Here is a 70,932-nt window from a genome sequence, read left to right on the forward strand (position 1 = left end):
TTTTGGGAGACTCAATATCTTTGCTTTTTGAAATTTCAAACATGGATCTACTCTTATGATTTGCACATTCTTGGTGCACTCAAGAAGGTTGGGCCAAGAGAGGATAGTGCTCGTAAGCACTCAAAAGGGTAGTGGTTAAGATGTGGTTGTCCAAATGAAGGTTTCAGGCTCAAAATGGGAAAACTAGGGATTAATGTAATTGGGTAGGTTTTGAAAGGCACAATCGGGTCAAAAAAGGCCTACAATCCTTTCTCAAACCAAACATTACTCATGATTTCGCCACGAAAAACATTCAGGTCAAGTTCTAGATCAACAGTGTAACACAATTGAACTTTGATCAAAATCTCACCACACAATGCACATGAAACATAAGGTTAGTTTTATTCTTATCTTGATTGCATGCAAGAGAATTTTCAAGCATCACAAAAGTACGTATAAGAGGTACCACGAGAATCTGTAGTTTACCGCAAAGTCAGTCTTTTCAATCATATCGAATATATTTACATGCTCTTAACCACATAGGTCCCAACCGAGCTGAAGACATGACTCTCACAGTATGTAATTTTATTTATTTTTTTATTTTTAGAATGATTACCGAACCCGAGAAAGGCTGCCTACGTATCTCATTAACATGAGAATCAGGTGTGCGTAGTTCACACAGATATAACTTTGAAAATATGCACAAACTATATATATAAAATCTTTTTTTTTTGGAGAAGATAATACCGAACCCAAGAAGGGTTGCCTAAGTATCTCACCGAAATGAGAATCAGGTACGCGTAGTTCGGCCAGATATGACTGGGAAAGTACGCACAAACAATTTTTATAAAATCTTTTTTTTTTTGAGAAGATTATACCGAACCCAAGAAGGGTTGCCTACGTATCTCACCGAAATGAGAATCAGGTACGCGTAGTTCGGCCAGATAAAGCATATAATAATTTAAAGATTTGGACAACTCAACGAAATCCCTAGGTCTAGCGCCACTAAAATTTGTAGTCATGATTTTTATTTTTTTTGCGCACCAATATGTTTTATAATCTCTTAATCGTCAATATTTACTATCTGTTGAATGTACCCTACGAATTTCTACAGTAATGATTTGTTGTACTCTTTTTGGATGTTTTCTTGGACCTTTGTCTCATTCCAATTTTCACGAGATCCAGACACTGTTATGACCATCCCCGACTGATGTCGGGGACGGTATCCCTACAAAAATATGAGAAATATGTGAGAGCAGGACCGTCATGCAAAATAATAATAAAAATAAATGGGTGCCACCTCATAGTCAAATACTCCCTTGATTTATCGTTTTGACTTGATATAATTGAGAAATGCAAGGACTCAAAAATTTCGTTAATCCTCTTGTCTCTTGCAACTTTGGACAAATAATGATTTCTGAATTCGAACATAAATCAATTTTTCGCTGTGAAGAAGAACGACTCAAAATGTAAGAGTGTTAGTTCCTGTACATAATAGATAATACAAAATATCACACAAATAATGAATAAAACACATGAATACTGTTTTAATTAAAGACAAACTGAAATATATCACATAGCATACAAACAATTATAGCGCGTCCTATACAAATATGTGATCCTTTTATGCCTAGGGTAGGCCTATCGATTTGAAGGATGTATACGTCATTTGAAATATTTCATTGCCCAAAAACTCAAATTTATACAAATTTTATGGATAAAACTTAATGGGAATACATAATAGGGGAAATGTATACAAAATAATCAGTCCCACACAGGGGTACAACCCTAAACTATGCCTCCACGAAAGATCCTTCTTCTTTCTTGGCTTTTTGTAATCTTCAGATGTCAACAACTTCGAATAGGCTAGTAGCTTGTGAAGCTCTTTCTTTAACTTATTTAAACTATAATCTAATCCTACCCTATGAGACAATGATTTTCTCAAACAACGTATACATCCTTCAAATTACACACAATTATGGTCGTCCTTTTAGGCTAGAAGCCATTATGGACTCAAGGTGGTCTTTCTAATGGACTCAACACGCCTTGGGTGTTGAGTCATCTTAGGCTGATGCTTAAATTCGGATTTGGTTTTGCTCTATCCTAGGGTGACTAGAATTGGTATAGAAGTGACGGTTACCCGAGTCGGACAGACAACGGGGTGAAGCTAATAAACGACGTTGTATGACCGCAAGCCAACTATTCGTTTATTACTTCCAAAGATTAGACTTATGTGTTTTTCTGAAAGAAGCCGTGGTAAGCCACGTAACTTCCTTTGTCCTAATGCAAACTAATTGTCATTTGACGGAAATTATGTCATGATATGCAATAAAAAAATATACACAATAAAATAAATAATGAATAAATACAATAAACAAATAATAAGCAAAATATAAAAATACAAGGTATAACATAACAATAGAACAAAAATTTCCTCAATTTGAAAAAAAAAATTAATTTCATATTGGTTAAAACATCTAAACTCCCCAGCAGAGTCGCCATTCTGTTTACATCTCTACTCTGTTGAAATAGGGCGAAACGTCGCGGCAACTCGAAAATGAATAATTGATTCAATTTTAACTAAGTTTTAAAAATAAACGAGTTTTAAAAAAGAGTCGCCACCTAATTTTAGGAAAACTAGGAAACCAATTGTTAATTACGAAACCAAATTGATTCTAGGTAAGGGGTTCAAGTTATTCCGAAGGGAAGGGGTTAGGCACCCTTCGGAATCCACAATTGTGGTTCCCGACTGAATTCATTTTTTTTTCAAATTGAGGAAGAATATAAAATAATGTACAAATATAATAAACATGCAATATACACAATAAAATAAAATAATAATCGGCCTAAGGTTTGCCTAACGTCAATATTTACAAAATAACGAAATGAAATATAATTTGAGCTTTTCGAATGGCTTCAAGGAGAAGCACCTCCGGGTACCTGTAAACACTTAGTAAAAGAGTTAGTACCAAATTAATATAAATAAACATGAATAACTTAAAAATAAAAATACGATTTATTAACATGGGAGGCCTTGGAAATCGTTTCTTCATCGGCCATTTTCAACAATTTTAACAAAACAATTTATATGAACTTAAACTAAATATTTCCGTCTTTTAATATTGGGGAGGCCTCTAAATCCGACGGATAGATTTTTCATTGGCCATTTCAACAACTAAAATATGTAAACTTAAATTAGAATTCCGTCTTTTTAAAATGGGGAGGCCTCCAAAACCAACGGAGAGTTTTCTCATTGGCCCTTTTCAACATATAAAATATATAAACTAAACATCAACAAAACATAACAAACTTATCACAAGAGAATATGGAAAACAACAACCAAACTAAAATAACATAATTAGAAATGGAAACAACAATAACGAAATATATAAAAATTAAAAATAACATTAAAATAGAATAATAACAAAACCCTGAAAAGTTAAGATAGCAAATAGTTGACTAACAATTTTAAAATAATAGTAATAATAAATAAATAAACATCGAATCGTAAAATAATGCTAATATTTAAACTACAATAAACACAAATATTAATTGACTTTTAAAACTACATTAAACTAAAAAACAAAACAAGCTACATATAATAAACAGAAAACATAAAAGAGCTGGAAATTAAATAAAACAAGGCTAAGAAAAAAAATTTACCTGGTTCTGGACAGCGAACCGGAACTCCGAGTTTGAAAGAGACGACTCCACCTCCTCAACTCGAAAAACCACAAAAACATTTTAAAATTTTTGAACTATGGGAACCAAGAATTCTCAAAATTTTATGAGCATTCTTTTGTTTTCCCCTCCAAATCCTCTTTTAAGATATTGAATGAAGTGGGTTTATATAGAAACCCAAAAATCCTCAAAAAGGATAAAATACCGATGTGGGACTATTGCAAAATTGAAAATTGTTTGAGTGACAATGTGGGAAAGGCAATTTATTTTTTTTTGTATTTGACTCTAAATGTATGAATTTTAAAATCATCGGACCAAAATTTGCTATTAAATAAATAAAGCTCAAAAATCACGAATTTTTAAAATGTTAGGCCAAAATTGGGTGTCAACAAATGTTATAAACATTTTATATATTAATATTAGATTTGGATAATTTAGATCAAAGTCTTCAAATATTTCAGTTAGGAAATAGGTTTTGAGAAAAAGAAAAAAAATGGAAGGGCTACGTAGGGCTGGGCAGTCGTTTTTCTACTAGAAACTTGAAAGTACAATTGTTAAACCTCATAATATGACCTGTTTGGTAGGAAATTAAAATAGTCTATGGATTAAATTTTAATTTAAAAATATTGTTTGATTACTCTATTTAATATAATTCATAAATTAGTTATATCTCATACACGATTTTATCTAATCTCTAGAAAAGGAAGGATAACTAATTCAAGGTTTAACAGTCCTTGGATAAGATCCTTAGATTACTAAATTATTCTCAAATTCTTTTTCTTAAATTTCTTATGTAATTTAATGTTTTTTTAATATTAAAATTTTATAAATATTTTTTTAAATTCTCCAAATTCGTTCCATATAATTTAACGATTTAAAAACTATTTTTTTCCCTTTTCATGTTTGAATTGCTATATTGCGTTCATTTTTTAAAATATTTTTTAATGTTGTCGATTGACCACATGAAGTATTTCTTTTTTTTAAAAAAAATAAGTTTTATCTATTTGAATAATTTAAATAGTCTTAAAACTATATTAAATTTAATGTATATTTGACCAATAAAAGATTAGAAATGTATTGTATTATTAAGGATAGTGGCTTATCACCCCCTCAAAAATTAATAATAATTTCTTTTTATATTTTAGCATTTAAATAATCGACTAGTTAAATAAAATGAAAAACCCAAGAGTATAATAGGAAAGAAATTTTTCTAAAGTCTTAAATCAATCATAAAATTAGATGGAAACAATGAACCAAACACTTGATAAAATCAATCTCTGCATTACTAAACCCTACATTACTAATTTTTATATTATACATTCATACGTTAATAATCCCTGTGTTATGCATTTTACACCAAACGACCCGTTCGAGTTTAAATTTATACTCCCTCTTTTTTTCCGCAATCTTTAATATTGTGCAAAAGATAAAATAAAATAATAAAATTCACTACAATCTTAACCGGCAAGTCCCACTGTTTTACTAGACAAAACTTAAATTATTGTGCCTATGTTTTCATCTTCCGAAGGCATTAGAATTAAATAATTTAAAGAACAAAAGACACAAATTTTAATAAACTAGACCTAAATTATTAGGTCTGTGTTTTTATCAATGTAATTCTTTTATATAGGAGTCATGATTATCGAATTTTCATCGTACATGAGATAAAATTATCTCAATCACTAAAATAAAAATAATAAAATAAATAATTTAATAAATACCTAATTACCCCAACTAAATATAAAATAAACTAATACACATGATAAATTTCATAGCAAATGACCACAGGAATAAATCAATTAATACCAAGGTAGCACTTCCAATAGCACAAATTCAAACAATTACAAACCCTACCAAAAAAAATAATACAAAAGAGAAATGTTTACAATTCAACACCCAAATTAGCTACAAATCACAAAATATAGTAACCAACTCTATCCCAATACCCAAACCCAAATTCCAAAACCCCTCAAAAATCACAAAATTATAAGGAAAAAAAAAAAACAAAGAACAAATCTTTTTCATCTAAATTTTCAAAAAAAAAATAAATATAAAAATCAACTCCTCATGTGTCTGACCTTGTGCCAACCCTTCTTGCAAGATTCTCCAACAATTTTCACTCCCTTTTTGAAAAATGTCTTCAACTCTTTTGCTCTTTCCTTAACTTGTTTCTCAAATCCACCCATTTTTTCACTATCAAAGTCTTTTTGAAAGAGAGGATGAAAAAAAAAATCAAAATTTTCAAGAATATATGTTAACTTGTAGTGGTCTCAAAGAAAAATGTGAAAGCTAAGGTTTATATAAAATAAAAGATAAAAAAAAAAAAATTAGACTTAGTGGAATCCAACGCATCAAATAGATATACACGTTGCGCTGTTCCAGAGGGACCTGGATTCTTCTTATTATTCGGAACGTCCATATTTATTTGTCTACCATATTAAAATTATTATTCAATAATATTTATACAATTTAAAAAATTAAAAGATAATTCATCAATTTAGGTTTATAAATATATTTTTTTAACTATTAAATTTAATAAGTAACATAATAATTATTTTTTAAAATATGTGTCAAATCAATAGCGAACTATTAAACAAAAGGGGTAGTTAATGAATAACAGCTCTAATTATTAAATTGCACGTTTAAACACTTTGAGTTATCTCCATAAACACTATTTTTATAATATATTTGTATAAATATCCGATGCAAATAAATATTTAACGACGACAACTTGTCAATGTTGTTACTTGGCATATTTGAATAGGTTTAGCGGAAATTGTGGTCATTGAGCGCTGTGTGGACCACCTACGAATAAAATTTGAACAAAAAGTCTTTAGACAGAGAAAAGCTTTTTCATGACAGCATAAAACCAACGACTAGCAAGACATGTTGTTTACATTTGAACCAGCTAAACATGAATGTCTGTCAATTTCTGTACAACTTGCACATATTTATGAGAAAATGAGATTTCTTTTTCTTTTTACATAATAATAATCGTTAAATTCTAATAAGTGATATTAGAAATAAAATTATGAATTTAATTTCAAAGAGCAATATGTCTCGTATGAGCTAAGTTTTGGAGGAGGGATTGTTGGGTAATGTCAACATCAGCCTATGGTAAGGCTCATGAGGGGGTAGGATGGTCTCTATTATCGAATTACATGACACTTGCATAATAAACTCTAAGGTGGTTCATGATTATGATTAAAAAAATTAAACTGAATCGTAATACGAACTAGACGGTTTTAAATAAATTGTATTTGGTTGGGTTTGGTTTGATTTTTTATTATACTAAAAACAATCAAATTGAATCGATAAATTAGATGTATAAATTTTATAACTATTTATATATTATCTATAAATAAAATATAACTATTTTGTTAAATTTTAATTAACTTAAGTTTTTAACTTTACAAATTTTTCAAGCCCAACTATAACAATCTTAAGTCAAGTCCATCCAAATCATTTTAGTCTTTACCTACCGTACTTTACATAAAATAATCAGATTTTTTCTTAATTGAAACATTTTATTCGTGTAATGATAATTTTAGTATTGCTTAATTGTTTAATAGGACCGATAATACTGTTTTTGGATTCTTCATGTACTTTGTGTTATTCGACGTAAGTCCTCAAAAAATAGCTATTACTTTCAAACCGAATAAAAGAGAAAAATTGAATCAAACCGACGGTTATTTTTTTCGTTTAGTTTGATTTGATTTTAGAAATTTAAAAACCCGACTAGATTAATTTGGTTTAATTTTAATCAATAATCGATCCAAACCGAATCAAGTACACCCCTAATGAACTCAGTTAAGAAATGAAATTTAAGTCTTTTTTATCAATTATATTTTTAAATTTAATGATAAACGTTTGATCCTAATGCGTATTTTTGGACTTTCTTTTTTCTTTAAAAGTAATGTTAGCAACGGGTGGGAAGTGGGCCTTCTGCTTCTACTCCATTGACAGCTTCAACGCATTAAAAGTGAAGACAAAAAGATTTTGAACTTTTAAAGAGTAATGATTCCTTTTGAATCAAATCTCACCTGGCAAATGCTCAATAACAACTATACTTCCCTTTAACATAATCATATTTCCATGTTCTCCCAAGTCTATACAGAATTTTGAGATAATGAATGCACTATTATACGAAAAAATAATACTTCAAGAAGAGAAATTCATTATCAACAACTCATGATGTATATGTTATTAGTAAGGTTAAAGCATTGTATAATGAATGAATTACAATACAAGACTTTAAGTTTCCACTCCAGCAATAAGAGCATCCAAGGATTAAACCTATGATGAATAATTGTATGAAATTTTCAGCAGAAAAGTGAGCTGCACTAAAAACTACTGAGCTAACAATCACTGCTTCTTGCCATTTCATTGTGGAGGAAAGCGCGGTTAAGAAGACACCTCTGTAGACGATTTCTTCTAGAAAAGGGGTGATGATACAGTAGACTAGAATGCATGATGTTGTCGATATTGGACCACTCGAGAGAATTTCCTTCAAGATTGGATTGTTAACTTCCTGCAATGTTCATGAAATAATATTCACTTTCTCACACCATACAGCGAGACTACGATGAAGATAGACGAGAAAATGCATCTGTAAATGCACATTTACTTTATCTCCCACGATATTTCTAGATTGAACAAGTTTAAAATGCAAATAACTCGATCAATAACATACACACTCAAAATCTACCAACTTGTCTGGTGCTTTAGTTTTGCATACTTCTAAGCTAAAACATATGTTTCAGCTACAAAAACATTTCAACAATCAAATTGATATTGCAGCTGAAAAAGGAAATGGAAACAGCTTACCTTAGTACCAACCAACGTGTCAGCGATAATTGATGTTATGAAAACTAAAACAACCAAGAACACAAAGCCAAGAGCTGACGCAAGTAACCAGTTCCTTTCTCTGGTTGATTGCTTCTCTTGAAAGAAATCACGAAGCTTGTATTGGGGATTACCCGTACATCTTAAAAGAAGCAGAACCACAATAAGCTCTAACATCTGAAGTACAACTAAGCATGATGCCTGTGGTGAAAAACAAGCAACAGTACCATCAAATTGATTAAAATCACAAGTTAACGGACTATTTTCTAGTTGAGAATTTAGACGTTTCAAATGCTACTACCATAGTGCGATATGTTTCCCTTCTGAGTTCCACAGATTTGGTTCGATGGAATTAATTTATAATAGTCAGAACTTCTGTGCCCAACAAGGAAATGAAAGACGCGTGATTTTTTTACTTTGAGCCAGTCACAAGAAGCAACACAGAACATGAGAAATTATGTGTATATCTCTTTAACTATATCACAATTCATAAAAACTAGCTCACAGCAGTAGAATAATAACAGTTTATAACGTTATATAGAAATCTTACTCACCTCGGTTTGTGGATCAAGAACTGAACGATGCAGTATGCTGGTAACAGCAGACAAGCCACCAAAACTTAAAGGAACATGCACACTGAATAGGTAGAAAGCCATGCTGCTCCACAAACTTCCCCTATCACAAGGAGTATCTGATTTAAGGACCGAGAATCCCTATTAAGTTGAAAAATGTACACTTATATTTCTGAATGAAAATATTGCACAAATTTTGGAATAGAAAACTGAGTACAAGCTCTGCTTTATCACCAACATTTCATGACTATCCATTTCCATGTTGATTAATCAGTGGAACTAGTTTGATCTTATAAATACAAGTAACTATTTTCAAGAAAGTTCGACTGGGTTTTGAACCACTCTACCCCACACGTTGGTGCTTCATTTTTCAACTTGATTCAATTTATTAGTTACACAACAGAATCTATTAGTACACTGAATGACTGAAAAGCTCACAACATCCTATGTCCACATCATGGAGTACTGAGGATCGATCAATCTGCTTAACATATTTCCTGCAGGTTAAGTCTCTCGAACAATTGATATGGATGGTTACTGGATTATTTTGCTCATGCCTCGATTAACCACCTGGCAGACTATCCAGCCAACAAGCATAGGGCTTCCAGGGTGATCCCGTCCACCAAAGAGAGAAAATGGATTGATATCAAGTGTTGTAACTAGGATTAACATCTGAGACCTCTTTTCTCCCGTGCCTCAATCACTAGCCCATTCCTTTTGGCTTAAGACTTTAGCTACCTCATCTTCTCATATCATTGCTGCTCATTCCCTTTAGGACGAAGTGTTTGGTACAAATTCTTCATAGTAAGTTAGAACCCCACAAGTAGCCCGCTTTCATGTAGGCATAGAGTCTGGTCCAGCCCTTTACTCAACAATGACTAACAATAACTATTGAAGATAATAGATAGTGTTATAAGTAGTTAGTTAACTAATTAAGCGTAATTAGTTCTTATTTTCTGTTATTAATATTGTTAGGTTCAGTTAAGAGTTAGTTAGAAAGTTTGTTACTATTTCTTCTTCTTGTATAAGTAGCATCTCTCCCACATCGTGTGAGAACCAATTTTTCATTTCTCAATATCAAAATTTCCCAAAGCTCTCTCAATCTTTACATGGTATCAGAGCTGTGAATCAATAATTTTTTGATTCAATCTAATAGTTCGATTCTGATTTTTTGAAGTCAAGCAGAAACAGAGCTTCAGTAGCTTGTAATGGTGATCGAAAGTGCAACGCCAGTGGTTCAATCGTCTGCATCAGTTCGTGCAGCAGAAACGCTTGAGATGATAGAATCAAAGAGAAATCATCCTCTTCATCTTCATCCTTCGGATACTCCTGGATCTGTATTGACTACAGTTCAACTTACTGGTTCAGAAAACTACTCTTTGTGGAGTAGATCGATGATTATAAACCTCCGAGCTAAGAGTAAGCTTGGTTTTGTACTTGGAACCTGCAGAAAGAGTGATTATACACCTGAGTTGGAAGAACAGTGGGAAAATGCAATGCATTTGTCTTAGCATGGATTATGAATACAGTTTCGAAAGAGTTGTTAAGTGGAATTGTATATGCTTCAGATGCTGCGATGGTGTGGGAGGATCTGAAGGAACGATTTGATAAGGTGGATGGTTCTAGAGTGTACCAACTTCACAGGGACATATGTACAATTCATCAAGGTAACCTAACTGTTTCAGCTTATTTTACCAAGTTAAGGTTGCTTTGGGATGAATTTGATGCACTTGTTCCACCTCCTTCATGTAATTGTGATAGATCTAGAATATATGTGGATCATATGCATTATCTGCGATTGTTTGCATTTCTAATGGGGTTAAGTGAGATCTATGGCCCTGCACGAAGCCAGATATTAATGATGAATCCTTTGCCAACTGTTGGCAAAGCATATGCCATGATAGTTTCAGATGAAAATCAAAGAATCACTTCTGGCTTGCGAAATGGAGGAGATGTAATTGAGGCCACAACATTATATGCAAACAGAAGTGGTTATGGTTATAGAAACACAGATCGTGGTGATGGAGACAAAGGTGAATATAATAGAAGTGGTTATGGTTATAGAAACACAGGTCGTGGTGATGGAGATAAAGGTTACAACAGTAAGAAGAAGGTAAATTGGAACCTATTTTGTGAACACTGCAAGTTGCATGGACACACTAAAAATATTTGTTATAAGTTGGTAGGATATCCTGAAGATTGGAAGTTCAAAAAGAAATCAGATACTGGAATGACTGTAAACAAAGGAAAAGGCATAGCAAATAATGTACAAGTTGATAGAAATGGTGAGGAAGATGTGTTTGGAGTAGTCAATGAAGGAGATAAAAATGAACAAGGATCACATGATCTCAATTCTGTTCGAACAAATTTACAAGCACTGGCAATGAAATCGACATACACTCCTGACCAATATCGAAAGATAATGAAGCTATTGAATGAAGAAAAGCAGGCTGAGGTCAACATGGCAGGTATTTCCAATGATTTTGATTCTTTACTAGAATGTGATAGAAGAAGAAGTTGTGATGATGCTATGAATGCAAGTAATGAACATAATATGTTTAGCAAGAAAGGTCATTGGATAGTGGATTCAGGAGCTACATGTCACATGACATCTAAATCTGAAAATTTAGATAAGATTAGCAGAAACAACAAGAACACAGGAGAAAGGTTTATCTGCCTAATGGTCAAACTACATTAGTTACACAATCAGGAGCATGCATGATATCAACTAATGAAGAACTTGAAAATGTTCTAGTTGTCCCTGAACTTAAACATGATCTATTATCAGTGTCCCAATTAACAAGACAGTTAAAGTGTTCTGTCCAATTCTTTCCTAAATTCTGCATATTTCAGGACCTCTTCAATGGAGAGGTGAAGGGGATTGGTAAAGAAAATGATGGGTTGTATTACTTTCCTAGAAATCTGTCAGAAGAAAAGGCAGTTGCTGCAAATGTTGATGACAGAAGCTCCATGAACAAGGCAAATTCACAGTTTATGATATGGCATTACAGAATGGGACATCCTTCATATAGAGTCTTAAAGCAATTGTATCAAAGTGTTCCTGTAGGAGTATGTGATGATTGTCCTATATGTCCATTAGCCAAACAGACCAGGCTTTCATTTCCTATGAGCAACTCTAGAACTAATGATGTTTTTGATCTCATTCATCTTGATGTATGGGGACCATATAGACATACTACTCATAATGGTTTTAGATTTTTTTTGACTGTTGTGGATGATAATTCAAGGGTGACTTGGTTGTTCTTACTGAGACATAAAAGTGATGTTCTTGCTACCTTGAAGTCCTTTTTTGTGTTAGTTAAAAATCAGTTTAATAAGCAAATCAAAAGAGTAAGATCAGACAATGGTACAGAGTTCTTTAACAATGAATGTAAAACATTGTTTACTTCTTTGGGAATTGTTCATGAAAGTAGTTGTCCACACACTCCACAACAAAATGGAGTGGTGGAAAGGAAGCATAGACACATTCTTGGAGTGGCAAGGGCTCTTAGATTTCAAGGGTCCATTCCTATTAAATTTTGGGGTGAATGTGTGTTAGCTGCTGTATATTTGATCAACAGAATGCCCACAAGTGTATTACAGGGAAGGTCACCATATGAAGTCTTTCACAAGACTAAACCACAATTAGATCATCTAAGAACAATTGGATGCTTATGTTATGCAACTAAATCTGTTAAGGAAGATAAGTTTTCTTCCAGAGTTGATCAATGTGTTATGATGGGGTACTCTCTAACTCAAAAGGGATATATGCTATACAACCTGGCTCTAAGAAAGTTTATTGTGAACAGAGATGTTGTGTTCAAAGAACACATATTTCCATTCAGTCAGCTGAAGGATGAGCATGTGAGAGTGTTCATTGAGCAGCCATTTTGTGATTATGACATTGCTGAAGTTCATACACCATTAGATGTTGAGACTTTAGATGAACATGCTGAACAAACACTTGTTCCTACTGAGCATGTTTCTGAGGACATTACTGAAGAGCATGGTGATAACAATGTGGTTGATGTGCCTGGTCCTGTGCCCAGAGTTTCTTCAAGAATGTCTCATCCACCTGTGTGGATGAAAGATTATGTTACTCATCTGACTAATTCAGTTCATCCTCATTCTTTAGCCAACTATATGTCATATAGTCATTTGTCTGGATCTTATCAGACATATTTGAATACAATGTCTGCAGAAGTTGAGCCCAAAACATATGAAGAAGCTATTCAGGATCAAAGATGGGTAGAAGCCATGAAACAAGAAATTGTTGCATTAGAAGATAATGGTACATGGAAGGTTTTGACTTTGCCTTCAGGGAAACATGCCATAGGCTGTAAATGGGTGTTTAAAATAAAATACAAAGCCACTGGAGAGATTGACAGGTTCAAAGCTAGGCTTGTAGCTAAAGGATACAGTAAAACTGAGGGAGTTGATTATCAGGAGACATTTTCACCAGTTGTGAAAATGGTTACTGTTAGAACTATTATTGCAATTGCAGCTGCTGAAAATTGGCAAATATTTCAAATGGATGTTTTCAATGCATTTTTACAAGGTGATTTGGATGAAGAAGTATATATGGAACTTCCTAAAGGTTTCATAAGTCGGGGGGAGCATAAAGTTTGTAAACTAAAAAAGTCATTATATGGTCTCAAGCAAGCATCTAGGCAATGGAATGTTAAGCTCACTGATGCATTGTTGAATTCTGGATACATACAAAGTCATTTGGATTACTCCTTGTTTACAAAGAGGAAGAAGTCAGCACTAGTAATTGTGTTGGTTTATGTGGATGATTTGTTGATTACTGGAAATGATCATGCACTGATACAGGAGACAAAGCAGGTTCTGCATCTTCATTTTAAAATAAAGGATTTGGGAGAATTGAGGTACTTCTTGGGAATAGAATTCTGCAGATCAGAACAAGGCATAGTGATGAATCAAAGGAAATATGCATTAGAGTTAATTTCAGAAACAGGATTGTCAGGAGCTAGACCATCTTTAACACCTTTGGAGACAAATATGAAGCTTACAAGTGCTGATTATATGCAAGATGTCCATGATGAACTATTTACTGATATAAACAAATATCAAAGGTTGATTGGCAAACTACTGTACCTTACTAACACAAGGCCTGATATTGCTTTCTCAGTTCAGTGTTTAAGCCAATTCATGCAGAAACCAACACTTTCTCACTGGAATGCAGCATTGAAGGTGGTTAAATATGTTAAAACAGCACCAGGTCTGGGGATACTCATGAGTTCTGATAAACAAGCACAGCTCACTGGTTTTTGTGATGCAGACTGGGCTGCCTGTCCAAACACCAGAAGATCAGTGACTGGCTATCTCTTGAAGTATGGGAAATCTTTAATAGCATGGAAGTCTAAGAAACAAAATACAGTTTCTAGAAGTTCTGCAGAAGCAGAATATAGAAGCTTAGCAACATTAACAGCTGAAGTTGTTTGGGTGAATAACTTGTTCAAGGAATTGGGAATGAATGTGCATGAACCAACTATCATACATTGTGACAACAAAGCTGCTATGCAAATAGCAGCAAATCCAGTTTTTCATGAACGTACAAAACATATTGAGATTGATTGTCATTTTATCCGTGAAAGGTTGCAACAAGGATTGATCAAGACAAGCTACATCAATACTAAAGAGCAGCAAGCAGATTTGTTAACAAAGGCCTTGGGAAGATCTCAACATGACTTCTTACTGGCCAAGCTAGGTGTATTAAATGTTTTCAATACATCTAGCTTGAGGGGGACTATTGAAGATAATAGATAGTGTTATAAGTAGTTAGTTAACTAATTAAGTGTAATTAGTTCTTATTTTCTGTTATTAATATTGTTAGGTTCAGTTAAGAGTTAGTTAGAAAGTTTGTTATATTTCTTCTTCTTGTATAAGTAGCATCTCTCCCACATCGTGTGAGAACCAATTTTTCATTTCTCAATATCAAAATTTCCCAAAGCTCTCTCAATCTTTACAATAACATGTCAAACTGTTCAAGTTTTGGGCAGCTACATTAAACTTGCCAATAAAGGTAGAATGGTCTTAAAACAAGTTCCTCTCCAAACTAACTAGTAACCACCTTTTTCATCTCCTCGTTGAGGCAGATTTAGCTGTTTTCGGTGGATTCAACTGAACCTATTGCTTTCGGCTTAGACCATATAAACACGTGCAAAAAGAACGTATATCTTTTTTAAGAAAAAAAAAATAACACCACTCTGAAACCAGACTCTAAATCCTCGATTCGCCTCTACTCCACTAGTTTTCACTACTATTTCATCTAAGATTTCAAATTCAACACCCTACACACCAATTTAGCTTTAAAATTAGTCAAGTTAACTCTCATAATCAAAAAATGCCACATAAATTGGACCGCAGAGTGCAGAGTATTATACTGAAATTCAGAACATACTACCAAAAAAATAAACGTTCTCTGCTTATACCAATCATTCATTTCAATCAATTTTCTTTTGCACCATGCCAAAATACAGGGGAAAGGGGAGTACCTCGGGGACAATTTGTGTGTCCTTATTTTTTATGCAATTGCATTTGGGATAAGGTGTTGATCGGAAGAACTTGGAAGGGTAGAAATGATTGTGAAAATGTTGAGTAAATTTCAGGGATGAAAGACAAATTGCAGGTCCACGGAGAAGTAACCCATTCATATTTCGCTTAATTTGACTTCCGGCAACACTTTGAGCTCAGTGTGAGGGTAGAGATTTGCGGTGTTTGGATTAGGGCCGGAGAATGAGTGTCAAATGCTTGTCGTTGTCGGGTAGCCCACCAAATTCATCTTCATATTTGAACAAAACTATGCAATATCCCAATAATACCACAGAAAACTAGTTTTTAACTCAAAAAATAAAAAATTAAATTGAAATGATGTTAACTCAAAAAAATATTTAAAGTATCCAGAGGTCTACTTTTGGTTTTTGAGTTGTTTTAAGTTATTTTTACTTTATCAAATATTTTTTAATTTATTTAAAATTAATGTACTTAGTCGTGCTTCACGCGGTTATGAAAAAGATTAAAATAAAATTACATATTAATATCAATAATTATTTTAATAAAAAGATTTTTTTGTTAATCACATAATTTTATAGAAGAGAAACTATGAAAATATTTAGATTAAATATAAAATTTATTAAGAAATCAATATACGTGAACTTCGAAAAGTTAAATATTAAAAATAAATTTTATAGAGAAAAAGGGAAGGTAATAAGAATTGGGTAATATTAGAACTACTTAAATGTAAACTTGTGATATTTTTTTCTTTTTTATTTGAGATTTTTATTTATGTAAACTTGAAATCTAATCGTTCTTTTATACTTATTTGTAATTTTATAAATTATATTCTTAGTATAATTTTTTGGCAATGTATAACTCGGATTGCTATTAATAGTTAGTATTCGTGACTATATAGTTAGCCAACACTATTATAAATCATTATCCACAATTACTATTACTTGTCCTGGTCATGACCCAATCATCACATGTTTTAATTATTTTTATTGTACAATATTAGATTAATTTAATATTTGTATTAATAACTTTTTAATAATTAAATTTTAAATAAGAAAAGTTTAAAAATCTTAGTTAGTTAAATTTCATACTTATTATTATTATTATTATTATCATTATACTTAGGTTTAGATATCCAATTATTTTTGGGACAACTTATATTGAGAAAAAATGTAAAATTTAAAAATTACATAAAAGAGAACAAAAGAGAAAATTAACTACGAAAAAAAGATTCAAGAAAATGACACATACACAATTCCTATTTCTTTTAGTTTTGTTTGACTTAAACACAAAATATTAAAAAATATATTTCACATTTTAAATAAATATTACATTTAACATAATAAATTCCTAAGAATAAAAAGTCACAATAATTAAGAGGATTAATTTTATGACTTTGAACTTTTATAACATAATAAGAGTAATATTTGTACATTATTACACTAATAAAGAACATTAATTGTAGAAAATGAAAAACAAACAAATTAGAGTTATTGAGACAAATATTTTATTATAAGCAAATAGAAAGGTAGGAAACCAACTAAATTTTTAAAATTATAAATTAATCGTAATTTTGAAATAACTTTAGAACTCCGGAAAAATAACAAATATGAAAATATAAAGACTTATTAATAAACAACTTGAAATATTCTAAGAAAAACAGCAAAAATGAAAATTTTAAAAATTGTAATTTTACATATTAATAAATAATATTGATAAAACCATGTGTATTTTAAAAACAATAAATTAACTTTACATTCTTATGTTCTATCATTTTTGTTAATAAAAATTGTTTCACCGGATTATGAAAGTATATGTACATATTTCTTTAATTAGCATATCGACTTCTACTTCTATGTTTTAATATATTATAAGCCACAAACACAATAAACTAATATTATCAATAAAAAAGTGAGAGATGGATTTACCTATACAAATAATTATTTTTGAAGAGTGTTATCATTATATATAGTTAAATTATCTAAGAATCATATAGAGGTCTAAGGAAATAAATTAGGTGTTTTTTAAAAAAAAAAACTCAGGATTTCTATCTTCATGAACATAAACAAATAATATTAAATGTATGATTCAACAAAGAAAGAGTTGTAATTATATTAGACATATCAAATTATTTTTCCTTGTAAACTCAAATTATGCAAGAATGTCTAACCATTTTCATTATAGATATATCTTCTATAATCGGTAAATTTTATTAAATAAGTTAAAAAATTATCTACCAAAAGAAGAAAAAGATAAAAAAATAAGGAGAAAATTACATTTAAACACATATAATCATTTTTGACAAAACATAAATCATTCAAAAGGAAATAATATAATAGAAACATTACTTCTTAAGGACCTAAAAAGAATAAAGAATAATCACTATATAGCTCAAAATCCATTAATCTCCTTCTCTGAATATTTTCATTTCATACTATACAAGAGTCAAGAAAAATAATAACAAATAAATTATTAGTCCTAAAATGAATCTCAAAGTTAACAAAATAAAATATTATATCTCATAAAGAATAAGGGAAAATTACATTTAATCATAAATTCTCCTACATAATCATTTTGGACAAATAATCAATATATATAACTCAAAATCCACTAATCTTCATGCCTGATGTTATCATTTCATCCTATATACAAGAGTCAAGAAAAATAATAACAAATAAATTATTAGTCCTAAAATGAATCTCAAAGTTAACAAAATAAAATATTATATCTCATAAAGAATAAGGGAAAATTACATTTAATCATAAATTCTCCTACATAATCATTTTGGACAAATAATCAATATATATAACTCAAAATCCACTAATCTTCATTGCTTGATGTTATCATTTCATCCTATATACAAGAGTCAAGAAAAATAATAACAAATAAATTATTAGTCCTAAAATGAATCTCAAAGTTAACAAAATAAAATATTATATCTCATAAAGAATAAGGGAAAATTACATTTAATCATAAAATCTCCTACATAATCATTTTGGACAAATAATCAATATATATAACTCAAAATCCACTAATCTTCATCGCTTGATGTTATCATTTCATCTTATATACAAGAGTCAAGAAAAATAATAACAAATACATTATTAGTCATAAAATAAATCTGAAAGATAATAAAACAAAATAATTTATCTAGAAGAAATAAAAATATGATGACATATTAGCCTTACTTGCTAATTAAAAGTAATATATGAAATAATATTTGAAAAAATAATGCACCTCAAAGCTTGCAAATATTGTAACATTTCTTCCACTAATTCTCTACCCAAAGATGACTACAAAATAACACACAATTTTAATGTGATTTTATAGTGTTAATGTAACCTTTCACATTAAATAATTAGAAGTTATGAATATGAAAGGTTTAAGAGGTTATGAATATGGAAGGTTTGAGGGTTATGAATATTATTAATACTAATTTAAGAATATAATTTATATAGTTAAAGAGGCATAAGTTTATAAGAAAAAAATAAGAAAAAATGTCAAGTAAAAGAAGAAAAATAAGAAAAAATGAATACAGGTCATAGAGAGCTGCCACATCACCTCCTCTATGATCCTCATTTATATACATATATAGATTTTTTTTTTTTGGATTGTAAGTATTTTTTTATTTTGTTAAACATTCACAAGTCAAAAACTGACCTAAAAATAAATTTCATCAACTTTTAAGTTAATTTAAATATCCTTTTGGAGTGACGAGATACATGCGTTTATATCACAAACGTGTTATTATATTCAATTTTATAAAAATCTATTAATGCACATTTTAAAATGAGAAAGCATAAACATCATATGAAATCAAGTTGAGTCTTTTTAGATACGGAGTCGAAGAAAAAAACAACACTATGAAGGTCCAACAGAAAATTGTTCACTTGTTATTATCGAGTTTAGGCATGATGAGTTGAAATTGCAATAAAACCTTCAATAGAAAAATGTTAACTTGTAATTATCGAGTTAGGCATGATAAGTTGAAATTGCAAAAAACCTTCAATAGAAAAATGTTACTTTTTATCATCAAGTTACGCATGATGAGTTGAAATTGCAATAAAACCTTCAATAAAAAAAAGTATCAACTTGCTATTATCGAGTTAGGCATGACGAGTGAAATTGCAATAATAAAAAAACATAATGTTGCTGCCCAGGATCGAACTGGGGACCTTTAGTGTGTAAGACTAACGTGATAACCACTACACCACAGCAACTTCTTGTTAGATGCAATCATTTTATGAATTCAGAATGTAAGTTCAAGAAAAAAAAAGAGCAGAAAAATGTTCCTTGACGGAATTTTATGAACCAAAGAGAAACTTCATCATTAACAAACTATGACCATTCCATTACGTTGCTTTTCCTGCAAAAAATATTTTGGATTTTTAATTTGCTAGCGAGACTTAATGGTAAGTTTTATGAAGTGATTTTTAGATTAATTATATTGTATAAGACAGAGTGTTGGTAAGTTAAGAACTCACACGTTTAGAAGATGAAAGTAACAGAAATAAGGATGCACAGATGAATGTGTTGATATACCAAGTAAGATAAGACAAGGAACAAAGATATACATATAGAGAGCAGGGTGGAGTGGCTTACCACCTACGCGGACAAGATACGAGAAGTGAGAGTGAAATAATTTGGGCATATATAGAAAAGGCACGAGAGTCCGTTGGAAGTGTTAGGTCTAAGAAGAGGTAGAGAAACAAATTTTGGAAGATGTGATTAGCTAAGACACGATTTATCTTTAACTCGTCAATACACAACTTTAGATATTAAAGAATTAGGGTAGAAGGTGAATTAGTAGGTAACCAAATGGTTTCTCCTTTCTTCACGGGAGAACATGATTTTAGTTTAGAGTAACTTCTATATTCCCTCTTCTCCGTATGAGTATCATTATTAGAAGAGATAAGTATCAAATACACTTTTAAACTTGACGCAAATTATTAGTTTCATCCTTGAACTATTAACAGTATTATTTACTTGACTAACTGAAGCTAAATACACTCCTGATCTTGCAATATCAGTGAAATACAACCCTAAATTCTCGTCAAGTTTAGAAGTGTGTTCTACACTTCTCTCAATTTTTATTAAAAACTTCATGCTCGTACAAAAGTTTAAGACCACTTGTCATGTCATGTGGCATATCGAAAATGCATGGGAGTGTATCTAAGTTTAGTTAGTCAAATAGAGGTGTTTTTAAGGTTATCAACACTTAGAAACTGAAACTGATAGTATATTTCATTTTTATCTTTTAATTTTATTACTATTGTTGTTCTTTTATTTTTTACTATTGTGTTTAGTAGTATTTTGGTTGCCAATAATTTTAGTTTCTTTAGCATTTTAATCATAATTTGTAACTTTTTTTTAACTGTCAAATATGTTTTGAAAAAGACCTTTCTTGAAGTATTTGAAAAAAAATATATGTATTTTAAACGGACAAGGGCCTAAAATACCCTTAAAGTATTGAAAATGGTACAAAATTACCCTTCATCCACCTATTGGCTCCAAAATGCCCTTTTCATCTACCTATTGGCTCCAAAATACCCTTGTCATCCACCTTTGGGTTCAAAATTGACCATTTTTTAATTTTTTTTATAATTAAACTCTTTAAATATTTTTTTAAATACTGGGCGTTCAACTATTAATTATAATTTTAATTTATTAATATAATTTATAAATCAATCCACTACCCACTCATTACTAACTAAACCTCACTCAATTAATAATACAATTATAATATCAAAATCGTCATAAACACTACTAAACGATGAAATTATAGATTTTTGAAAATGACATTCAAAATTATTCGAGTCCGAATCGAAGCCCCAATTAAATTTAGGTTGAACCGCTTATTTAGGAGGACACTTTCTTTCAAAATTGAATTAGAAATTTATGATTAAAGGTAAAGAAATAATACATCCCGAATTAATTCATGCACTTTTTTTAAATATAATTTTATAAATATTTATGATTTATTTTAAAACCTTTAATATATTATTTTGAAAAAAAGTTACCTATGAAGTAACATCACATAATTGAGACGTAAGAATAATTAAGATGAACATAGTCATACTTTTAAGTTTATCGGTGATTTTTATGTAGCCACTTGAATGTATGATAATTTACTTATATATTTTTTAAAAACACTCATTTGGCAGTAGCTTGCATTAATAATGTGACGGGTTCATTAATTTAGAGGGATTTAATTAGTGATAGGTGGGTAGTAGATTGATTTATAAATTACACTAATAAGTTAAATTATAACAAATAGTTGAACGCCACGTATTTTAAAAAATATTTAAATAGTTTAAATATAAAACCGTTAAATAAGTGGTCAATTTTGAACCAAAATGTGGATGACAAGGGTATTTTGGACCCAATAGGTGGGTGGGAAGGGCGTTTTGGAGCCAATAGGTGAATGAAGGGTAATTTTGTACCATTTTCAATACTTTGAGGGTATTTTAGGCCCTTTTCCGTATTTTAAATACATTTTATATTGTACAAATTATCTATTAAAAAAATCTCAAAAAAGGTTATTTAAATACAATACTACAACTAGGATCTCATCACCTTTCCTAATCAATGATCGATACAACTTTGAAATGAAAGGATCCATCTCATACAATTATTCAACCATATTATATATTATTTAAAATATATCAAAAGACTGACCACACCATTAAAAAAACAATTTATAAATTAATTTACTCAATCATACAATTAAGCTAATTGAAATTGAATAAGTATTTTCCATTTTTTCTTCTACAATCGCCAACTGTCACAGCTAATTGCGTCTAATACGGTAACGACGTCAGCTCAATCGGTAATCGGCGACAAATTCAATCACTAAATTCTTTCAAATTTCTCCGACTCCGTCGTCGTCTCCGATTCCAACAACCCTAATCCCCTTAAGAACAAAATAAATTAGGATTAATTAAGGGTTAGGGTTTTCAGGAATTAAATTCAGTTGAATTGTTAATTCCGATCGATTTTTCGTTGAAAAAAGGGGGAAAGCAAAATATGACGAGGATGGCGAGGAGTTGTATGCAGTCATTGTTGAAATTAGTGAATTCGGTTATTGGAATGGTAGGAATTGCGATGATTTTGTATGCTCTTTGGATGTTTAGGGTTTGGCATAAGCAAATGGGTCCTTATCCTCCTCCTTTCTTTGGACCTGATGTCCCTGCACCATGGTAAAATGTTGTTTCACTTTCTTACAGTATGTACCTGAGCTTTAGCATATAAATGGGTCCGAAAATTTTGATGAAAGTTAGTCACTTTACGTGATAGTGGGACAATCTTTGTTGCTTTAACAAAAGCTAGGACTTATTTTTTAAAAAATTGGGTATTGGAGTTCTTTTTGCTTCTTTACTTTGCTCTAACTTTTGATTTGTGTGTATTTTCTGCTTATTGGATGCTGTGGGATACAAAGGGGTGGGGATGTTAATTTGCTTTTGCTTTATTGAAGTTCATTTCCGGGAGTCATGTTCAATTAACTGTACCCCAGCTATCTGAGTCCTCTGTATCCCAGTACTCAATAGGATCCATTACGGTGAGACCTTATAGAGCAGACTTGGGGTCACACACCTCGCACTATGGCACGAACTACACGATTCTAATAAGAGCTTGCATCGTCCCACTAGTATAGGTACCAATAACAGGCCACACCATTGGTTATACTTGCACTATCTTTAGAAGGATCTAGGACCAACTGTGATTTGAATCATTTTATTACCTTAAAACGAATAGATATGAGGATATCGATATCATGCATCATGAATGAAATGCTTGATGGAAGTAGTTATAATAAGAAATTGACTGCGTATGGAAGTAGATGTAGAAACCACCCAGACCTTCTCTTTTTAGTTTTGTTCAGTAAAAAATAGGATGGTGTTTCTTTATTTGATAGTAGAATTTCACACACTCATACAAATGTGTTGAGAATGATAATTGTCAAGATTTTGATATTCTTATGATTCATAAAATGTCAGATGTTTGCTCTATTTTTTTGAAATTTGGATATTCGTATTGTAAATTTAGTGACACAACTTTGGTCCAATGTAGGTTCATTTACGCAACACTTGGTCTTGGAATAACTTTGTCTATAGTCACTTGCTCGGGTCACATTGCTGCAGAAACTGCTAATGGCTGTTGCTTATATATTGTATCCTTTCAATTATTTAACTTTAAATTGATTTATGCTGAATGATATTCGTCTTTTCAGCTGCCTTTAGTTTGTTGTTTTCTTTGTAGAGGGTTGTGGGAGTCAGGGTGGAGATGAGTCCGTTTTGAGAATGTTGCCTACAAGCTTCATCCTACTCTGTAGTAATCAGCTAGTAGTTGAGCAGACCAATGGATGCTTTTTACCGTCTTCACCTTCTAGAGGGAAATTCTGTTGATTCTATATCTAGATTGGACTGCAGAACTTCTGCTCTACTAATGAGAATAAACGATACTCTTGTTTACTGCTTCTGTCAATGCTACTTGCATTTGACTTAAGTTCTGTTTATTGGTATAATTTTCAATATAAGAACAATTATTACTTTCTTTGTGATTACTGTTTCTATTTCGTTTTGTGGTTTGATGTAATCTCTACACCTGTGATTGAGTACAGGACAAAGGAGAGGGACTCTTTTGCAATTGACCATGTGCGAGAAATTAGAATTAAACATCATTTTTCATGCTATGCTCTTTCACCAAGCAAGCTTTCTTCTTCGCTTTCTTGATTTGATGCTTAACTGTCCTTGTTCCCGTGTCATTATTTGATATTAGTCCTTTTGCTCTGCGGAAGCTTGAGAACTTGGACCTGCTTCTAAGACTTTTATATGGGAGACTGGAATGGTTTCTAATTCGAAACTATTAGGATTAAGATGAATGCCCTTATTCAACTTGGCAGTGGTAAATCAGAAGTGGTCTTTTTTCTTTAAGATTCTTCAGTTAAGTTACTTAATATGTACGTCTCTGGGTTTTGTGCGAGGCTATTTAAATTAAAATCCTGCAGCATTAAGTGGCTATTCCATTAACACTGTGATGTCTCTCCTTAAGTGGTATAGTACATGGTTTTTGTCTTCCTACTTCTCATGATCGAAGCAGCTGTGACGGTAGATGTATTCCTTAACAGAAACTGGCAAGAGGTACTGCAAATAAACACACACCACATGTTTTGATCTTAGATAATAAGCTTTTAATAAACTTTTGGATATTGATTTGTATTTGATTTGACCTGATCAGGACTTTCCCGAGGACACGACGGGGAATTTCGATGAGCTCAAACACTTTGTAAAAGATAACTTTGACATCTGTAAATGGATTGGCTTGTCAGTAGTGACTGTGCAGGTCTGTCTCTTTCCTTCTTTTTATTTGGCAATATAAATACTCAAATTAACTTCTTTATATGATTTATCATTAGTACACGGCGCTGTCTGAAATGAGTGAGATAAACCTGTTCCAAGTGATTATTACACTTAACGAGTTGTTCTTTTAACTCATTCTCAATCACTCCAGTCTTCTGCCTTCTATACTGTAACTTATATTTTAAGGCTGTTGATTATAAGGGAGGTTAGTTGATGCTTTTCAGCCATTTCCATGTATTTGTCTGATAATAATATTGTGGGTTCATGTGGCTGGAATTTGTTACTAGACCAGAATGTGTATCTGTTGCATTTTCTTTGTTATAGGTTTTAGTACTACAGTGGTGGTTGTCAAATCACAGGTTGAAGTCCTTTCAGGTTTCCCCCGCTCATATTCTTGCTTGTTTGACCATTTGCCTATATCTTTCCATGTGCAGGGGCTAACCATATTATTCGCAATGATCCTCAAAGCTCTAGGACCACATCAGGAAAGGTGTTATTATGAGAGCGATGATGATTATATTCCCGACAGAGTCCCACTGTTGAAGAGTTATGTTCCTTCATCTTCTTATGTTGTCGGTGACCCTATGTATGGACCTAAGAATGATGCTTGGAATATCAGAATTAACAGCAAGGTAGGCATTCTCTGCAGATCCATAGGAAAGAACTCATTTATGTGCTCTTTTCGATAGACATTTGGGTTGATGATATATGATTTTACTGGTTTGTATTTAATAAATATGCAGGTAGCCAGATGAGCTCCAAGTTCAGTTAATCAATCAGCAAGAACCAAATTTGCGATACAATCGTTCGCATTGTGAAGAATGTGTTTTAAAGTTGAAGGTGGAATTAACCATTGGTAGAATTCGTATAAACATATGCAGTGCTTGTATATTCCCGATTCCATATACTCTTTACACTTGTTGGACAATGTGAAAATTTAGCTGTCAAGTGTCGAAAAATGCCTAGTTTAATCGCTTTATGTTTATATTATTATATGGTAATGTAATAGTAGAATCATGAAGTTTACTAAGTACAAAAAAGAAGAAGAAATCTCATCGTTGAATTCTTTTGCTGTATTTACTTATTTGTTTGCCCCTATTGTTGAGTAACAAAATCAATCAATACTTGTGTTATATTATAAGTAAAAGTGGAGACAATTTAGATCTTCTCAAGTACTTCTTATCGTTGGTGTTTCCTTTTTGTTATGATTACAAGTCTATTAAAGGTACATTTCACTCAAATGTAGTCTGTTTATCACACTTCAACAAGTAACTTCGAAAAAAATTATGTATATGTACGTACTTTGAGGAATGGATATATATTTAGTTGTGCACCCTTACGAACAAAAGTGTAATCACTTTGACCTCATACTCAAACCTATATATTTGTATTTTCGCTACTGCTCGCACCACTTTGATCAGTCGGACAAAATATTATCTCTCAAAGTTAAAAAAAATTTCTCTAAATTAATTTAGTTATCACACTTCTTAAATCTATATGATTTGAGTGACAATTTCCGATATATATTTTTAATTTAAAAGCCACTCATTATATAAGAAACTCCTAATAATTCTACGAAGAACAGTAGTGATGTCTGCTGAATGGAAATCAAATATCTATCACTTAATAATTAATTATGTATTCACAATAATGGTACTTTTCCACTTTAACTAACTCAAAATTATTAGTTTAGCAGACATAATGACAAAAAAATCTTTAAATTACTTTTAATAGCTTTTTCAATTTAGCTGCCTGTTTAATTGTGGTTCGTCCAGTTTTAGTTAAACAATTAATTTTGTAATTAACTTTATTCAAAAGAATCTAAATTCAATCTTTTGAAAAAAGTGGGAACTCTACGTAATTAGCGCAATACAATTAATTAGATAAATTATGTCATCTTTAACTTTAGGACTTAATTAATTAATATGCTAATTTTTTTTTGCTTTATCAGTATGTACCAATGCTCTCTACCAATGTGATTAGAAGAGTGGAACTTATATTGAAAAGTTAAAAAAAAATTGTGACAAATTAGAAATTTCGTTAAAAATATTTGAGTGATAAACCACACAAAAAAACATTACATAATAAAAGCCAAAATGATCGTCCATGGCACATGTGATTTCAAAGATACTGAATTTTTCTGCTAATTTCTATTCTTTTTTTTTTTTTGGATTTGGGGATTGGATACTCTATAACAACATCTAAGTTTGTAATAATAATATATAATCTCATTTGTTGTTTTCATAAAATACACGATTTTTAAAAAAAAGTTCATCTGAAACAGTACTATTATTTGTTTATATTCCTCTTTTTAATAGATAAAACACTATTAGCCTATGTATTTTTACCTAAATAAAAGAAATTAAGTAAATGCTCACTTATTTGGATAGAAAAGGAAACATATCACTAAGTAAATACATGATTTATTCTTCAAATAAATTGATTTTTGTTTTTTGTTTTTACAAATGGGCAAATCTTTAAAAAAAAATTCTTAACCATCAACTTATGCCTAATAGAGAATAAATTCTACAAAAACGCAAAATATAACTTATAACATATAAATTTATACCTCATGAAAAAAATAGGGTAAATCACCTAAATATGCTATATTTAAAAAATATTTACCATTTATGTCAATATAATTTTTATAACTAAAATAACATTTTTTTGAAATAAAAAAAAAAGTATTGTCGCCTCCTTTCTCGGTCCTTTTGCCTCTTAATTTTTTTCTTTTCTTTTTAAAGATCTTCTTCTTATCTTTCTCTCTCTATCATTATTATTTTCGTGTTCTTATTTTCTTTTCTTTTCTTTTTTAAAAAAATTCTTCTTCTTCTTTTGATTTTTATTTAATTAACAAATCAATTTTTCATATTTCATTATGTGCATGTCACTATTTTTATACTAAAAAAAAAAAGATGAAAAGAGGAACAAAAAAATCGTAAAATTGTATAAAATCACATTTCAAAGTAGAAATTTCAAATCATTAAAATTACAGAAGTAAGATTTCACCATTGATAGTCATTATAAAGCTTCAAATTTTGAATTCATTATTTGCATTTTACGAATTTGTGATAAGTTTAAATAGGTAATTCTACAAATAATTGAAAATGTCGTTTGGAGTTCATATCTTAATTTTAAGAGCGTTTAGTCAAGTTTATAATTGATTGTAGGAGAAATGTTAGATTGTAATGAATTAAATATAACATGAAATTGTCTTGCAAATGTATTAAAGTTGAATTAGATGATACAATTTTAATGCAGATTAAATTCATTTTGAAGTTCTTTTGATTTATTTGTTACTATTGGATACTTGTTTAATTCATTACTGATATAACTTATCAGTTTATAGATCATTGTCATGTCTTTTCATTAGTTACATTTTCCATTCATTCTTAATTCTCTTTTCTAATTCAACTTTAAATATTGTGTAATACAATTTTAATGTAAATTTAATTCATTTCACATTTTTTTTATTTATTTGTTATTATTGGATACTTGATTAATTCATTATTGATACAAGTTTAATTCACTCTACAGATCATTGTCTTGTCAGTCATTAGCTACGTTTTTCATTCATTTTTAATTCTCTCTTCTTATTCAAAGTTAACACCGTGTAACACAATTTTAATACAAATTTAATTCATTTTGCATTGTTATTTATTTGTTCCTATTGAATACTTGTTTAATTCATTTTTGGTACATGTTTAATTCACTCTATAAATCATTGTCTAATATTTCATTTGTTACATTTTTTTATTCATTCTTAATTTTCTCTTCTACCTCGACTTTAATATTTGTGTAATACATTTTTAAAATACAAATTTAATGCATTTTGCAATTAATTGATTGATTTGTTACAATTAGTTACTTATTTAATTCATTATTGATACAAGTTTTATTCAAGTTACGTGCAGAACAAAGAATGTTCTTTTGTTTTCCACATTCTGCATTCATATTTAATTCTCTTCTAATAATTCAACTTAAATATATATTTGTGATACATTTTTAATTCAAGTTTAATTCATTTTGCATTTTCTTATGTCTCTTCATTTGTTACGATAATACTAGTTCTTTTTTATAATTCAACTTTAATATGTTTGTAATACTTTTTTAATTTAAATTTAATTCATTTTGCAGTTTTTATGTCTCTTCATTTGTTACGATTATACTAGTTCTCTTCTAATAATTCAACTTTAATATGTTTGTATATTTTTAATTTAAATTTAATTCATTTTGCGTTTTTTTATGCCTCTTAATTTGTTACAATTATATTACTTCTCTAATTAACTATTGATATAAGTTTTATAGAGTCTAGAATAATTAATTATTATACGGAAAAAGGAAAAAAGAACAAAAGTAAAAGGAGACAAAGCAACAACAAAAAAACAAGAAAGAAAGGACAACAGAAAGAAAGTAGGAAGAATGAAAGAAAGAAAGGGAAGGAAAAAAAAATAAAGGGAGTGAGACAGAGAAAAGAGAAAGAAAGAAAAAAAAAGAAGCGAAACATAGAAAAGAAGAAAGAAAAAAAAAAGGAAACGTAACATAGAAAAGAAGATAGAAAGAGTGAGACAGAAAAAAGGAAAAAAATTAAAAAGTTGCTATAAATGGTAATAAATGAAAAGTATCGCTAAAATCAGTAATTATTTATTAAAATGTATTAATTTATGTATTTTTTCCAAAAAAATATTTACCTTAACGGACAAAAGGTACCATTAATCCAATATTATTGCCTCAATGACCCACAAATCACCAATGTGTCCAAATTTTAAGACTTTTTTTAAAAGATATTTAATTTTCTTTCTTAATAATGTTAACTTTTTTTGTTGAAGAAAGAAAAAAATGTCCTATATTTTGACAATAAATTTGCATTTGAACTTCCAACCACCATTCATGCCACAAATTAGGCAGTGAGACATCTTTTTAATTCTATATATATTATATAAATAGACACTACCTTTTCTACTACTAAAAAATTCAAGGTGTGATAAAAAGGGAAATAGAGTCATGTTTCCATTGTTTTTGAATATAAAAATTGTAATCATTATATCTCTTTTTCAAATGACTTTTGAACTTGGTAGGTTGTGGAAGTTATGAGCATTGTAACTACACCTAGTTATTAACTTATATAGACCAATAATTTAATACTCTATAAATTTGATTAGATAAAGTAAATTTTAAAATTAAAATTAGATATTTAAAAATTGTATGGGAAGTACTATTAAGTGCAATTTTTCCATATCAATATGAGTTGCGGAGTGAGATTGACCGAATAGACTTCCATAGCTGGACACAAATAAGTCAGTTAAAGACGAATAGACAAGGCGTTAGCTAGGCTAGTGCCAGAGGGTTAATATTGGATAGTTTTGAGTTGTTTGATGATTGCTCTATCTCTTAAGAAAGAACGTGAGGAGAAACTGCTTTGCAATAAAAAGGATATTTCTTTTTCTGATGTGCGTTATAATTATGTTGTTCGACTCTAAAAATATTGTGACAAATATTTGGAGATATGGGAAATAGTTTTTACACTCATAATAGTTAATTATGTCTTATATTGCTAGTTTAACATGACCCGTCTTGGACATATATCATATAAATTGATCAATTATGAACCATTGCATGATATCTTAATTTATGATTTTCTAAGTCCATGCACATATATATAGGGAGACAAAATGATGTTAACAAAGCTATAATGAAAAGATGAATCTTAAAAGAATATGCAATTTTATTGTCTAGGACTTTATTCAGTCATGTCTTGTAAATAATTTGAAAATTAAGATGAAGAAATAATACTTGGTGAGTAATAAATAATATAATTCGTATTTTTCATTCAATATCCAACAACACTGAAAAGCTTTAAAGGTATAAAAAATCTCTAATTAATTAATTAAGAAAGAAAAAGTTGTCGGCATCTAATATTTTCAGGTAGTAATATTTAGCCAAGGGACAAACAGAAACATAATTTATCGTGTAATTTAACTTTCTTGTAATTAAGGCGCAAGTATTATTGCATTACATTTCGTTGGTTCAAAAACTTCACTCTTGAGTTTTGATGCTCTCATTTTTTAAAGTTTAGCGTAATGATCCACACGAATAGTAAGTCAAGTAGGATTGACAGAGTTTTAGATTGGCAAACTGTTGAAAACGAGGAGCACATGACATTTTAGGTAAATTCTCATAGAAATGAGAGAGGAAAGCAAAAATTTTTACAATACACAACATAATTTTACATGATACACACTTCAAAAGTTGAAACACAAATTTGTGATAGCCTAGTCCAAAGCAATATATGTGGCATTGACTTGGATAGGGACAAACTAAATATGGTATCAGAGCATGTATCCTCTTAGTACAATGGTTTGACAAATTTCAACGGAAACGTTGAGTTTCTCGTGGGGTGGGGGCTGTTACGCAGCTTTGATAGAGAACAAGTTAATGAGTGTGAGTCAAGTAGGACTAATAAGCTTATAAAGATGAGATATACATAAAATCTAAATCTCACATCAAAATGAAAGTAAAAAGTAAAAAATTTGTATGATAACACTCAACTTGACATGATATGCCGCTTGATAGAGAACAAGTTAATGAGTTTGAGTCAAGTAGGACTAATAAGCTTCTAAAGATGAGATATACATGAAATCTAAATCTCACATTGAAATGAAAGTAAAAAATAAAAAAATTTATATGATAACACTCAACTTGACATGATATGTAGCTTGATAGAGAACAAGTTAAGTAGTCTGAGTCAAGTAGAACTAATAAGCTTCTAAAGATGAAATATACATGAAATCTAAATCTCAGATCAAAATGAAAATAAATAGTAAAAAAAATTATATGATAATACTCAACTTGACATGTTATGTCGCTTGATAGAGAACAAGTTAATGAGTGTGAATCAAATTGAACTAATAAGCTTCTAAAGATAAGATATACATAAAACCTAAATCTCACACACTCAACTTGACATGATACACACGTTTTTAAGATTCAAATAAAGCATAGTCCAAAAGATAAATTTATATAAGCTTCAGTATGAAATAAACAATATGTCTTATAGACTTGGATCTTGATCTAATCCTTTCTGCATCAATTTTTTTCTTAGTAATAATAATAAAAAATCCACCACATTTATTTTAATTTAATAAAAATGATTAACTCTATGGTAAAATTCTAGTCAGCAAAAGCTGCCAAACTCATTCACACCAAACTACAAGTCCACATATATAATTGAGAACAAAGACCCAAATTTTCCCAAAACCCAATATAACAAACAATAATAGTAACGGCAGAATCATCTATTCTTTTTTTTTTAATCTTATCGAAATGACGATTATACCCTTTTGCACTGACAGTTGATTTTCTGAAAAGACGAGAAGAAGCTTGCTGAATTAACGCCTTAACCGTCGGTGGGGCCACTCTAAATAAAGTAGTGGCACTATCGTTATTAAAATAACAAACGATGGGTCACATGGACATAAAGGGTGTGCTTGACTGGTTGGTGTGAAATATTTTTAGCAATAAATAATATTAGATCCCTTAAACTTTAGTCCATAAATTTTACTCCATTTAGGTACACAAATTATTCTACTCCCTCGTCCCATTATTTTACGTGACACCATTTTCTGTTTGGTCAATCTCAAAAAAATATTATATTTTCTTATATGGTAAGTATTTAAAGGTACAATGTCTCTTTTATATTTGTTGGTTCCGATCTAATACATTTATGAGGAGAGAGAAAGTTGAGTTTACTTTTTTGAAGGATAATTTGATAAACATTTCAAAGTCTTTCATTATTTCTTAAACTTCGTGATGAATCAAATATTGCCATATAAAATGAGACGGAGGAAGTAATTGATATTGATGAGTAGAATTAAAATCATAAAATCTTAGAAATGTTTCAATTGATGATAAAAAAAATATATTTAATATGATTAATTTGTCAATATAATGAATTATTGTGACTATGGAAGTTTTCCAAAATAAGAAAAAACATATTTAATATGATTAATTTGTCAATATAATGAAGTCTTTGTGAATATGGAAGTTTTCCGAAATAAGAGCAAAAAAATATTTAGAGTAGATATTTTATCATAAATTCAGATATTCAATTAGAAATCATAATTTGAGTGTTTAAATAAAATGTACATATAAAATTAAAGAATTGTTCGTGTATTCAATTTCAATGTTCTTTTCTATTGAAATAAATTAATAAAAGTAGGAAAATTAAGTTTTCCATGTTGATTTTTTTTCTTGCTCTTCCTTAGTAGCGGTAAAAGAATTTATCTCCCTACTTAATTTTGATAAATTTTCCCCAACCTAATCTACGTAAATTCCATGAATTTCTTGGTGGATAAGTTTGACGACTCAATAACAATGCAAAATCTAGTTTTCTTGTCTTATGGATTTAATCTAGTAATAATTAAGGGACAAACATAGTAAAAAATTCGAAGAAAGAAGACATATAAAAGTATATAACCAACCTATCCTTCTGCGTAATATATTTACATTCAGATTCAACTAAATTTAACTATGCATAAAAAAATTTCATATTCAATATAAAAAATATACTTATTAAATAATTTTATATTACGTAAAGCTCGAACGTGAAACGTTTAGCTTCCCACCAAACACACCCAAAAAGTTATATCAACCTTTTAGCATTTTCCCTCTTTATAAAAATCCAACTCCCCCCAAAACAACACTACCCAAAAGTGCTCACACTATACCCACAGCCAAAAACTACACACTGTCGGCAGACACACCTCCCTCTTTCCCTGTTCTTTGCTCTGTTTTTTTTTCTTCTGTTTACACACAACACTCCCTCGGTTTCTCCGCTAGCCGGAAACTGAGGATTTATACTTCTTCTAGTTTTTTATAATTCTACTAGTGACCCACATTTTACTTACATTATGGAAACTCACTCCCCAAATTTCAGTTTCACTAAGCTTTACTCTGTTGTAGCTGTAATTGTGTTTTTTTGGCCGTTCATGGCTTACGCCGGCCCTCTCCGTCGTGTTGTAGACACACATTGGTATCCTGCTTCTGCCACGTGGTATGGTAGCCCAGAAGGCGACGGTAGTACTGGTACGTAAATTCCCAATTTTAGGGTTAAATTGATTGTTTAGATGTTATAAAATGTAGGTTCTGCGATCTATCAACTGAGCTATTTATAATTGTCGGGTGTTTTGTTTTGGGTAAAGTAAAGCTGATTTTGTGTTTTAAATGGTGTAATTTATGTTCAGGTGGGGCATGTGGGTATGGGTCAATGGTGGATGTGAAACCGTTCAGGGCCAGAGTAGGGGCAGTGAGTCCGATTTTGTTCAAAAATGGTGAAGGATGTGGGGCTTGCTATAAAGTGAAGTGTTTAGACCGTTCCGTTTGTTCGAGACGAGCTGCGACGGTGATTATTACCGACGAATGTCCCGGCGGGTACTGCTCCGGCGGAAGAGTTCACTTCGATCTTAGTGGCGCCGCCTTCGGCCATATGGCTGTTTCAGGTTACGGCGGAAGCCTCCGTGACCGGGGTGTAATCTCCATCCTCTACCGCCGGTGAGTCACTGAACTGAAGAAAAAAAGATTTGTCGTTTTTTATTCTTGTTATAACGGTCTTGTTTTCTTTTTTCTATTTTGTCCATTAGTGTTTTATTACTGTATCTCAAAATTTTTATCATATTTTATTTTATTTTTATTAAATTTATTGACTCAAGCTAAATGAGTTTATTTTAAGATAGAGTATTTTTTGTATTTGGCTCTCGAAAAATAAATTGTGATAACTATTTTGAGACAGAAGAATATGTTATAAAGTTTTTGACATGGCAGTGTGCTATTTTTGTTGACAATGACACCCTCTGTTCAGTGACAATGTTGGGGTTATTTCTGTCAACTTTTTTTGTCATTTGATGACTATACATTTTACCATGATTAAAAATTCTTTTAATAATTTGCCCATATTCACAGTTTCACACACAGGAAAAAGTGAATTATTTTCTGTTTTCTGGTGGATTTTTTCTACTTATTTTTATCCTTTTTGGTCAAAAACTTCACTGCTCTTTTCTTGGTTTGCATGAATTTAAGTCTGACTGCTGACCCCACTTTTCCTCTGACCATATTTATTTCTCTATTTTCGTGGTGTCCGACTAGCTTGCTCGTATCACGATTAAAAAAAATAAAAAGTCTATTATTTTTCACCCGTACAGATGGAAAGATTGTTAAATGTTATTTTAAAATTGAATTTATGATTCTCAATTACGTTATTGACTATTAGATCACACTCATAATACAATTTTGTGGTTTAATTTGTAGAACTCTATGTAAGTACCCAGGAAAGAACATAGCCTTCCATGTAAATGAAGGCTCAACACCTTACTGGCTCTCTCTTCTTGTTGAATTTGAAGATGGAGATGGAGATGTTGGATCCATGCATATCAGAGAGGTAAAAATATCTATAATTACTAACCTTTTGTTTATTGATCATTTTTTACACTGTTATGTCAAGATTAATGTGATATCTCGGACATGTTGCGTGAATCCTTCAAAAATGTTGTTCTACCGTTGTCAATATCCTTCAGCAAGGCATAACTTTTGGAGGATCTGACACACACGGACGGAGTAATATCTTTAAAGATTCTAAGCAACACAGTACACAACTAAACTTTTTATTTGAACAGTCAAACTGAAAAATGAAAGCTTGTTAGATTCATAATGATTTTTGTGAATATTTGCACTTTAAGTCAAAAGAAGCTTTCAAGTATTACTATTATAAAGGATAGGAAAACATGTTATGGTCACTCTAGACTTTCACTATTATCAAAAAAATGCTCTTTAAGATTAAAAAGCTCTGTTTTAGAAGAGTCTTTACAATTTACAAGAAATGAAAACTACTTAAGAGTATTATTAAAACAAATCCGAATATCTTGGAGGCTTTAAGAATCACATGGTGCCAACAGACAAAAGCTAAATCTTTGTTTGACATTATGAAAGATTCATTTGGCCTACTTTGACACACTCTCTCTCTGCCACAATCACACACCATTGTTTTACCAAAGAATATATTAAGCATCTTCTTCTTTTTTTGAGTATTAAAAGTTTATCTCCATCTTGGCTTGTTTGTCCAAAGTAATATTATGCACTTTATATCACTTTTTTTTACATGCTTTTCCTTTTTATCACTGTTGTTCAATAGTGCAAAAAGTTGCCTTAAAAAAGTACAATGCTAAAAAAGTGTCCTTTTTTCCTCATTTTTTTTATTGAGGGTGTGTTTGATAAGGAATCTTTTGTATGTTTGGTTGGTCAAAACGTTTTGGACAACATGGAAAAACAAGTTCCTTAAAAATCAAGAATAACTTTTTCGGTGGGAGTAGGAAAATCTAGTTTCATAAATAGCATTTCAAGCTCATTGTCTCCTCCCCCCATCTCAACGCGCTTCATGACCACCCTACCTCACCCCTATAGAGTTTTTCTAGATATCATATATGTTACTGAGACGATATCTTCTTGCTTACTTGCCAAACACCAGAAGTATCTGACAAGCAAAGAATTATTGTAGAGATTATTAACAATTGCTAAATATTTCAGGCAAGGTCAAATCAATGGATAGAGATGTCACATTTATGGGGAGCAAATTGGGCCATAATTGGAGGGCCATTGCAAGGACCATTTTCAGTGAAGTTAACAACACTCTCAACAGGAAGAGCCCTTTCAGCAAGAGATGTTATTCCAGGCAATTGGTCACCTAAAGCTACTTACACCTCGCGGCTTAACTTCTAATCTATCGATTGCCCTTCTAATTAGCATGGGCACAATCTTTTCTACCTTATTTTTCGCCAAGGAAAAGTAGCCGTTTGGATCAATATAAGTAATAGTATCCAAGGCTCTTTCTTGGTTGTTAACTTTTGTTCTTGTGTGGTTAGTTATAGTTAACAAGGTTGTCAATAGTAGCCTTCTCCAAAGGAGAGTGAGCTCTTTTGCCTTGTGTTTTTTTTTTCTCTTCTTTTGTGTGTAGTAAGTTTGATTTTTTTCAACGAGCACCTCGACTAGTTTCACGGAATATCTGTCACCTCCTACCATCAATAGGTACCAGATAACTCTGTCAACTAAAGCTAGGACTGATAGGAAGAATTACCTAGTGGAGGTCCTTTGTGTGTGTTTTAACTGAGGATATATAGAGGACCAAATGAATGCACATGTAATGTAATGTTGAAACATGAATGAAGTATGTGGGGGACCTTTCTGCCCTTTTGTGTAGTTTGGTTCTGTTTCTGAAGTATTAAATATCTTTGTCACTGTTCAATAATGTACTAATAAGACAGCAACATGAAAAATATGATAAAAAATCATCAACGGTCACTATATATATATCAGACAAATTTTCATCTCGTCTCTTCAGAATCAAATCAATGCAAATCCAATCCTTGTTAATATTTTTACCTTAAAAAGATATGAAATGGATTTTTGAGTCCAAACTCCAAACTTTAAAAGTTCGATCATTTGATGAAAATTATCCAAGATCAAATAACTCATTTAACTCTAACATCCCTTCGTAGATAAAGAGAATAAGTTTGTCTCAATCAATGTGAGAACTTAACATTCCCACCAAAACGTCTATGCCTCTACACATGCGTTGTGTCTATTTTTAAGAAAAGTCATTTTCGATAGACGTTTAGAATAAAATGGAAGACCAAAAAGATTATGACCTTACTATTGGGAGAATGTGGTGGGATCTCATTTCAAGATTGGGGCAAAGCAATTGGTTGACCAGTTGGCATGAATGCACAAATTCTGAAACAAACACACCTCCAGTAACTAGTTCTCTTCGTCTCAATTTAAATATTTTAATTTTTTAAAACATAATATTTAAAAATAAAGATAGATTTTAAATATTAAGATTTTAAATTTATAATGATTATAATTTTTTACGTCTTATAATCTTAAATTTATTAGATAGAATATTGAAATTAAAAAACTTGAACAAATATTGGTGCAGAGGTGGAAGTGGTCCCATTAACTATACCAAAATTAAACACTTTGTAACTTCATAATTGGGATTCAACTGACACACACTCTTATGCATGTGCCCAAATCCTCCAAAAATAAAGGAGAATCCACACTCGTGAACATTAGAGGTCTCTTAGTTTTTTATCATAAATTTTGAAGTTGAAATTATGAAAATCGAGTTTTTGAAATTTAAAGTTATGTTTGAACATGTATAAATTTTTTTTACCGAAAAAGTTGAAGTCTGTGAATGAAAATCCTAAGAACTCAAATGGATCAAATTTAAATTTCATAATCAAACGAATATTTTGAAGATAAATTTTCAAAACCTATGACAAACATACGATAGTAGCCCTTTCCCAAAGGAGAGTGAGCTCTATGCCTTGTGTTTTCTTCTTCTTTTTTGGGTGTAAAAGTTTTGATTTTTGGTTGTTTGTAAGGCTATGTTTAGTGGGGGATCCTTTGTGTGTGTGTAACATAGAAAGGACCTAATAAATTCACATGTAATGTAATGTTGAAACAAAAATGAATGATGTGGGGACCTTACTGTCCTATGGGTAGTTTGGTTCTATTTCTTACAATTTATTATCTTGTCACTTTTGATTTACACATTATATTATTTATTTATTTTTGATGGTTTTTTAATATTAATTTTTGCATAACAGGTTTAATCACAAAATTTAAGGATATTTTTATACACAGATTTATTTTTTTACTATGGATGGTCGTGTTTTTCTTGATAAGCGTTAATATAAAAATTCAAATGACAGATTATTTTTTAAGTATGAAAAATCTTTAGTAGAGTGCCGTTTCTTTCGAATGAAAGCCTATGCACCGTGAATTTAATAATCGAACTTCGATACAAATTAAAAAAAAAAAAAAAAACAGAAGATTATGAAAGCATAAATATGTTGTGAAACTAACACACCTCTATCTATCACATGGAATCAGTAAAGAAATAGTTTGGAAGGTTGACAAGAATGATAATGTCTGTCCACACGTGAAACTGGTCCCAATAACTAATTAAACCAGTTACTCTACTTCTAGATAACTTTATACCGTTTACTTTTACTCGTTCACAATTTTATACACAAATAAAGTATATATTTTGCTATGATGCATATTATTAATTAATTAGTGTATACTCTTTAATGGACTAGAGAAAATAGAGAAAAGAAATGGTTTTTTTTTTTAATATGTTAAAATGGATAAGTAAAAATGAAAATTTTGAATTTTTAATATAATAAACGAGTAATAGTGAACTAGGGAAATTTGGATTCAATTGATACAGATTCCTATGCATGTGAATGGGCATGTGCCCAAATCCTTCTAAGATAAAGAAGAATTCACACTCGTGAACATAGAGGTGCCCATTAGTTAAGATTCTCAAGATTTGTCTTTGACATTTATGTAGAGATGGACAAATTTGGGATACAAACATTCAACCCTTTGGTCCTTGTGACAATAACTTATTTTTCAGTTCCTAATCTCGATCTCTTATAAACGACTATTTATTGTTATCTTTTAGGTGATTTAATATTGTAAAAATTTTAAAACTTTAAATCTATAGAAATTACTCGAGACAATGGGTGAAAAGAGAACATATAGAGAGAGGGGTAGTGGGGATTCCGAAATTAGGGATATAGCGATCAGTTCAGTCACATACGATCAACTGGCTGAACGTCATCTCTCGCCTTACGATCAAGTGGCTGAACAAAAATGAATGTAACACTGACCTTATTTGTTAGGCTCACATAGTACCTATAATCTATACTAACCATAATCTCTTTGGCCTTATATTTAGAATAAAATTATCAAAGGAGAACTAGCTTTGCACACACTTCAAACAACAAAATTACAGTCCAAAGCAATTTCGCAGTGTCTATTTTTTCCTTTTCTGTTATTTTATAACTCAAATCTATCAATTACTATAGACCTACGCCAGGAAGTTATGCACATCATAAAAAGCTTCGAAGCACACGAGTAGCAAGCTGAAATTCCTGCTATAATAGCTGCTTTCAAGTGTATAATGGAAAAGGAAACAATAAATTCATCGTGTGACTAAGTAAAGCCTAAACACATCAGGAAAGTCCAGTCGCTCTTATTTGTAACTAGAAAGAGAGCAACAAGGTATAAAGAATGAATAAATGGTAATGACTCTAGACAATCATAATAAGAACTAATTAGGCTAGAAGAGAAAATGCAGTATTGGGACTAACTTATGCAGTTGAGGTAGAATCACTTTCTGCAACTTTTCCGTCTGAGACTGTAGTTGGTGTATCCACCTTTGATTCTTTTGGAGTACCAACACTGCCAGCAGCTGGAGATCCTTGTTGCGCAGCATCTGCATCCTTGACTGATGAAATATCCTTGTCAATAGCAGCAGCTGGAGATCCTTGTTGTATGGCATTTTCCCCGTTCTTGGCATCATTAGCTGCTTTTCCTTTGGGACTTTTATCATTTTTGGCATCCTTAGACGCCTTTGGTGTTGCGATTTTCTCATTTTTGCCATCCTTAGCCTCCTTTGGTGTGGAAATCTTTTCATTTTTGGCATCCTTTCCTTCCTTCGTTTCCTTGGTGTCCTTTCCGTCCTTCACATCCTTGGAATCCTTACCATCCTTGGCATCCTTGCCGTCCTTCCCATCCTTACCATCCTTGTCTTTCTCAGGAGGAGGTAGCATATGTGGTGGAGGGTTCTGCTTCAGCTTGAGAAAAAGTTGGCGCATTCTAGACAGGTCAGTGGGTTTCCCAGGCTTTGGGCCCTGGATAACTGAAACCGACGGCTTCTTCTCCTCCTCCTTCTTGCCTCGCCTCTTCTCAATATTAGGGACCTCACGGGGTATAATCTCTGCAATTGCTTTAAAGTATTGTTTGTGAGCTTCTTTGTGAAATTTCTCTTGGTTGGCCAGGTATAACTGCACAAAAGCACATGGATGGTTATATCCTATCAATTACTATTTTCACATAAAGAGATTTGAGTGCAAGCAGTTACTTTCTCCCTTTCTCGGTTATTAGCTTTTGTCGATTCACAATTGAGCGTCCGTTTTTCATAAAATGCTCGTATATACTCCTCAGCTTCAGCAATAATCTGATTCCTCATTTCCTTTTCCTTCTTCTCCTTTTCCTCAAGATAAATGGCATTTTGGCTGCAGAAAATAGACAGGAGACACTATTAGATAGTAAACATGCTCGTCTTCGCAAGAACTGTATGCAAGTTAGAGCATTGGGCATGAGTATGCATCTGATGGTATATCAAGTAAAATAGTGTAATATGTTTATGAACTTTATAAGAAACTGAATTTGATCCGAACTTCCTTGAGGTCCCAATGCAGTTCCTCTCTAAATATCCATAACTGAATAACTGCAAAAATTTTGACCAATTGACATCATGTGTGGTGTGCTAGCTGTAGAAGTAAGTTAATCATCACTGTTTTCTGTAGAAAAATGATATTTTCATTCATAGCCTGTTGAAAATCTCACCGGAAAAAAAGAGGTTAATTTACTACAGTTCTATCGATTGTGTTCAAAATATGTACGTATTATCCTAGAAAGGACATTTAGTAAACAGAACAAATCAATCACAATCACTGACGACAATAATAGCATTAACCAAGCAAGCAGACTGTTGTCATCTGCCCCCTCCCTCCCCTCCCCTCCCCCCAATCACAATCATTGACAACATTAAAAAGACATTAACCAAGAAATCAGACTGTTGTTCACACACTGAATCACCAAAAAAGAAAAAAGGAACAATGAGAAAATCAGAGCTGAACACAGCGAGCTAGATATTTAAATTTCTCAGAAGATCATACATGATAAAGTTAGTCTTCTACTCTACTAAACCAACATCACTTTCATGAACTGTTAGAAGTCTTATTGCAATGATTGATCCAAGATGCCCCAGAGACATGCAAATCTCTAGCTACAAATTAGTAGTATGACATTAGTTTGGTCTAGTAAGATATTAGCTCTACTTGACATCTTGGAAATTTTTAATGGCAAGTTTTAAAGCTGTTGTTACTTATTTTGTTTTTCTATCGTGCAGTGTAGAAACTCAATTATGGTAATCATTGCAGATACCATCCAGCAAGTCTCAGAATGATTCTGTGTTATAACTTCTGAACTGAAAGGAATTGGCACAAATCAAATTACTCTTGATGCCTCCCTTCTAGTTTATCTCTAGAACACCACTACTTGAATCTTAGATGAGTTTTATTCACGAAACAGCTCATTCTGCAGTCTAAACTTCGAAATGACTAAGTCAAATAATTGCCAGTGTAATTTTTCTCTTATATCCAACAAAATAACACAATCATCATATCAAGTTGTTATCTTTGGTCATAAATCAGCAGACCATTGCTCTAGTGTTTGAGATTTTGAACGAATGTGATTCATGAATGAAAAAAAAGAAGCATTTAAATCCATGAAGATGGAGAAGAAGCTTAAGGATGATATAGCTCCTAAACGAATACCAGAATAAAATACATAGTGTGTCCACCATATTTTTTTTGTGTGTAATGCACTAGCAAACTTGACTGAGTTGAACTAGTGATGATCCTGGCGCATATCAACAGTGAGGAAAGGTGAAGTTGTATTATCCAAATTCTACAGGTTAGGATATTCCAGAGTAAGTTCAGCTAATGAAAAGGAGACTTCGTATACTGTGTGCTTTTACGTCACTTAGAATGTTGGGTATCTAACAACTTAATAGCACCTTCTAGAAAAATCAGAAGCAAAGGAGTGGCTAACCTTTTGTTCTAAATACATTTATTCAGAGGATATTAATTACTTGCACTCATAGTGTAATGAATTTTTTACTCTATCAATGTAATTTAACCTGTTATATCAATTTGTTTACCCTTTTTTTCTAGGATAACAATCAATATTATTAAAAAGATTCACCTATAGTTACCTATTACATCATCATTTTAAAGAACTTAACTAAGTTCTTCTCAATATGCATACCCTCCAAGTCCTTGACAGCTCAAATACTGGATCCGCCACTTTCTGTGCATTATAACATGAAGTATGCATACATTTGACTCTTGATTCATTAATTCTACTGAGAGCTAAGGTCATATATTTGCTATACAAGGACTCAACAAAAAGGCATATTAAGGCAATAAACGTCAAGCACAGATCGGAAAAAAAAAATTGAAAACCAAAATTGGGAAAAGCTCAAACATAATTCAGCATAAATGAAGCCAAAAGAAAGACAATTAATCATACACATTGTAAAACTTACCGACGCCATTCTCGAAAAGCAGCACCTTCCTCACGCATCTCTGTAGGATCAGGAAGCAACGGTCCATCAGTACCGGATGAAAAAAGGCCATCCGTATCAGCTCCGAGATCATATGGCTTAGATTGCACATCAGATCCTTGATTACCCTCCATTGTCTCATGAAAAGGTGAACCCTGATACTCGCGATTAGGAGATGGAGCAAATCCACTATTCTCCGGCGACTGCATGTTATCGTGATAGTAATGCTGCTGTTCACCTGCAGAAAAATCATCTATATCCGACGGCATCGGCGGAGGAACATCGCCGCCGTCATCGGCGGAGGTAACATCGAACTCATAACGCTGGGAATGGTCGAAACCATCGTAGTTGTGATCGTCGAAAGGACTTGCCGTCGACGGGATCTCCTCCGTACCGTCGGCGTAGGTTTGTTCGAAATTCTCCATATTTGTTGCAAAGTGTTTGAAAAGGTCCCCAGTGAAAATGTGGTTCTATTTGTATATGCAAATGAAAGATGCATGTTGCTAACGAACAGAGCGATCGGACTGTGGAAAAAGTCTCTTTTTCCTGTCCACTTATAGCTCTGCTAAATTTATTTTTAAGCCAAAAGTATCTAAGTCATGTTCATTAAAATAATATAATATGATATATATTATTTTTTTTTAAAATAATTACTTCTGCCATTTAAAAGAGAATGATCTAGTTTAATTTGAAACAGAGTTTAAGAAAAGAAAGAAATTTTTTACTTGTGGTTCTAAATTAAAGTTATATCAAATATATCAAAATGTCCTTTAATCTTTTAGTCTTAAACATGGCACATGAAAAATTAAAGTTAAAGTATTGTATAAAAAGAAAATGGGTTATTCTTTTCAAAACATACTAAAAAGGAAATAGGGTCATTCTTTTTTAAACAGACGGAGTATATACTTTACACAATCTAATAGGTTGTGAAAAAAGCTACTCTCTCCGTTTAAAAAAAGAATAACCTAGTTTGACTTGGAACGGAATTTAAGAAAAGAAAGAAGATTTTTTAATCTTGTGATTCCAAATTAAAGTTATGTCAAATATACCAAAATGTCATTTAATATTGTGGTCTTAAACATGTCAAGTGAAAAGTTAAAGTTAAAGAGTTGCCAAAAAAAGAAAGAAGTTATTCTTTTTCAAACAAACTAAAAAGAAAATAGAAACGGTCTTTGGAGAAAATATTTACTTTTTGCTAGTAGTATAGTGAGGATTGATTATACATTGGGTTTGTAAAATGAGTAGGTTAAATTAAATTTAAACAGACAAAAAATCATTTGGTTAATAAATAAATACGTTCAAATTTTTTATTCAACTCGATATAAATTCTTTGTTTATTTTTCTATAATCCTTTTCGAGAATTTGACATATAGTAAGATAAGTCATTTGAAGCACCACCACAAATTACCTAATTCACTCGGCATAAACTCAATGGAAATAGAAACGAACATTCACTTATAATATTTCAATTTTTTGCATTGTTATTTAGTTGTTTTTTTCAATTGTATCATTTTAAATTAGGCGTAGTCATTGTTATAAAATCCCTATCTATAGATATACATGTATGCATTTTTTGGTCCTTTGGTGTGTACGTAATTGTATCGTATACATACCTCTAGTTTTGTATTGCGTATATTGAGATATTTAATTCACATTGTTGTATATCTCGAAGATATACAATAGATGAATTATATTTGGTGTATACTATTAGGTGTTCGTAGTTTACAATGTCAAGTAATTACTATCTCTATCTAACAATAGTTGTCCACTATATTATGTTGGGATGTTTCATTATACTTGTCTATTTTATAAAATTAATGGATAATTTTACACTTAGTTCCTAATTTAGTTTCATTAATTATTTTTATTCCCTTATTAAATTTTTCAAGACGTTAAATGTATTATTTTTCAAAAGGTAATATAGTAAAATTATCATATTATTTATAGTTTCTTAAAGTGTGCAAAATTAATAATAGACAAATATTATTGGATACACAAAAGTTTTTAATTGCATTGGTTTTACCATTATAAATTCCCTTACATTATATATTAATGGGTGATATATCCTTCTCTTCTTTTTGGCTATCAATTCCGTCCAACTAATAACAATAAATTTAATGTAATTTCATAAATAGAATCTGAAATGTGATCATATGTAAAAAAATATTCCCTTAGAAATTTGAAGGACTGGTCAAAGAATATTTCAATATTTGATTTAGTACAACTAGAGGTTAACTCCATATACTACCATGTAAAAAATATATATCTACAAGCTCTAGTCACTAATATTGGTATATCCTTAATATTATTTTATATTGAAAATTTAATATAATAATTATAAGTTTACATATTATGATATGTTCAATTAAATTGATAGTCTAAAATTCTTATTTAAATTCTAACTGATTTTATTAAATTAATTCAAATTAATTGAAAGTCATATGGCCAGGTCTAATTAAATTAATTCAAATTATTTTATATTGGAAATTTAATATAATAATTATAAGTTTGCTTTTGCTTGCTTCGGCTGATTAGTGGTTTATTGCTTGTTTTGATTAGTGGCTTTGCTATGGAAGCCATATCATCCAAATGTTCATGATCTGTCCTGTTACTATTCTTGGAAGCAAAGGCGGAGCCAGGATTCCAGGCTAGTGGGTTCTAAAATTTATAGAGGATAACGATTTTAAAAATCACAATTAGCAAATCATATTTAAGAACGTCTTAACAAGATCAAAATATTCATTTTTTGTATTTTCACAAATTGCGTTTCAGAATTTTCTTAAACCAAGTTTTGAGTGTTTTTTTCGAAGAACAATGTGAAGGTTTGACAATTTGAAATTCACTAATGTCATCAATCAGTTAGAGGTTTATGCAGATTTTACGCTAATTTTGTTAAACGTCCGCTTGAATCGTGAGATAAATTTTATCCCTTTTTTTTACGCTGTAATTGATAACAACAAATTAAATATTAAAATATCCGTACGCTCTAATTTAAGTATCATTCACAATATTAAATATTCGGATTCGTATAAAAAAGGGGATTTTTGGTAAATTGTTAAAGACTAGGGATAAAAAATAATTTATCCCTTAGACTATGTGATTTGCCTAATTTTTACTTATGTTAATGAGATATTTTGTCATGTTTGAAAAGACACCTCAGATATTGTTATTTAAAACTATATTTTAATAATATGAAGAGTTAGTAATTTATTTTAAAGTTCTAAAATACTTTTAATAAAAGATAATAATTTTTGAAATATAAATTTCAAACATTTTTATTCTAATCTAGAATACTATTTTAAACTCAGCATTAATATTTTTGCACCTAAAAATATATATTTTACTAGTTTTAGTGTGGTCATTATTACCTTTAAAAGTTAAAATTTCGAAAAGCAAATAACAATTATTCACTATAATTAATTATCGATACGTGAGATAACCCTAGAAAAGATCAAAAATTGATTTTTGAATAGATAATTTTACCGTGTAAAAGCAAACAAATCAAAAATAAGTCTCAAAAACTTGAAAAAAATATGTTAAAAGATAAAATTTATGAAAATGTATATAAGTAATATTTAGAAATGACATCATACCATATAAAATAAATTTTAAAAACTATATATATAATATCAGGTTGATTTAGCTTCGTGTTGACTTTTTTATGTTAAAACCAAATCAACCCAAATATAATCGAATTTTTTTTTCCAGTTTGACTCGATTATTGTTTGGTTTACTTTCGGTTGGAATTTATGCATCCCTACCTATAACAATGAGGAAACAAGTAAGAGCTTACTCGAATGCAACCTTTATCTTTATATGTGTAGTCATTTAGCGTGAGGTATAAGATATAATATTTAACATTTGATTGGAGGTATTAGGTAGTTTTTGGATTTTTTTTATCCCATAATTTATACTACCATATTTGATGTGAAAGTGAAATGACAACTTTGGTGTCACAACACATCAAATATGCTTAGATGGCTTGTAATAGAATAGAAAAACATGGAAAGTAAACAAGAAAGAAAAAATTACAAAATCAACTAAAGTTTAAGATGATATAGGCTTGAGGCAAAATGATGCTCCAACTGGTAATCTTTTGACAAATTATTCCTATTTAGTAATGGGAAGATGGAGAGAATCACTATTTCAACAGCATAACTATCAACATGGAAATGGTTCATCCATTCATAATTGGTTTACTTGTTGAATGATTTTCGCTGATTCTTCACCAACGCGAACATCTCGCGATGTAATAACACAACTGTTTAGGCCATCTGAGACTTGTTGCTGAGCAATTATGAAGACATAGCTGAACATCTCAATCATAAATCCCAAAAAGCTGGGAGAACAGAACTAAACTATTGGCAAAATGGAACTTTTGGATTTAATCAGTCTTAACCACATAAAGTAGAAACTTGATAAAACTGTTAGGGGAGAAGGCAAACAGCAACTTCAAATACAAATGACCCTTATTTCGAATAAACAACCAAGAACTAAAAATAAAAGAAAACAAAAAAGACAGTAGAAAGAGCAAACTAACCAGTTCAGATGTATGTACGGTGATTAAGAAGCCAACCGCATCCAGTTTTAATCTGTCAATTTCCTAATTTCAGGAAGAAATACACCACACCACTGAGACTATAGGAATAAGAGGAGAGAGGACTGAGGAGCTTGGAAGCGTTTTGGAGTACATAGAAGATTCAGAAATGGGCTTTTCAAAGAGTACCAGAATAGGTAACACGTGTACAAGCAAAACTCGTTAGTAGGAACATGAATAGCCAAACAGCCATGGCGGTAAAACAAGCTGTTCAAGCAGCTCAACCATTTATATAAGGGAAATTGTAGATGAACATCCCAAGAATATGAAAGATGAGAAGTCTAGAGATCATGGATATTCAAAGATATAAAAGCTCTAATTCTCAAAACCATATATTAGTAAACACATTTTGTGATTGTTCATTGAACCATGAATACATTTAAGACTGAGTCTTCCCCCAATTGGGCCAAATCCTTTTAATAATCAAAAGCCGCAAGGAAAGGGAGAGAAGTGAAGCTTCAAATATGGTAGAAGTTGCAGAAAAGCTCAGCTGATAATATGTAACCAACTCTATCTTTTTGCAGCAGTAGCTAGCCTAATACTTATACAGGTATTGGACATGTTCGACACCAAGAAATCACACAACTTTGAAATTTTCTTTCCAAATTTTCTGTGATGTTCAGAGTATTTGGACAAAATTCAACAAGTCAGGGTTCATTCTTCCACATGTTTACGGTTAGGTGGAACTGCTATAAAGAGAAAGTAGCTACATGGAAACAACTTAATTGAGACAAATGATGATTGAAACCAGCTAGCAATGCAATCATAATCTTGTTCAATCAAAAAATTATCAATTAAATCAGCCTGTTAGAAGTGCAACCAATAACACTTCACATTACCCAACTAAAGAACAAACAAAATCAGCATGAGCAACCTTAATCCTGAACAAGAATTCAAAACTCTTTGATATTAAAAAGACTTGTACGCAACTAAATATTCGCGTCTGCTTTTCATTGATGTTTACACTATGTGAAACCATGAAGATTAACACATCAGTACAATCAAGCATAAAAGCCCTCATTAATGTTGCTCAAGTTTTTGACACATTGATTGTGTGCTACTGATATTACTAAATTCAAGTGTAAAATTCACATACTTTTGCTTTGACTCAAGCCCGAGTCACGGTGATATAGTTTATTCTATTTCGTTGAAACATTTTCTCGAAATACACCTGGAGACAATTCGGAAAGCAACATCTCTGAAATTCAAGATACAAAATTCTGTCAAAGCAAGTTACACAGATAAAATGAAGCACAAAGTAACAACCTTTTCATGAAGATTTGATGGAATCCACAAAGCCACTACTAAGAAGCCTCTCCACATACTTTCCCAATATATCCACCTCAAGATTAACCTTCTGCCCCACTTTCTTCAATGGAATCACCACATTCTGCTGCGTGTACGCCACCAACATGAAGTTAAAACAGCCTTCTTCATCAACCACATCGACAACAGTCAAACTAGTCCCATCCACAGCAATGAATCCTTTTGGCACAATGTATCTCAAAATCTCTTTAGCAGTCTTCACTTTCACCCACAAAGAATCCCCTTCAGTTTTGAGCTCAACAATCTCACCAGTCCCATCAACATGTCCCTGCACAAAATGACCCCCCATTCTAGTACTAGGCCTCAAAGCCCTCTCCAGATTCACCAAAGACCCTTGTTCTAATTCGATCAAAGAAGTCTTCCTTAGTGTCTCCGGCGCCAACCCAACACTGAATTCCAACTTCTGGGTATCGAATTCAGCTACTGTTAAACAAGTTCCGTTGACGGAAATGCTGTCGCCGAGATTGATATCTTCAAGAATGAGTTTTGCTTGGATTTTCATGGTGAAACTGTCGGGTTTATCATAACCCAGTTGTTTAATTTGACCCATTTCTTCAACTATGCCGGTAAAAAGGGAAGTGATTGGAGTGGAAGAAGTGCAACATTGTTGGGGCTTTAGAGCCCTGATAAAGATAGGAGAAATTGAAGGAGATTTGATAAAAAAGGCTCTTTTGAGCTGGGGATTCGATGGAGTGGGTAGTAGATTGAAAATTGTAGGGTTTTTGGGAGCGATCGAAGGGTTTAAGGGCTTTGAAGGAGAAGCAAATTTGAATGAAATTGTCGCCATTGGCTCTTTCTTGTTCTCTGCTGAAGTGCTAAGTTTTCGGAACTTTTTTCCAGATCTTATTACACTTCTATTTTCCCTAATAATGACATTCTAGTAAATTACATGAGTAATCAAACATTTTTGAAAAAAAAAGAAGATTTATTTGTGCCATTATATTTAACGAATAACATAGATGGACATTTTCTCAAAGTTTGATGGAGTATCTAGACATTTATCCTTATTAAATATAATTTAATTAGTGATGTGATCGAATTGTAATTGATCATGTGTGAGAAATAATTTTACAAAGTTGAAACAGTTTTCAAATAACGAATAATGACATGAATGAGTTTTTTATCAAATGAAAATGGCATAAATGAGCTAAACATTTAACAAAAGACATATATAAACATTTTTCTCAAAGTTCGATATCATATATGAGTATTTTTCATTAAAATATACCTTGTTATAACTCATAGTAGTAAAACCTCGACGTAATACATAGTTAGCCTTTAAATTTATCGAGAAATTTCACTTAATAAAACATTTCGGTTAGTTTTTAATTGATATATCGAAAAAGAAATATTTGCATATATTTCCATTTACCCATTAGATAGTTAAGTCAATAACATAATATATGTTATTTATTTTAAAAGAAAATTATGCAGTTAAGCAAACTTATTGTACTTCTTAATGACTTATCATAGTTATAATTTGCTATAATTACCTCTCGCGATTAATATTAACCATTAATTACGCGAGTTAATTTTGAATTTATACAATTAGCCACATTTGTACATGACGATTTGTATTTGTATATGACGATGATTTCCTTTGATTTTTCAGTTTTATCACCATATGCATTCAATTTTTTTTTTCTTTTTTATAACTTTTTAAATTTTTTATAAACTTGTAGTTTTTCGGACTTTATATAATATAATTATAAAATGTAACTTGTGTAATATAATTTGTGTAAAATTCATATGTATATATTTGTATCAATTCGTTATTTTGAGTTTTTATCATATTTTTATTGTTTCAGACTTTGTATTACTCAATTGTACAAATACACATGAATTATGAAAACAAGATACGAATTTTACAAATTATAGTCCTCTCTCGCTCGTTTCTCTCCTCCCTTGCCAAATTTCGCTTGCTAGATATACAAATACATATGTATACCAGTTACATATATACATTATCTAATCGATATACATATACAATTCACCCCTCTCTCACTCTCTGTCCTCTCTCGCTCGCCTCTCTCCTTTCTCTTCCAATCTCGCTCGTCGCTCTCCTTCATATAGCATGTAGATACAAATCGTAATTAACAAATTATAGCTATGAAGCATAATTAAGTTATTTTTAAATGATTATATGCAAAAGTTATCTTTTTTAATTATATAAATTGAACTCAAATAAAATATATTTGATTTTTTTTTACCATAATTAAATTAAGACTCAAATATCTAAATAAAAAAAATAAAATTGTGTAGTTAGCCTAAAAACTCTTATGATATTTTAGTACACAACAGAAATGAATTCGCACCGACTTGCCTGATCCAGAAAAAGGTGAAATTGTTGTGTTTTTTCAGCTGTGAACGATTTTGCTCAACAACGAACAATCATGGTGTTCATCAATCTTCCGAATCACAAAACCCTAACCCTAGAAATTAATCCTTTTGTAACTTCTCTTCAAACCCTAACCCTAGAAATCCATCAAAAGTTCCATATCCCAATCACTCAACAACGACTCTACTCATCCTGCCGGCGTCTCCTCGATGTGGAAGCACTGTTATCCGATCTAGGGATTTCCCCTAATTCCACTCTAACTCTACACGTTCCTCTTCTCGGAGGTATGCAAGCTCCCGGGGCACCGAAAGCCCGGCTTGAATTTCTTAACACGAGACCTCCTCCGAATTATGTTGCTGGGTTGGGTCGTGGTGCTACAGGTTTCACTACCCGTTCTGATATTGGTCCGGCTCGTGCTGCTCCTGACCTCCCTGATCGTTCAGCTGTTGGGGGTGCACCGGCGACTGGAGTTGGACGTGGACGTGGAAAGGGTGCTGGAGATGAAGATGAAGAGGAGGATGCGGAGGAAAAGGGGTATGATGAGAATCAGAAATTTGATGAATTTGAAGGAAATGATGTGGGGTTGTTTGCGTCTGCTGAGTATGATGAAGATGATAAAGAAGCTGATGCGATTTGGGAATCTATTGATCAGAGGATGGATTCTAGGAGGAAAGATAGGAGAGAAGCTAGGTTAAAGCAAGAAATTGAAAAGTATAGAGCTTCGAATCCGAAAATTACTGAACAGTTTGCTGATTTGAAGAGGAAATTGTATACATTGTCTAGTGATGAGTGGGACAGTATACCTGAAATAGGGGATTATTCGTTACGAAACAAGAAGAAGAGGTTTGAGAGTTTTGTGCCTGTACCTGATACTCTTTTGGAGAAGGCTAGGCAGGAAAAAGAGCATGTAACTGCATTGGATCCGAGGAGCAGGATGGTTGGTGGCATGGAGACGCCTTCTTCACAGACGCCAGTTGCAGATTTGACTGCGGTGGGTGAAGGGAGAGGAACTGTGTTGTCAGTGAGGTTGGATAGGATTTTGGATTCTGTTACTGGGCAAACCGTCGTGGATCCTAAGGGATACTTGACTGATTTGAAGAGTATGAAGATTACTAGCGATGCTGAGATTTCCGATATAAAGAAGGCCAGGTTGTTGCTTAAGTCGGTTACTCAGACGAATCCAAAGCACCCTCCTGGTTGGATAGCAGCTGCTAGACTGGAGGAGGTTGCAGGGAAGATGCAAGTAGCAAGACAGTTGATAAAGAAAGGGTGCGAAGAGTGTCCTAAGAATGAGGATGTTTGGTTGGAGGCGTGCCGTTTGGCGAGCCCCCTTGAGGCTAAGGCAGTGATCGCTCAAGGTGTTAAAGCAAATCCTAATTCAGTCAAGTTGTGGATGCAGGCTTCAAAGTTAGAGGATGATACAGCAAACAAGAGCCGTGTGTTGAGGAAAGGTCTAGAGCATATCCCTGATTCAGTGAGGTTGTGGAAAGCTGTTGTGGAGTTGGCCAATGAAGAAGATGCTAGACTTTTGCTACAGAGGGCTGTGGAATGCTGTCCATTGCATGTGGAGCTGTGGCTTGCTCTTGCTAAGTTGGAAACTTATGAAAATGCTAAGAAGGTACTTAACAAGGCTAGAGAAAAGCTGCCTAAAGAGCCTGCCATCTGGATCACTGCAGCTAGGCTTGAAGAAGCTGATGGGAATACTGCTTCAGTTGGGAAAATTATTGAAAGGGCAATAAGGGCTTTGCAGAGAGAAGGTTTGGAGATTGACAGGGAGGCTTGGATGAAGGAGGCTGAAGGATGTGAAAGAGCTGGTTCTCTTGGGACTTGCCAAGCTATAATAAACAACACTGTTGGGGTTGGGGTTGAGGAAGAAGATAGGAAGAGGACCTGGGTTGCTGATGCTGAAGAGTGCAAGAAAAGGGGTTCTATTGAAACAGCGAAATACATTTATGCACATGCTCTTACTGTATTTAGAACTAAGAAAAGCATCTGGCTTAAAGCTGCACAGCTCGAGAAAAGTCATGGCACCAGGGAATCGCTTGATGCCCTGCTTCGAAAAGCAGTTACCTACATTCCAAAGGCTGAGGTTCTATGGTTGATGGGTGCCAAAGAGAAGTGGCTTGCTGGTGATGTTCCTGCTGCTCGAGCAATTCTGGAGGAAGCATTTGCTGCAATTCCTGATTCTGAGGAGATATGGCTTGCTGCTTTCAAGCTTGAGTTTGAGAACTGTGAGACAGAAAGGGCAAGGAAGCTTCTTGCTAAGGCACGTGAAAGGGGAGGCTTGGAACGGGTTTGGATGAAGTCAGTCATTGTGGAGAGAGAACTTGGAAATGTGGATGAAGAGAGGAGATTACTGGATGAAGCATTGAGGCGCTTCCCCTCATTTTTCAAACTTTGGTTGATGCTGGGACAGTTGGAAGAAAGACTTGGTAATTCTAACAAGGCGAAGGATGCGTTTGAATCTGGCATTAAGAATTGCCCCAATTGTATACCCCTTTGGCTATCCCTTGCGTCTCTAGAGGAGAAAATGAATGGGCTAAGCAAAGCTCGAGCAGTTCTTACTATGGCCAGGAAGAGGAATCCTCAAAACCCTGAGCTATGGCTTGCAGCTGTGCGGGCTGAAGCTAGGCATGGCTACAAAAGGGAAGCTGATGTTATGATGGCTAAAGCATTGCAGGAGTGCCCCAACAGTGGCATTCTATGGGCTGCTTCAATTGAGATGGCGCCTCGACCTCAAAGAAAAACCAAGAGCTCTGACGCTTTAAAGAAGTGTGATCATGATCCTCATGTTATTGCTGCTGTGGCTAAGTTGTTTTGGCAGGAGAGGAAAGTGGACAAAGCAAGAAATTGGTTCAACAGGGCAGTGACCCTTGCACCAGATATTGGTGATTTCTGGGCATTGTATTTCAAATTTGAACAGCAGCATGGAGCAGAAGAGCAGAGGAGCGATGTGCTGAAGCGATGTGTTGCTGCAGAGCCAAAGCATGGTGAAAAATGGCAAGCTACATCAAAGGCCGTAGAGAACTCTCATGAACCAACTGAAAGCATATTGAAGAAGGTGGTAGCCACACTAAAGAAGGAGGAGAATTTGGCTGAAAATAACCACAACTAATCTGCTGTAGTGTATGAGTCAATGTACTTGATAATCTAGAGAGATTTATGGGTTAGGAGACAGTAGTTAAAACATCCTTATTTGAGTTTTACTTCAATAGGTTGGATCTTGGTTGTATTTGTCACCTTCTGTGAGCTTAAAAAATTGCAATTTTCCATTTCTCATATTGTTCTCAAGGTTATGTTTCTTCTTGTATTTTCAGAGACGAAGTGCTATGATTCCGTTTAATAGAAGGTTTGATCAACATTCTTGTTTGACAACTAAAATTCACTGTGCAGTTCTTTTTTTGTACGAGGTAATTTCCTGGGTAACTTAAGAGAAAATAAAAGAAACAAAAGAAAAAATGGAAAAAGAGAGCAATCAAGAGCTGGTCTCTTTTCTAATGGGATGAGTCAGTAGGCTCCTCAAAGAGTGGATAAATCAGCTAGTACCCAACTCCTTGTATGGTGAAGAATATCCTAGAGCTAGATGCTATGGAACAAATGAGTATGCAGGATACTCTAATTCTCTAATATTCATTTACTTCTGCCCCGGAATTTTGTTGAATTCTATTTTCTCAAGTGTTAAGAGTATATATTCGCTTCTAGATCTTGTTTTTCTTTTCCGTGAAAGAATGAACGAGGTACATTGTCATGGCTTTGATGTTGCAAAATGTAAGCTTCAAGTCTGAAACTGATGAAGTTTCTGCATTTTTTGTACTTGTAATGACTTTTACTGTATTTCCTCCACAATCTCGTACTGTATAACTTTATTTCATATGCCTTCTATGTTTCATCAGAAATCTCGTGTGCCTTTTCTGTATGTTACTTTTTTTTCACTTCACTAGTGAAATATGAGTTGATGAAGTACATGGCGAATTTTGAAGTTATTTGTGGATGTGGACATACCTATTATATTGGCATTGGCAATAGAGCTGAGATGAAGACAGCTTATCTCTTGACAAAACACAAGGATCTCTTTTTTAGTCCGACCATTTGATTAGCCTGTATAATCTTACTTCTGCCAATCACATGTCATACCTTTTTGATATTTCTTATCTTAAAAGTTTCATCTGCTAATGTCAAGCTTGCATGAACTCATTTTAGTCTGTGCTAAGAAGTACTTTTGGAGTTCTGCACTTGCTATGTATCAGTTTATGGTTAATGGTTTGACTTTGTATTCACAAGTTCATCAACTGAATTCTATGTTTCTTGAACATTTTATGAATTGGTTTTGTATGTAGCTATAGGGAAGTACCGCAGGTGCAATGGTGCTGCTTGTGCTTTTGCACGAACAAGAACTAGATTATGCAGCAGATAACTCAGTTATCTATGTGTCAGTTGAAATATTTTTACAGAATTTATGCCCTTCCATGCAGTTGACAGATTTGTGACAAACTGAAAGCATTGTTGGCAGATATCGCCACGCTTGATAACTCTATCACCATGCCTGATTAGCACAACTTAGACCGTAGTGACTGACAAGTCCATGGACCTTGCAATCACACGATTTCTTCAGGAAGGTTATCAAAGAGGATAACAAGCATGCAACAAGGTTAGTTAAGGAGACATATTTGACTTAAGTAGCACCTTGGCATCAGAAGAAGCCACCTTTAAATCTCCCACTACTCTTTTAGACCTCTCTCTTCTTTGGTAGCTAAGTCTAAGAGACCAATAGGGTTAATTAATTGCTAGCTAAATCAGCATCCGACATAATACAATTTATTATTTTGTGTTACTTATGAATGTTTTGTGCACTGTCAAAGAGATAACCAATCAAGGCAGTTTTTGGGACTTAGTAGGTGCTGACAATCATGAAAAAATTGTATTGACAAGTCAGTTGAAATAGGATTTAAGAAGCAACTGGTATTTATCAATGAAACAGTTAGGTTGAGCTGGTCAAAAGATAATCTCTTAATTGATCAGGGCAATACAAGACCATTTTGCCATTGGTGATGGTATTAGCTTTGAGATCCAAGAACTGAAAGAGTTTTACTTTTCTTGAGTCTTTAGTTTAGCCAATAGTTTTAGAAAACAACTAGCAGTTGTTGAGCGAACTGTATTTTTGTGTTAGTTGACCCAAGCTGCACTCTTAGTACTGTAGTGGCTTTAGGCCTCTGATCTGTACGTGCCCTTGAAATAATGTTAGTCTCGAAAATCAATCATTGTTGTTTTTAACACTTAGATACAGTAAGGCAGTTGGGATGACGATACTCTTTCTGAACGTACTAATCCAACCCAATGGTGGCAAATGACTCCAGAATTTGCAGCTTAGTAGAATAAGTCCTCAGCAAGTGCTCAAAAGTTGCCCAGGTAAGAGTCAATGTTGCATAGTTTCCAGCTGAAGCACAATAATGCAGTAGTTTATTCTCAGCTTCCTAAGTTAAGGTTGTGGCTTTGTCTCTGCATGTTGATCTCCTTCATGGCTGTTATCTTGGGGACCTTAGTGGGGAAGGGCTACAAACTTTCCTTAGGTGGAACTTATAAATCACTTGGTTTTGGTGAAGCGGAAAACAACAGTCTATGAATGATTATTAAGGCTTGTCCTTTAAAAGGGTACTGATGATACTTGTGTTGAATAATCTGGAAGCTGCAGGTGTTGCAGCTAAGACCACTCACGACACCTCAATTTTCATTTGTGGCAAGGTTCAAGAAAACTGAACATGAGCAAGTTCGACGGTTATATCAGAAAGTTTACAAGTGCCTAGGTATTTGACCTCTCTCACCTCTCACCCCATCCTCCTCTTTTCCTTTTTCTTACTTTTTGGGTCAAAACTTGGTCCTTTCCCTCTTTTTCCTTTTTCACAGTATACAAAAGTTTGTAACTCCTTGTGACTGAGTAATTCACAGCTCATGGCTATTCTTTTCTTCAACTCTCCAGCAGTTACGTTTCTCCTCCGTCTTAGTTTCTGCAAAATGGACCTTAAATGAGTGAATCTTGGGTAGACTGACTAAGTTAGATTCTCTCTCCATTTATCTTTTTCTCTCCTTCAAAGTTCAATTGGTTCTGAACTCTGATTTCTGAAGCCCTTCTTTCTTCGATCTGGCTCAAATAGCCTGTATGCAGCTTCCTCAATTTCTCTCTTCAAACAACCAATCATCATAATTTTATTTGATAAAACAGTTGTGATATCTCTCTTTGCTTATACATCTCCTCTTCAGATTAGAAGCTTTTTCGTTTAACTTTAACATGTAGGATGACAAATTTTGTTTGATACAGATCTCATATTCTAGCGAATAGATCGATTAGCATCTTTATCATGTTCCAATGTGTAAATAGTTCAGAAATTGGATTCTCATGAAGAACTGGTTGTTACTGTTCTATATGCTTACTGCAGTGAAAATTTCTCTCTTGATCCTGAAAGTATATAATGGCGTTTTCTTTTTGCTGCTTATTTTACACATGGTGAACATGTTATGTTCTGAATGATTTATATATATAGTGATTATTTTATATGCATGCTTACTATCATAGGGAAATTATGCCTTAACCCTGAACATATATACTGGTATTTTTTTGCTGCTCATATCAGAACAATCCGAAGATTTTAGTCCTCTATGATTCAATATTTTTGTTATACGCAAATGAAATATGAATGGTAACAAGTAGCGAATCTAGCTATTAATGGATATTTAGAAATACCAGTCTTCTTATCTTAATTTGGTAAATAACATGATGGATCGATCATATACTCTTTGATCTGATCAATTCTTTGCAGGTCCCTCCAGTTCAAGAGTTGCTGGAACAAAACTAGAGAATGTTATGCACACGGTCTTAGAATTGAGATGTCCATATCATTACAAGAACTTGTTGCCTACCTACCTGAAAACTCTATGTTGGTAAAATCAATCAACAACAAATACCAATAAGTATTTTGATAAAAGAACTCTGGTGATCTCATATATACATCTTCTCCTGACTTGGATGGGAAAACAAGTCACACCCTTGCCACTCCATTTAAGCCAGTCCAACGAGCTTCTCACTGACCTCCCATAACTTGCGTGCCTTCTCTGCATCACTGGCTTCCTTCGACAGCTGGTTCTCAAACGAGGAGGAGGTACTGTTCCAACTCCAGTAGACACCGGATTTTGAAAGACTTGGATCACGTACTACCTGTGGATTTAGCTCAGATGATTCAGTGGTACTTCTCATGTGCTAGTTAATGGATTCAATCTGTGAAAATGCTAGGGATAAAGGTGTCCAAGTTTGCTAATTTTGACTAACCTGTGCAAGTCTTTTTCCTGCTTCTTCTTCAGATACATAGCCTTTGGTTATGTACTTTTGAAATGGTGGGAAGAGAGTCCTGAACAAGGGAATGTGATTCCTAAATAAACCAGTTTCAGCAATGCAGCCGGGATAGAGGGAAGCAAAGGCAATGCCAGTCTCCTCGTGGAAACGCCTATGGTACTCTTGCATGGTAAGCATGTTACAGACTTTGCTGTCTTTGTAGGCTTTGGCACCATCAAATTCTCCTCCATCAATCATGGGTGAGCAGTTTAAACTATTCAACCCTCCTGAAAGTCCTCGTAGATCTCCAAGATTAGCCTTTGGTGGCACATTTCCAGCCAAAGTATTTGTGTTTCCTGTAGCAGAAAAATTATAGTATTAGATTTCAATCATCTCGGATTTCCTTTAATAAAATGATAATTCACAAGGAGAAGTTGTACATGATATCCAGCATTTTATTTTTTTGGGGAAGGTAATATTCGTACTTAAGTCTAAAATAGCGCTAAGATCTACTACTTCACAAGAAGTTGTACAGGATGTCCAGCATTTTATTTTTTTGGGGAAGATAATACTCGTACTGAAGTCCAAAATAGCTCTAAGTGCTACTAAAGTACGTACTTCAGAAGCTCAAAGAACAAAACAGTGTTTTTCCCCCATATATGCTGTCCACCGTTTTATTTGACACATCATGACGTGTAGTTTCTCCATTCTCTGTCTTGTGTATATCTACATATGTTAGTGCTAAATTACTTATAAGTAAGAACATCTACATGCTACTTTGTAGAATTCTAACTGTACAGCTTTTGATAATTTGTTCCTATCTTACATTAGGTGACGTGAAATTAAGTTGCTCAAAGAAAACGAGTATGCTGGACATGAGAGCATAAACTTTTAAGTTTCAGATCAGTACCTGTTATGGAGCCAACAATTATAAGGCGCTTTTGTGGATAATCTGATTGCTTGAGGTCATCTAGCAGCAACCTTGAAAGAAGGAAATGTCCGAGATGGTTGGTGCCCACACTAAGCTCAAATCCATCAGCCGTAAAAGTTGGCTCTTTAGCAGTTGGCAAGTACACTGCAGCATTGCATACTAGCGCATCAAGTGGCCTCCCTGAACGTCGGAAATTATCTACAAATTGGCGGACACTTTCAAGGGAAGCGAGATCCAGATGCATGACAGTGTAATTTTCCTTCGGAATGCCAAGTGATTTTGCTGCTTTTTCAGCCTTGAGGAAGTCCCTACAGGCCATTATAACGTGCCAGTCTCCTGACTCGCCTATAGCCTTTGCTGTAGCTAGTCCTAAACCAGAGGAGGCTCCGGTAATTATCACATTGCCTTTCCTGAGGGTTTTCTTCTGTCCTGAGGTAGACTGGGTGATCGCAGGAGTGGTAGCAGCTGTTTGTGCTCTAATAGGTACAATTGCTAATTTCCTTGTCAATTCCTATACATGATATGCGATATGTTACCTCACACTCTAAAATGGAATGAAGCAGTGAATGATATAGTTTATTCATTCTCCATAAAGGAATTAAGCAATACATTTCAAGTAAGAAATGTTAGAGAAATGCAACGAAAGAAGAACGGTCAAAAACATGGGCTTTGTTCATTTAGAGGTCAGTATTCGCACAATTTGCATCTCCATAAACGCATGACGATATGCTTTTTCTTGCTTAACTGAGATGTTTCTATTTATGATTTGATGAACAAGCAGTCAATCAACAAAAGAGGTGAATCAAGAAAAAGTTCATAAATGTGCTTCTGCCTCAAAAGAAGTATCCAGAACTCCAAAAGACCATCAATTTTATGTTCTACACCAACCCAAGAAGAATCTAGAACTGTTAAATATTTGCACTGTCTTGCAGCTTGAAATAAATACTGCTTCTTGGGCTCCTCTTGCTTCTTTACTCTGGTAAGTAAATTGAATTCCTAAAAATAACTTGAGGAGATACTCTAATTGAACTTCTTGTGCTATAATATACTTTTTCATTTAGTAGATAGTTACTATTTAACAACTTGCACCCTATAGACCTGTTTGGACATACAATTTTAACAAGTGGCGAAAGCTGGCTCCGGACAACACAGTTATCCCAAAAGTAAAAACTCCTCCTCCTCCCCCCAATATCATCAAATTCATGTCGAAACGCCTACTAAAATCAAAGATTTAAACATAAAGATTGTATTTTTATGATACCTTGTTTCCTGCAGCAGGAGTAAATTTAGATTTCAGATTGCAAGACAATGCAACTCCAATGAAGCTACTGTCCTTGAGATTAGCACTTGATGTTTTACCCTGCCAGCCACAATTGAGCTTCAGATAATCATTTCCAGGTCAGTAATTAAAGCTAGTTAAGTGAAAAGTTTGCAACTTTTACCTCTTTGTGTAGAGAAAATGCAGATGGAAGCAAAGATGCTGCTTGTAGAGCCATTTTGCACCTAATGATTTTTTCACTCAACTCTTTGTTACAACACTCTACTTAAGAAGGTGTGGTTGGGGGTTTGGGTGGAGGGGGTTCTGGAATGATCATGGGGTTTGTGGGCTTTTTGTAAAGGAAAATCAGATTACAAAGATATTTGGGTTTTGGGGCAAGGATAAGATGGTAATCTAGAGATGCCATGTCAGCTTCTTCTAGCCAATCAATGCTTGAGTTTGGATTCTCCCATTTGATATTTTAGTAGAGTATTTATTTTATTACTAGTGGTAGCATCTTCTGGTAGAAGTGGGCTGGGCCAAAATATCAAGAGGCCTACATTTGTATTAGAAAAGAAGGTCCAACTAAGACTCAAGAACTATAAAGGCCCTTGGATATTTACCATTTAGGCATTTACCAATCATAGAATTATATATATTTGTCCACTTTTTTTTTTATAGTTGTCCCTAATTACTTGTCCATTTTGACCAATCAAGAAACAACACTTTTTTTACCTATTATACCCTCAATTAATTGCTTTGGAAAAGGTGAACTTATTGAAAATCTTAATTTATCCACTTCATCATATCATATCATATATTATTATAAGTGGGAAGCTTCTAACCTCAAAGTTGAATTACCATTTTACCCTTATTTTACCTCTAAAATAAATTAATATTAATATCTATTTAATTAATTAAATATTAAGTAAAAGTTATATTTAAATTCATGCATCAAATAAGATCTTAATGCATCATATATTCATGTACTAATTAAATGTAGATATTGAAGAGTCTAATAACCTTTCAACTTTAATTTCTAAGATAAGTGGGGGTAATGAAGAGTCTATCAAACACACTCACACCACATTATATATATTCCTTATTTTATTCAAGTTTGTAATCATCTTGCATACTAGAGTAGGTTAGTCTACATCCCTTGTAAAATTTTCATTACCAGTTTGTAATTATAAGAATTCTTACTATTTTATTTATTTGTATCCTTTAAAATTTCATACATATTCATCTTCTTTTTGTTGAGAAATATGTAAACTATGATAGTTACAAGATGAATATACTTCAACATGAAGTTGTAAGTAAATATTTATTTTTCACATCTCCATCGTTTTGAGTTTTTAAATATAACTTTGTAGTTGATTATTGTATTTTTGTATTCATCCTTTCTTCTATTTTAAGATATATATAGTAAAGCTAATTACATTTTTTGTATTTATCATTAATTATTTTGAGGGTAAACATGCTAAATCCCATAGAATAATGATTATGTATTTTTCATTGTTTGATAATCATTTATTTTTTTAAACCCACATATTTGTACTTTTTCCTTTTTATATGTAATCTCAAATGTCCAAAAAATTCATGTACTTAACTGTTATAGAGAGGTACAAAATAAGTGCAAAAGTAAAAATAAAATAAAAAATAATGTATAGTAAAAAATGACTAAATGATACATTGAATAATATTATTTTAGAATTCATATATATATATATATATATATATATATCAAGAAATACAGTTTATCTTTATTCTTAACATATTCATGCCTTCTTTTCTGTTTGTCTTATTTATTATTATATATGATTATAGTTTTTTATGCATATGATATGTTTCGTCTAGAGTAAGTCATGTTTTGTCTAGAATAAGTCTACTTTTAACAAAATGTAATTCAATCAGTATGAAAATATTTTTGTCTATATATTTAAATGTGATGTCTTTTTTTATGGATGTCATGTCTTTATTTATTCTTTTTTTCGTTTGAAATTTTAATTTTTTCTATAAATTTGATGGTATACGGCCCAAACATTTTGTAATATTTTTCTTTATACGTATCTTTTTTATAGACAATTTCTTTTTTGATTATTAAAACTTATGTTTAATAATTAAAATATAGTAATTCCTCTGATAAAATAAATGTTCATTTTTCATGAAGTATTTAATATATCAGACCTCCAACATCTAACACAAGATTTTCATGTTATACTTTGTACAAAGTTAAATTCTTATGTTAAACTTACATATGAAAGGACTTAGATTTGAACTTAGCTATATAAATTAAAATTTTCTAATATCAATTAGGGGACAAACGTGCGATGCACGTTCCGAGAACTAGTATTATTATAAGTGGGAAGAATGTTAGGCAAAAGTTGAATTACTATTTTGCCCCTGTACTAAATCATAATCAAAGTAATTAAATATTAGTAAATAAATTGCTAATTATTTTATAGTCTTAACTTAATTACTCTTAATTTTTAAATTTGAAAAGTCTTACCCCTATCCTTACATTAAAATTATAAAAATCATCTAATTGGTTATTAGTAAAATATTAGTATATAAAGTATATAATAAAGTTTAATTATCTTAAAGACACGTTTTCCTGTTATTATTATTTTTTAAATAGTTTAAAATTTTTGAAGTTCATCTCTTAGCCTATTTATAAATTAATTAATTGTTAATTTGTTTACATGTGTTGATTTATGTTTCCTTAATTCTTATTTGATGCTCTAATAGGTGAGAAAATTATTTTAATGAGAAATTAATATTTTTGTAATTTGTTCAATTTCTTGGAGTTACTTTTTAATATTAAATATAAAACTTTTAATTTATAGTATCTTAATTACAATGTATAATTATTAGTTTCAGCCTTCAATAATTCTATCATATAATAATGAAGACATATTTAAATAATGCAACTGAAAAGGCATAACAGACAAGGGAAACAAAGAGTCTCATTTACTATAATATATTGTGTGTATTCTATGTTAATCATTCAAATATCTGATCTACCATCTTCCTAATTTCATATGTTCACTGGAGATACTCTAGTAAGTATGTATTATTTCTTTTCTTTTTGTTTCATCTTTGCATATTTTAATTTTGTAGGTACAAAGAAAAATACATAGATGAACATTCTGAAAACTCTTGTGATTTCTTTGATATGCTTTTCTTTTTCGATAGCAGAATGATGGTATCAGAACCTTCGATTATAAGAGTGCCCTGCTAGACTTAAAAGATAAGTTATTAGTGTAATTTTGTACATGGCCAGATTATAGAAATCATTCTCTTAATACTTATTTTAGTTTGGTTCAATATTTTTATAATTTTCTTAAATTCTTTTTTGTGTTTGGAGAAATAACTATTGATAGAGTATAAATTGGTACTAATGCGACGTGTTGAAAAAGATTATAGATGTCTTCGATTATATTCACATTTAGTAGTCTACAACCTATATATATTAAGCTATCCCAAGAAAATATTTATGACATATTTGTACTTAGCCTGGTAGATGATTTTTTTTTTTGATGATATAACATATACTCGTATTATTATAAGTGGAAAGCTCTTAACTTAAAAGTTGAATTACCATTTTGCCCTTATTATAAGTGGGAAGATTTTAAGTTCAAAGTTAGATTACGAAAATGCCCTTCACCAATTTTTTTAAGTAAAAAATCTTTTACTAATTATTAAAATTGAATCAATGATGACAATTAAACTAGACCAAATGCATGATTAGATGTTACAACTTATCATTTTCTATTTCTTAATGAATTTGATTGTTAAACGCTTTAGCTTCTACCATTAAACACATTCATTCACAACCTTTCATGTACTTAATTTCTCCCTTTATAAATTGGATAAAAAATATTGATCCACCACACTTTGTGTTTCATCATCTAATATAGTTCTTATGCAATATTTTTATTTATTGGTCACTATTTTTCTTATTGATTTGTGCCTTCTTTCATTTTTTATTTTCATGATTGTTGGAGAAAAACATAATCTAAATAGTTCTCATGCAATATTTTTTTTATTCATCACTATTTTTCCTATTGGTTTGTGCCCTTCAATTTTTTTTTTATTTTAATGATTGTTCAAGTATTTGTGGCCCAAGAAACTTCAGCCTTGGGGCTTAGAACTTTTGAGTGATAATTCTAATTGGTAAAAATATTGTTCTAGCCTAACAAGTTGGTCATTATCCACCCCCCCCTCCCCAAAAAAAAGAAGAAAATTGTTGATATTTAAGTTCTAGGCAAAAAGTAAACGCTAAAAAGAGTTTATTTTATATGCACAAAAACACATATAGGAGTACTTCAAACAATGTTGAGCGATTTTATATCAACAAGAGTTGGACCTATATAAATTATAATAGTAACAGAGCTTGCACGTTTCGAGAACTAGTAATTAATAGGGATAAAATAGTAAAGTCACTACGTTATTAATTATTTTCTTAATAGATATGTCAATTCAAAAGTGGACAAGTAAAAAGGGACGGAGGGAGTATCATTTATTGAATTTGGTCTACCTATATTACAAGCTTCTAATTTTACGATCTTAATCTTATTGTGGAAGACAACCTACTATTTTAATAAAGAAAAGTTGGGGACACACCAAACCTCCTCCTATAAGAGTGATTTCCTGGGATTGAAAGGGGAAAGATTGAATCTCGAAAGACTGGGACCTCACGGTTAGCAAGATCGGGGAGGGTTAGTGTCTTCTTAAGAAGGAATACCCTAACTTTTGTAGTGAACTTCGATTACGAGGAGAGTGTGCTATTGAAAGTCTTAGATATGTCAAGTTGAACTCAAGTTAAGAGAGAAAAGGAAAACCAAGTCTAACCATTGTATCAAATTTAATAATCAAGGAGATTTACTAAGTTAACCTTCTGGTCGAGTTCGTCGCACCAGGCTTGCCTAGTGCGGGTTACTTCTCCTATGTGGTTTACGAGCTATTGCATAGGAGCGGGGTTTTACCCTGTGCGCACCCAAAAAGATAGCGACTGCGGATTTCCCTTGTCGTCAAAAAAAAAAATTATAATATGAACTTCAAATTTTCCCTTCCATTTATTTTAATTTTCACTCTTCTATTGGTCTCGAGTCTCAACTTATTTATTTTTTGGAGTTATTTTAGGATGACTTCTCTGATGACACATTATTATTCCCTTGCAGAACAAGTTCTTTGAACAATAATTTTCTATCACAATATTGTGGACTTTGAATATTTCTAATTAATTCTTCTCAACGTTTATCTTGTCAAATACAATAATTGTAAGAAAAAAAAAATCGCAACGAAAACAAAGTCAGTAATTTAAATAAATATAGTCCCATGTTTATGGATATGATTGATTGTAGAATAAAGTAGAAGCTTGTGTTAACATCAAAATCATATTGCCGTGTTTTAATTGGATTTTGTTTTTGTCATTTCTCGTAAATACACAATCTTATGTTAACATCGATCTATTGTGTATATTATTCAGAGTTTAATTTTTTTTTATATGTTGATAGTATAATGAAGTGATTTAGAGTTTGCAATATCTGATTGTTTAATGAAGTGATATTGATGGATGATGGGTTATTTTAATTAATCTTTCTTATATAGTTTTAATTTTTGAATATCTTTTGAGGCTCAGTTATATTATTGGATATGAATTTCTTTATTGAGTTAGGTCTATCATAATTAATGATTTAGGCGATATCAAAACCTTATCTTATATTGTCCATGCAGAGGACTATACAACGTCGTTGAGTTCCCATGTGAACGGGTGATCGGGTGTTGAGTTTCCACATCGATAGGTGATGAATTATTTGATCTCGTAATATAATCTTGATAATCCTTTACTTTGCGAGCTAATTCTTAGGGATTAAGTCAAATCCGTTTTCATCTAGTGATAACTAGAATTAATAATATAGGCAGACTCAGAATTTAAAGTCTATGAGTAAGTTAATATTACAATAACGTATTAAGTAGTTGTGAATATATTTAACTGAAGGTTGTTATTGGAACCATAAACTTCAAATTATGATGTAAGACTATATCAGGGGTGGCTCGACAGTGTTAAACAAAAAAAACATGTGCTTTAGGCTTCCAAATTTAAGGGGCCTCATTTTTTATAATAGTAGATTATAAGTTATTATTTTTTAACAAATATTGAATACTATCTGTAGAAAAAGTAAACCTTTCATGAAAAAGAAGGGATTATTAGAAGAAATTTAACATATTTTGAGTACTATATCTTATGAAAAATAATTTAAAATAAGAATGATTATATTATGAGGTGAAAACTAGATGAAAAAAGTTATATAAAAGTTATTAACAATTTAAGTTTAAGGCCCCGTTTAATTTTTGCTTTAGGCCACTAATACGCTTGAGCCGCTTATGGATTATATTACGAGATCAAATAAACCATCACCCATCCAACTCAACCCAAGATTTAACTTATTCAAGACTACACTATGAGATCAAATAACACATCGCCCATTGATGGACAAAAGCTACTGAATTTTCATGAATTTATTTACGGGTCGATAAATCGACCCTTGTTTGGTAATAGATTAAGATGTACTAATAATATGTTATTGATGTATATAATTTAAATTGATATTTAAAGTATATATTAAAAGGATAATAAGCCATGCTTGATGGTGATTAAAAAATTAGAGTGGAATTAATATAAAATTAGTGAAGATAATCGGTTTGCAGCCGCTCCATGACATCAATTGTTTGTTCATATGCTTTAGTTGTAAGCTAATTATGGACCACTTAACGTAATCTGTTGCTATCTAATCCAACCAAAACATTTTAGATATTTTTGTTTGTCTTTTTTTTTTTAATATTATTATTTGTTGACAATTTTAAAACATATCATTTTCTCATCACAGGCTATAACTGATGTTGTCCTAATTAAGATGATTTCATGGGCCGGCTACTGGGCCCCTACTCAATGAATTAACAACATAATTAAGGATTAAAAAGCATGCTAATCACATATTATTAAATGGATTGACTTCTTTGTTTTGGTTAGTCTAAAAAAAATATCTGCTTTTTGGCTATAGATTCTTGAGTGATGTTTATCAATAGAGTCGGATTTAAGATTTTAGGGGTCAGTTTTGTATGCGGATTAAATTATTTTGGGATTATAATTCTTGGACTAGTTTATCTCACCTGATGTTTATTAACAGAGTCGGATTTAAGATTTTAGGGGTCAGTTTTGTATGCGGACTAAATTATTTTGGGATTATAATTCTTGGACTAGTTTACTTTATCCCACCGTAAAGATGGGATAAAATAATCTCAAATTTGCTTTTGGGATGAATTTCAGGAGTGGCTCGACGGTTTTAAAAAAAAGACATGTGTTTTACACCCCCAAATTTAAGGGGCCTCATTTTTTATAATAATAGGTTATAAGTTATTATTTTTTAACAAATATAGAATACTATTTGTAGAAAAAGTAAACATTTCATGAAAAATGAAGGGATTATTAGAAAAATTTAACATATTTTGAGTACTATATCTTATGAAAAATAATTTAAAATAAGAATTGTTATATTATGAGGTGAAAACTAGAAGAAAGAAATTATATAAAAGTTATGAACAATTTAAGTTTAAGGCCCCGTTTAATTTTTGCTTTAGGCCACTAATACGCTTGAACCGCTTCTGATTGAATTTATACCGTCAATCAAAACACCATATAAATCGAATTTTAAATTTAATCGTCAGAGATTTCATCTTACTAAACGACCCCTTAGAGAGGTGGATGCAGTTCCAAATACATTAAGATATTTTTGTAAAAAGAAATCTTGTGGGTATCGTATTTGGATATCGCTATTCAATGTACTTCTTTTTAAAAGCATGTCTACCCATTTTGGAGTATAACTTCACACGCATGATAATCTAAAGCTAGGCTCGACAAAGCGTGTAAAAATAATTGAATTTCAGTTATATGTATATGAACTTTGAATAAAATGATTAAGTTTACGCGACTATACCTATGAAACTCTGGAAATTAGGCTTTGTCGAGAGTATCTTCAAACACCACACTATTTGAAGTTATTTCACCTCATACAAATTTTTTAATTTAATGGAAAGATCGTGAATTCATGTGGACCACCAATTTCAGTATAAATTTGCCTCTCTATTCTACACATATACTAATGATATTGGTCCTGTAAAAACGTGGTGGGGAGAACTTGCTTTACCATATTTAATTTAAAAGGTGTTTCTATCACCATCATTATTATTATTTATAGAGGAATAAGAAAGGAAACAAAAACACAAAAAAAGAATGTCTTTTTTTTTTGCTATGCCATGCATTGTAGTCATTTTTGTTACAAACTACCTTTTTTCTTGCAAACTATATACCAAACAAGGAAAAATGTATATATCAATCAAAAAAGGAAAGAAATGTTGAACTAAATGTCTTCAATAAAAACAACAACAACAACAAACAAATTACAACATATAGATCTGAAGTGAAGATAATACATATACAGACACTTTAACTTCCTCCATCCTCGCGAATCAAAAAATGAGCTCGTGATGGAGTGACTATCGAGAGTAGATCATAAAACTATCTCCCTCGACGTCTATGCTAAGATAACTTAACTAAATATAACGACACAAACTACTACCATATGATCTCAACTAAATGTGATACATATGTATGAAGTACTAGTAAACATTGTCATTGCAAGAAAAGGCTTTAAATATGCAGCCATTTTGTAGAAATGACAAAGTATGGTGGATCAAGTGGAAGAAAGGTCCAAAGAGTAAGAGATGAACGAGAATGGCGTGGAATCGCCAGAAGGATTCATCCAGTGGATGAATCCGTGGAGATTATCTAAAAGAATCTCCTATGGCCAAAGGGAGTTGTAAATCTCTTGAGCACGTGACCTGGATGGACCGCAAGGGTGTATTGTACACAGTCTTACCCTGCATTTCTGCAAGAGACTGTTTCCATGAAATGGTATATGTGACACCTAAATCCTAACGAGACGAATGTATGAGAGAAGTTGAACCTAAAAGAACGGCCTCATAGGACATGAAGGCGAAGATGGATCGCTATTCGTATCATGATGTTGATGAGGATCAGAATTATGAGGCTCTTGTTGACAGAAATTCCCAAAATGAAGATTAGGTGAAAACATGAGGCTGTTATTTGTGTCTAAATCATCCCAAACTGGGCTACCTGGACCCCAACCAGTTGCATTGAACCAAGCCTCAGCCATATCACCCCATACTAACTCAGATGATTGTGAATTAGTAGTCACCTCACTCGATCCAATCCCCGAGTCCTCGTCATGGTTATCACCTTCTGGTGGTGGCTGTGGGGGCGGTGACGGAGGCAGTTGTTCATTATTTATAGTCTGTAATTGTAAACTTTCAGAATTGTGTTCAGGCAACGAAGATTCATGAGTAGTAATTGAAGACGAATTAGCCTCTGTAGATGGCTCTCCTCTGTCTTTACCAATAAAGTGTTCGGGGAAATTGAGCTTAGCATTGTCTCCTCTTAGCTTATACGCCTCGCGGTCATAAGCCATAGCTGCATCTTCAGCTGTATCAAAAGTACCAAGCCAAAGACGAGTCCTATTACGAGGAAGACGAATTTCAGCTACCCATTTCCCCCAATGTCTCTGCCTCACTCCTCTGTATAGCTTCGTAGCGGAAATTGGCTGTACTTGTACCTCTTGTGGCCTAAAAAATCCCCTCTTATCCTGCCCCAATCTGCTCATCATCATCATTCTTCCTCTCGGACTTAAATTAAGCGTCTCATTCCAATACCTCAACATCTGCTGCTGATTCTGCGATGGCCCTAACTCCCCTGCAAAATACGGAGGGTAAAGACATTGTTGAGGCGAAAAAGATATCATTTGCTGCTGATTTTGCTGCTGTGGATGAAACAGAGGCATCGCGTTCGCTCCCAATTG

General features: G+C 32.2%; 9 protein-coding genes and 1 non-coding gene across 12 annotated transcripts in view; 4 read left to right on the top strand and 6 right to left on the bottom strand.

Moving 5' to 3' along the window:
• Positions 1–7,820: 7,820 nt before the first annotated feature.
• LOC107024131 (uncharacterized protein MCAP_0715) lies at positions 7,821–15,905 on the bottom strand. The gene is made up of 4 exons (XM_015225030.2): positions 15,596–15,905; positions 9,060–9,218; positions 8,488–8,706; positions 7,821–8,191 (listed from the first exon to the last, which is right to left on the bottom strand). The coding sequence occupies exons 1-4, from the start codon at positions 15,752–15,754 to the stop codon at positions 7,850–7,852; spliced, it is 879 nt and encodes a 292-aa protein (XP_015080516.1). The 5' UTR covers positions 15,755–15,905; the 3' UTR covers positions 7,821–7,849.
• Positions 10,528–13,152, top strand: LOC114078082. The gene is made up of 2 exons (XM_027918717.1): positions 10,528–11,545; positions 11,931–13,152. Exons 1-2 carry the CDS (start codon positions 10,597–10,599, stop codon positions 11,963–11,965), a joined length of 984 nt encoding a protein of 327 aa, XP_027774518.1. The 5' UTR covers positions 10,528–10,596; the 3' UTR covers positions 11,966–13,152.
• Positions 15,906–19,758: 3,853 nt separating the features above from the next.
• TRNAV-UAC lies at positions 19,759–19,831 on the bottom strand. Its single transcript has one exon. It is a non-coding gene; the product is annotated as a tRNA-Val (tRNA).
• A 2,486-nt stretch (positions 19,832–22,317) lies between these two features.
• LOC107026270 (tetraspanin-19) lies at positions 22,318–26,117 on the top strand. The gene is made up of 6 exons (XM_015227178.2): positions 22,318–22,810; positions 23,682–23,781; positions 24,671–24,751; positions 24,849–24,953; positions 25,405–25,602; positions 25,714–26,117. Exons 1-6 carry the CDS (start codon positions 22,638–22,640, stop codon positions 25,723–25,725), a joined length of 669 nt encoding a protein of 222 aa, XP_015082664.1. The 5' UTR covers positions 22,318–22,637; the 3' UTR covers positions 25,726–26,117.
• Positions 26,118–33,634: 7,517 nt separating this feature from the next.
• On the top strand, positions 33,635–37,232 carry LOC107026269 (expansin-B3). Its single transcript, XM_015227177.2, has 4 exons — positions 33,635–34,054; positions 34,213–34,519; positions 35,273–35,402; positions 36,545–37,232. Exons 1-4 carry the CDS (start codon positions 33,880–33,882, stop codon positions 36,734–36,736), a joined length of 804 nt encoding a protein of 267 aa, XP_015082663.1. The 5' UTR covers positions 33,635–33,879; the 3' UTR covers positions 36,737–37,232.
• A 2,712-nt stretch (positions 37,233–39,944) lies between these two features.
• LOC107024359 (clathrin light chain 1) lies at positions 39,945–43,783 on the bottom strand. Its single transcript, XM_015225323.2, has 3 exons — positions 43,206–43,783; positions 40,953–41,106; positions 39,945–40,875 (listed from the first exon to the last, which is right to left on the bottom strand). Exons 1-3 carry the CDS (start codon positions 43,646–43,648, stop codon positions 40,180–40,182), a joined length of 1,293 nt encoding a protein of 430 aa, XP_015080809.1. The 5' UTR covers positions 43,649–43,783; the 3' UTR covers positions 39,945–40,179.
• Positions 43,784–47,545: 3,762 nt separating this feature from the next.
• Positions 47,546–50,016, bottom strand: LOC107026603 (riboflavin synthase). Of its 3 annotated transcripts, none has more exons than XM_027918678.1 (2): positions 49,087–50,016; positions 47,546–47,815 (listed from the first exon to the last, which is right to left on the bottom strand). In XM_027918678.1, exon 1 carries the CDS (start codon positions 49,931–49,933, stop codon positions 49,091–49,093), a length of 843 nt encoding a protein of 280 aa, XP_027774479.1. In that variant the 5' UTR covers positions 49,934–50,016; the 3' UTR covers positions 47,546–47,815; positions 49,087–49,090. The 3 variants fall into 3 exon arrangements, with proteins under 3 accessions (XP_027774479.1, XP_027774478.1, XP_027774477.1); XM_027918677.1 differs by lacking the exon at positions 47,546–47,815 and adding an exon at positions 48,740–48,991; XM_027918676.1 differs by lacking the exon at positions 47,546–47,815 and adding an exon at positions 48,743–49,018.
• Positions 50,017–51,420: 1,404 nt separating this feature from the next.
• LOC107026062 (protein STABILIZED1) lies at positions 51,421–54,856 on the top strand. Its single transcript, XM_015226901.2, has one exon. The coding sequence runs from the start codon at positions 51,540–51,542 to the stop codon at positions 54,597–54,599; it is 3,060 nt and encodes a 1,019-aa protein (XP_015082387.1). The 5' UTR covers positions 51,421–51,539; the 3' UTR covers positions 54,600–54,856.
• Positions 54,857–58,193: 3,337 nt separating this feature from the next.
• On the bottom strand, positions 58,194–61,362 carry LOC107025879 (protochlorophyllide reductase). The gene is made up of 5 exons (XM_015226652.2): positions 61,179–61,362; positions 60,998–61,096; positions 59,716–60,247; positions 58,803–59,161; positions 58,194–58,691 (listed from the first exon to the last, which is right to left on the bottom strand). The coding sequence occupies exons 1-5, from the start codon at positions 61,230–61,232 to the stop codon at positions 58,536–58,538; spliced, it is 1,200 nt and encodes a 399-aa protein (XP_015082138.1). The 5' UTR covers positions 61,233–61,362; the 3' UTR covers positions 58,194–58,535.
• Positions 61,363–69,410: 8,048 nt separating this feature from the next.
• LOC107024295 (ethylene-responsive transcription factor ERF054) overlaps positions 69,411–70,932 on the bottom strand; it is a 2,120-nt gene continuing 598 nt past the window's right edge. The window contains exon 1 of the mRNA XM_015225253.2: positions 69,411–70,932. This exon is cut by the window's right edge and continues 598 nt beyond it. Coding sequence (XP_015080739.1) covers positions 70,024–70,932 — 909 coding nt within the window. The 3' untranslated portion in view covers positions 69,411–70,023.

The sequence above is a fragment of the Solanum pennellii genome, chromosome 7 (genome assembly GCF_001406875.1).
Source record: "Solanum pennellii chromosome 7, SPENNV200".
Classification (NCBI taxonomy): domain Eukaryota; kingdom Viridiplantae; phylum Streptophyta; class Magnoliopsida; order Solanales; family Solanaceae; genus Solanum; species Solanum pennellii.

What these genes read in the sequence shown, in the direction of transcription:
- LOC114078082 (XM_027918717.1), top strand. Translation starts at nt 10,597, where the DNA reads ATGAATACAGTTTCGAAAGAGTTGTTAAGTGGAATTGTATATGCTTCA. An exon ending in GGCTGAGGTCAACATGGCAG is followed by an intron (nt 11,546 to 11,930) that starts GTATTTCCAATG and finishes TGCATATTTCAG; the next exon opens with GACCTCTTCAATGGAGAGGT.
- LOC107024131 (XM_015225030.2), bottom strand. Translation starts at nt 15,754, where the DNA reads ATGAATGGGTTACTTCTCCGTGGACCTGCAATTTGTCTTTCATCCCTG. An exon ending in TTCTTGATCCACAAACCGAG is followed by an intron (nt 8,707 to 9,059) that starts GTGAGTAAGATT and finishes TTTTCACCACAG; the next exon opens with GCATCATGCTTAGTTGTACT. An exon ending in ACACGTTGGTTGGTACTAAG is followed by an intron (nt 8,192 to 8,487) that starts GTAAGCTGTTTC and finishes TGAACATTGCAG; the next exon opens with GAAGTTAACAATCCAATCTT.
- LOC107026270 (XM_015227178.2), top strand. Translation starts at nt 22,638, where the DNA reads ATGACGAGGATGGCGAGGAGTTGTATGCAGTCATTGTTGAAATTAGTG. An exon ending in ATGGCTGTTGCTTATATATT is followed by an intron (nt 23,782 to 24,670) that starts GTATCCTTTCAA and finishes TAAGTGGTATAG; the next exon opens with TACATGGTTTTTGTCTTCCT. An exon ending in TGTCAGTAGTGACTGTGCAG is followed by an intron (nt 24,954 to 25,404) that starts GTCTGTCTCTTT and finishes TTCCATGTGCAG; the next exon opens with GGGCTAACCATATTATTCGC.
- LOC107026269 (XM_015227177.2), top strand. Translation starts at nt 33,880, where the DNA reads ATGGAAACTCACTCCCCAAATTTCAGTTTCACTAAGCTTTACTCTGTT. An exon ending in AGAAGGCGACGGTAGTACTG is followed by an intron (nt 34,055 to 34,212) that starts GTACGTAAATTC and finishes ATTTATGTTCAG; the next exon opens with GTGGGGCATGTGGGTATGGG. An exon ending in GATCCATGCATATCAGAGAG is followed by an intron (nt 35,403 to 36,544) that starts GTAAAAATATCT and finishes TAAATATTTCAG; the next exon opens with GCAAGGTCAAATCAATGGAT.
- LOC107024359 (XM_015225323.2), bottom strand. Translation starts at nt 43,648, where the DNA reads ATGGAGAATTTCGAACAAACCTACGCCGACGGTACGGAGGAGATCCCG. An exon ending in GCTTTTCGAGAATGGCGTCG is followed by an intron (nt 41,107 to 43,205) that starts GTAAGTTTTACA and finishes TATTTTCTGCAG; the next exon opens with CCAAAATGCCATTTATCTTG. An exon ending in ATAACCGAGAAAGGGAGAAA is followed by an intron (nt 40,876 to 40,952) that starts GTAACTGCTTGC and finishes GCTTTTGTGCAG; the next exon opens with TTATACCTGGCCAACCAAGA.
- LOC107026603 (XM_027918678.1), bottom strand. Translation starts at nt 49,933, where the DNA reads ATGGCGACAATTTCATTCAAATTTGCTTCTCCTTCAAAGCCCTTAAAC.
- LOC107026062 (XM_015226901.2), top strand. Translation starts at nt 51,540, where the DNA reads ATGGTGTTCATCAATCTTCCGAATCACAAAACCCTAACCCTAGAAATT.
- LOC107025879 (XM_015226652.2), bottom strand. Translation starts at nt 61,232, where the DNA reads ATGGCTCTACAAGCAGCATCTTTGCTTCCATCTGCATTTTCTCTACAC. An exon ending in CATTTTCTCTACACAAAGAG is followed by an intron (nt 61,097 to 61,178) that starts GTAAAAGTTGCA and finishes TGTGGCTGGCAG; the next exon opens with GGTAAAACATCAAGTGCTAA. An exon ending in CTCCTGCTGCAGGAAACAAG is followed by an intron (nt 60,248 to 60,997) that starts GTATCATAAAAA and finishes TATCATGTATAG; the next exon opens with GAATTGACAAGGAAATTAGC.